Genomic DNA, 72,089 nt, shown 5'->3' with positions numbered 1-72,089 from the left:
AACTGGAACGGCCTGTTCCGGGGCTATGAAAATCCAGAATTAGTAGTTAATAAATAAATAATATATATATATGTATATATATATCAAATTAAAATAAAATATCAATACAATTTAAAACATGATTTTCTTCAAATAATAATTATAACAAAATATCATAATTAATAATATTATACAAAATAATTTTCATAAATGATTATTATTAAAAACCTTTAAAAATTCAATCAAACACATTTAATTAATCAAAATAATTATAAGGAAATAATCTTTATAAATACAAAAATAAATAATAATTTTTCGTAGTATTAGTAGAAAAACTCGGGGTGTTACAGGAGGGGGTAAAAACCGTGGTCCTTTGTTTGAGGGGAGGATTATTGGGATGCAAGCAAAGTCCCACATCGTTCAAACAAGAGGATGGACATGAGTTTATATACACACACTTGTCTCCATTGGTTGAGAGACCTTTTGGGTGATGTCCAAAAGCAAAACCGTGAGGGCTTGAGGCCAAAGCGGACAATATCTCACTAATGTGGAGACATGTGTGTATGTGTGGTAACCCCTTGGTGCTCAACAAGTGGTATCGGTGCACAACACTTGAGCATATGTGAGACCTTTTACTGCTAAAGAATAAGGAATTCTTTTTATCTCTTCTTGTTCCAATGTTGTTTGAGGACTTTGATTAAGGCTAAATTTTTCTCCTTTAACTATAGGTGTAGCAATTGATGAACAAATTTGCATATTAAATCTTTTCAAAACTTTTTTTATGTAGGCCTTTTGAGATAATCCCAATGTCCTTAGAGATCTATCTCTGTGAATTTGTTTGAGGACTTTGATTGAGGCTAAATTTTTCTCCTTTAACTATAGGTGTAGCAATTGATGAACAAATTTGCATATTAAATCTTTTCAAAACTTTTTTTATGTAGGCCTTTTGAGATAATTCCAATGTCCTTAGAGATCTATCTCTGTGAATTTTCATGCCAATGAAATAGGAGACTTCACCCATATCCTTCATATCAAAGTTTTACGAGAAAAATTTTTTAGTATCATGTAAAAGACCCAAGTCACTACTTGTAAGTAGAATGTCATCTACATATAGGATTAAGAAATAAACTGACTCCCACTAACTTTAAGGTGTATGCATTGGTCTACAGCATTTTCCTCAAATCCATATTTTATAAAACTTTTAATGATTTTCATATCCTTTTATGGATGGTGTATGTATGATTTGTGACATACACTTGATGAAATTACCTATATGAGTGTCAAGTGAGGCCAAATCCTAGTGAGATCTTTGTAATACTCATGAATATTAGGCACGCGCATGACCTATTAACGCACAACCACGATAAAAATAAGGGATATGAAGGTATAATGTGATTGGTAAACCTTTAATATACATAAAATGTCTTTGGTTCATATAATTTGCTACACCAATTACACTGTATGTTAAGTTTTACGAGTCTAAGTTTGATCCATATAATTTGTTGCACCAAGTCCGATGCATTACATTCAAGAGAATGAGAACCCAATTTTTTTTTCTTTTTCTTAAAATTTAATCGTTAACCTTTTTGAGATATGTGAGGGATTGTTATATATTTTGAGTGGATATTTCAAAATGGTTAATATATTTGTTAAATTGAGTTTTGGAAAAATAGTTTAGTTTTTGTCAAATAAATATTTTAATTAATTTAGTCTTCTTATATTTTGAGTTGGTCTTTTAAGAGTTATCTTATGACTTGGTCAAATGTGATTTTAAAAAAGAGTTTTCTTCATTATAAATATAACATACAGAAAATTTTATATATAACTCTCCTAACACATATCTTATTTATGACTTTATGAGTCTTAAATATTTGTTAATTTTGTTACTCTAATTATTATTGAGAAGAACATGTTATATCTTAAAAGTTTGTACATCACGTGAATAAGTCTTTAAAAATAATAATATTATCACATATCTCAAGTTATTTTACATTTGTGATTTTACAAATTTCAAATAAGAAGGATAATCCTTGTTCATGATTGATCATAAAAATGAACAATATACGACATATTATTACAACCCCAATAGTCAATAAATAATCCTTCGATACAAACAATAATGCTTGAAGTGTTTAACCTAAGGAATTGCTCTGATATGATTTTTTGGAGGTGCCAAATCCCCCTAATTTCTCTTGTTCGACATTTTTTTTAGCCTCCTAGCTAGGACTCTTGTTTTTTCTACTTGTTTAGCAGTTATGTCTAAACCTAGCTTAGACTTATATAGGCCCGAATCTAATTGGAGTATCCTAATATTGTTATTTGCCTTCTTTCTAGCGCTGCTATATGGACCAGAAAGGGATCTTATTGTGTTGGGCCGAATCTTGTTGTCTTTCGAGCCTCTTTATCTTGGACCAAAAAAAATGATTAAAAGTGTTGAGTTATGAATAATTATTAATTTTCAATTAATTTGGTTCTATTCAAAATTCCCCGTCTTTAGATTTTTTTTTTATTTACTAATATTTTAACTTATATATTATTAGAGATCTTATATCAATTACGAATAAAGGTATAATAATGTCTATAAGTGAGAAATAATTCTTATCTTATAAGTCAATTTTATAAAATTGAGTTAAATTTTAACACACTTTTTTAAAATATGGTATACAAAATAATTAATTATTTTTATATTATTATAATTCATAATAAATAAATATATTTGAATATAAAATTTATATTTTAGATTTATAATAAATAATTTAAATTATGATATAAGATTTAAATTGAATGGATAGACAATTAAAAAATAAGTATATATATATATATATTTATAGGGATGATAGTTTGAGATTGTTAAGAGATACGTTTTTTAGTTAATTATTTTTTATAAAATAATATTTTCTGTCAAACACTGAAACTAATATTTTTTAAAAGTTTGTTAGACGTTGAGTAGGTGAGTATCTCCTCAATTTCTCTCGACTTGTATTTTCTACATTTAGAAGAGTTATTATTCAAATCTTAGCCAATTAATTATACAACGTAAATCTTTCGTCACTCATGGTGCCTCCCAAAAATTATAATCATAAATTATAATTTATATTATAAGACTTATTGAGTCAACATGTAAACACACATTCATTTCGAACATTTACCTCCCGGTTTACTATATATATTATGCTTTCTATTTCTTCTTTGAAAAATGTTTTACACAATTCTTAAAGTCCTAGGGTGCATATTAACATTATGGCTCTTGCGAATTTAAGAGAAAAAGGAATTTAAGCAGGGCCCGTTTGAATTCAAATGGAGCTATGTTCACGGTTGTAATCTGTTGATCCTGAAGTTGATAAAAAGGAGTCTGGAATGTTATTATGCTTTGATGACATCTTCTATTCTCATGCGTAAATCCAATACATGTACATAAAAAAAATATTAAAAAAATGATATTTTAATTGACATATTAACGGAATATGTGCACCCTTGGAAAATGTAAGAGAGAAAATGATCACGTTGTAAATAAATAATGTAAAATAAAAATACTGAAATAAAAAAAACTATAAAATTGAATGTAAAATAAGGAAAAAGAAAGAAAATTATGGGGTCTGATAGAGACGAGACTGATCTGGTTTTCCACTATCCGGTCAATGCAGATACAAGTGCACAGTTTGTCCCACGTACGTGCCAGATTGCTAGTGTGTCTTTTCGTGTTTCGGATTGGTCGACAACCAATCAAAAAGAGACATTAATATTTCTTTAAAAATGTGTTATCTTAATAGTGCTCAAGTCGTCAAATACAAACTCAGTGGCAAAACAAGACATTAACAAATGACGGCTGGAAGCCCTTAATCATAGTTTAGACTTTAAATTTTAATAAATAAATTAAGTTGGAAGAAGAATATATATGTGTGTATATATATATTATTTATAATTTTTGATAAAAATTAATAACTATTTTTAATTATAAATATTTCATATCTCTTGAAGATTTAGATCATCTTTTTTATTTTATTTTATTTTCGATGGTTGATACTTGTAAATTGGGAGAAGTTTATTTTCGTGGCTAATTGATGATATTGTGTCGAACTTTCCTCCATCACATAATTCAAATTATAAAATAGCTTTAATCGGTCTTAGCCAAATAAAAATGACAAAGACAAATTGATCATTCCAACCTGCGAAATTTCTAATCTCATTTCTTATAAGAAAAATACTATATCTTTGAAAATAACGTTCCGAAAGTTGTTCCGAATCATTAAAAATTAATTTAAACTATAAATTATTAAATTAAATAATTATATGATAATAAATTTAAACTATAAATTATTGTAATAAATTAATTTCTTACAATACAAAGTGCTCAGTTAAAGCTTAATAGGCTACGGCCTGTTAGGAAGTTAGTTAATTCAGGTTAGTTAGAAGTCAGTTAAAAGAAGAGCTAAATTAGATTTTTGCCAATTTAGCTCTATAGATTGTAATGTGTATAAATACACTTCATTGTGATAATAAATCAGTATTCATTCAGCAATTACTTTCTAATAATTGGTATCAGAGCAAGGTTCGATCATTGAGGACCGTGATTGTAATTGATTGTGGTGATCAATTTGCAAGATTTTCAAGATTCCACGAGGTGTTCATCATTCTTCTCATTGGTCCGAAATTCTGATTAAAGTTGGTGAAAATGGCAACTAATGGTAATGGATTTGGGGGAAATTTTCTTGGTAATCTACCCATGTTGGATGGCAAGAACTGGGATAGATGGCAAGTGCAGATGAAGGTTCTGTTTGGGTTTCAAGATGTGCTCGAAGTCGTGGAAAATGGAACTCAAGAACTTGGGAAAGATTGTAAAGCCCTTTTCCTCATTCATCAATGTGTGGATGTGGCTCATTTTGAGAAGATCTCTTCTGCCAAAAGTGCAAAAGAAGCTTGGGATAAGCTTGTTCAAGTTTATTCAGGAAATGAAAAGGTCAAGAAAGTTAAGCTTCAGACCTTGAGAAGGCAATATGAGTTGCTCCAGATGGAAGAATCAGAATCTATTAGTCAATACTTCACAAGATTGCAGAGTTTAATCAATCTTATGAAGGGTTGTGGAGAAGAGATAACAGATCAAATAGTGGTAGAGAAGGTTTTGAGAACTCTCATCTCAAAGTTTGATCACATAGTGGTAGCAATTGAAGAGTCAAAGGATCTTGCAAAGATGAATGTCCAAGAACTGCAAGGTTCATTGGAATCTCATGAACAAAGATTAAATGAAAGAAATGGGGAAAAGAACACTGTGCAAGCACTACAGACACAGGTAACAAAACAGAAGTTTGATAAAAAGAAAAATTGGAGTAATAAGGGCAAGAAGGGAAATTAGAAGAATAACAGTGATGGTTCAGCAAAGAAGGAACAAGGTGAGAACTCGAATCAGAATGAGAAAGGGAACGATAATCAAAAGCCAGCATGGAAAAAGAAGATAGAATGTTATAATTGTGGCAAAAAGGGTCACTTCAGTAGAGAGTGCTGGTTCAACAAGAATAATAAGGGCAATCAGAAGCATGAAAAGGCTAATCTGGCAGCAGGAAGTGATGACTCTGGTGAAGAAGAAATTGTGTTGATGATCACTACTGATGTAAAGGCTTGTGATGAAGATTTCTGGTATCTTGACACAGGATGCTCTAATCATATGACAGGAAATAAAAATTGGCTGTTTGATGTTGATCCAACAGTGAAGCATAAAGTCATGTTTGCAGATGAAGTTTTACCAAAACAGCAGGACTTGGAAAAGTTGCAATCAAAAGGAAGAATGGCAAGCCAGCTGTGATAGAAGATGTACTTTATGTTCCTGCAATGAAGAGTAACCTGATCAGTCTTGGACAATTGACTCATAAAGGTTTTGAATTTGGTACCAAGAAGAAGGTGCTGAGAGTGTATGATGAAGAACACCATCTGGTTTTCAAATCAACTCTTACAGCAAACAAGACCTTTAAAGCAAAGCTAGATGTGGCTGATTTCCAGTGCTTGATAGCAACTCATCATGATGATGCTAAGTTGTGGCATCTCAGGTATGGACATCTCAACTATGATAGTTTGAGTATGTTGCAAAGAAATGATTTAGTAAAAGGGCTACCTATGATTAAAACAGAAACTAGAATTTGTGAAGGATGTTTGCTAGGTAAACAACCTAGAAAGAATTTTGCCAAAGCTGTAATTGAAAGAGCTACTAAGCCACTTGAAATAGTCTATAGTGATGTTTGTGGTCCCATAGAGCCTGCTACTGTGGGAGGAAACAAATATTTTGTATCATTTGTTGATGAATTTACTAGAATGACTTGGATTTCTCTAATCAAGAAGAAGGAAGAAGTATTCAGTGTGTTCAGGTTATTCAAAGTGGCAGTGGAGAAACAGTATGGATATGAAATTCAGATCTTTAAAAGTGATGGAGGTGGAGAATATACATCAAAGGAGATGGAGAGTTTCTGTCAAGAAGCTGGAATCAGTCATGAGATCACTCCTCCATACACACCACAGTTAAATGGCTTGGCAGAAAGAAGAAATAGGACCCTGCTGAACATGACAAGGAGTATGTTGAAAGCAAAGAAGTTGCCCAAGGAGTTGTGGGGAGAAGCAGTAACAACTGCAGTTTACTTGCTGAACAAGTCACCAACCAAAAGGCTGGTGAATAAAATACCTGAGGAAGCACTCACCGGTAGAAAGCCATATGTTGGTAACCTGAAAGTTTTTGGATCACTATGCTACAAGCATGTGCCAACAGAGAAGAGAAAGAAGCTTGATGATAGAAGTGAAGCAATGATTCTGGTAGGCTTCCATCACACAGGAACCTACAAGCTCTTTGATCCAAGAACTAGAAGGATTGCCATTAGCAGGGATGTTGTTTTTGATGAAGATGGCATATACAATTGGGAGCTGCTAGAGGAAAAAAATGTGAAGAATCAAGTTTTGCTTCCAATAGAAAACAACACTGAAAGTGAAACTGAGCAGAATCCTTATGAAGTTGAAAGAAGAACTGGAAGGCCTAAAAGAACTAAGAAGCAATCAACAAGGTTGGATGAGTATCATGTCTTTCCAGATAGTGCTATCACTGATGAAGGTGAACTGGTTGAAAAACAATTTCTGGAGGATCAACAGCAGCAGGAAGAACAAGTTCACTATGTTTTTCTTGCTGATGTTGAGCCTATAAGTTTTGAAGAAGCTCAAGAAGATCAGGTCTGGAGAGACGCAATGAAGGAAGAGTTAGCCTTAATTGAAAGAAATGAGACTTGGGAACCTGCATGGTTACCTAAGGGGAAGAAACCAATTGATCTAAAGTCGGTGTTTAGGATAAAGAAGAATCCTGATGGTACTATAGCAAAGTACAAGGCAAGATTGGTGGCTAGGGGTTTTTTACAGAAAGAAGGAGTAGATTATGATGAGGTGTTTGCTCCTGTAGCAAGACTGGAGACTGTGAGAATCATCACTGCAGTGGCAAGTTTCAATAGCTGGCCAATGTATCAATTAGATGTGAAATCTGCTTTTCTGAATGGATTTCTAGAAGAAGAAGTCTATGTAACTCCTCCACCAGGTTTCAGTACAAGTGAAGATGGCAGAAAGGTGTACAAGTTGAAGAAGGCCTTGTATGGTCTTAAGCAGGCTCCAAGGGCCTGGAATAAAAGAATTGACAATTTCTTGCAGAAGATTGACTTTGTTAAAAGCAAAGTAGAGTATGGAGTGTACACACTGACCAAGGGAGATGATGTTGTTATCATTTGCCTATATGTAGATGATTTACTTATCACTGGCAGCAATGAAAAATTGATTCAAGAAGTAAAGAAGAAGATGATGCAGGAATTTGAAATGACTGACCTAGGAAGAATGTCATACTTCCTGGGACTTGAATTTAAAGATACTGAAGTTGGCCTGATACTTTATCAAAAGAAGTATGCTACTGAGATGTTGAAGAGATTTAACATGTTGAACTGTAATGCTGCAGTGACACCAATGGAGATTGGATTGAAGCTTGTGTCAAATTCAGAAGAAAAGCAGGTTAACCCAACTCTTTTCAAGCAGATTGTAGGGAGTTTGAGGTATTTGTGCAACAGCAGGCCAGACATTTCATTTGCTGTTGGAATGATCAACAGATTTATGAGTGATCCAAGACTCTCACATTTGCTTGCTGCTAAGAGAGTTCTAAGATACATAAGAGGAACTCTGGAATTTGGTTTACTGTTTCCAAAGAAACATGATCAACAAAAGGTTGAGTTGGTTGGTTTCTCAGACAGTGATTGGAGTGGTGATGCAGAAGACAGGAGAAGGACTACAGGATACTTGTTCAAGTTCCTTGGAGTGCCTATCAGTTGGAGTTCAAAGAAGCAATCAGTGGTAGCCCTATCATCATGTGAGGCTGAGTACATAGCTGCTGCCTCAGCAGCTTGTCAAGCAGCATGGATCAGATTCTTGTTGAAGGACTTGAAGGTGAAGCTCAACTCTACTGTGAAGCTTCAGGTGGACAACAAATCTGCTATCAACTTAGCTAGAAATCCTATTGCACATGGGAGGACAAAGCACATTGAAACCAAATTCCACTACATACGAGATCAAGTTGAGAAGAAGAAAATTGAACTGCAATATTGCAGCACAGAACAGCAAGCAGGAGATGTGCTTACAAAAGCACTTGGTGGACAGAAATTTAAGATGATGAGAGAACTACTTGGAATCATAAACATGGATAACCTGAATTAAGGAGGTGTGTTAGGAAGTTAGTTAATTCAGGTTAGTTAGAAGTCAGTTGAAAGAAGAGCTAAATTAGGTTTTTGCCAATTTAGCTCTATAGATTGTAATGTGTATAAATACACTTCATTGTGATAATAAATCAGTATTCATTCAGCAATTACTTTCTAACACGGCCTACGGGAATAACAGGGTTTAGAACTGTTAAAACCGGAATGAGTTTTTTTTCCTTCTTTTAATTGGAAAAATATTGCTTTAGGTTTAGATCAGATGTATCAAAAAGCTATTTTAGTTTCACATTAATTTACCAATGAATAGTTTTCTCCTCTACAAACGAGAGACACACTGAGAAGAAGGTTGGGACCATGTTAGTCTCAAAATTTAAAAATAGAGAAAAGGTGTCAACAAGAAAAAAGAAGAAGAAGAAGTAAACAATAAGAATAGAGGTTTATAATAAATCCAACTTTAATTCCACCATATCGATTGTACTATTCAGTGATGATATTCCTGGCCCATTTACACCTCGGTTCAATTTCTTGCTTTATCTATTGCGCATGCACACTTTTTTTTTTTTTTTTTGCCAGAATTGTATATGTATTCAATCTTTTAGGTCAAGTTCCACGTTTGGAGTAAAAACCAGCCTGAGCAAAGGACTTTTATATTAAGAAACAAACAATTGAAATCAGCACTTATTTAATGAATATAGTTTTAATGTTTATCGAATATAATTGTCTATTTTAGTACTTTGAGTACCGCCACAATTTCATCTTGAAAATACGATTTAATAGATTAAGAGAATAATATTTATATATTACTTTTAACCTTAATTTTTAAAAATATAAAAAAAAATTAAATATGAAAACATATATGCATATGGTGTAAATCCTAGTTGAGGAGGAAATTATTTCAGCAACGAGTAGATATAAAGGTTAGAATTAAGTGATTACATGTCTCTTGTGGACTAGCTAGGTTCTTCCCCACTTTGTTCAATTGTTCATACATATCTTTTCTTCTGCATGGCCCCTAAACTAGTAATGACAATTAATTTCTTATTGATTTGACAATGAATTGACTCCATATTCCAGTGTGATCTTATAACCCATCTCTCATTTAGAAAGTGCGCTTTATCTTAACATTAATTTGGTTATGGGTTATAAGTTGTTAAACATGTAAAACATTTAGAAAATTGAAGAGGGACAAAGTAGGTGATGCTTATCTATCGCTAAATGTTAATTTCTCCGACTCTTCTTGACGAATGAACATCTATGTTCAGTGTCTAGTTGCCACATGAAGAATTACGTGTCCCATTCATGATCAAGGTAAATGGCCATAGCACAATGCAGTTTCCCCACCCAAGATGTGGACAAATTTTATCTGCTTTATATAGACTATAGTCATGACGTATTTCATTTGTGTGGCAATGCTTTTTCGATGTTATATGTTGATTTGATCTTAAGGACCAAATTTTCTGATAGGTTAATGTTCATATAGCTCATTTCATTACCTAAGCCCACTTGCACCTAAGCTAGTCTGGAGGCATGAATATTATAATTGTATACTATACTATCACATAATATTATTTAAATTCTATTATAATTAAATCTCTTAGATCAGAATAAGTTAAATAAATATGTATTTGCATCCTTTTTTTCCTTCACATATTATTATTATTATTGTTATTTCAGACTATCAAATTGAAGAACTGCTTTGAAACAGTGACTGAGACGGGAAAAGAAAGAAAATAATGAGGAAAAAGAATTATTTAAAGAGGATATATATTCATCCATCGTTCAACTAAATAAAGTTGGAATAATCATCCAATAGTCATGACTGTTGAACGACCAATTTGATTACTTGTTGCATTCCTCTCTGCACTTAAGGTTCCCCTAGTTCAAGTCATAACGCACAAGGTTCGCCACAAAAACTAAACCTTTCTACTTTGTGATGATGAGATTCTTGAAAATAGCTAGCTTTTCAATATTACATATTTTAGAGGGCAACGACCATTTTGGAATATATACCAAAATGCAATTTCCCTCTAATCCTCTATGACATGTTCATGTTCATCAATCAACAAGAATATGGTCGTTGGTCAAATATGCAGAAAGATATATACTGCTTGAGCTGTGACTTTGTATAGTCTTTTCGATATGACTATATATGCACCGAATAAAGACTACGCAACAATTTTCCCCCGTATATATATATATATATAGTTGCCGTTAGTCACTTTCTAAAATTAGTTTCTTTAACTAAGGGGAGTGTATTTTCATACCCAAATAATAGTAAAAAAAAAAAAAAAGCAACAGTGGATTTTTATTTATTATTTTTATATCATAAAAGTGATGAAAAAATATTAAAAATAAAATAAAAATAAAGATTAAAGGTACAATTTAATTGAATTATTATTAAATATTAATTATCATTTTATCTATCTACTATAAAGTCATAATCAATAAAACTATTTTAACTTTCAATTACTAGATACTTAAATGTAATTAAAATTGTAATTTTTATAAAATTGAGAGATTAAAATTATATAATTATATAAAATTAGGAAATTATAATGATGATAAAATAAATATAAAATTAAAAGTACAATTTAACCTTAAATATGTGAGTAAATTTTTAAAGAAAAAACTCTGTTTTTTTCCATCTTATAGAAAATAGAAATTCATTAAGTGTATGTTTGATATCTCGTCACATTAAACTAAACTCACGTTTGAAAAGAAGCTAACATTCATCGTTTCTGCATTTTTTGTTACCCTTGACGTGGTTTTTAATGTTAATGTATGTATAAGATGGAGAAACAAACATGGACTAAGTAAACAAATTTAGCACGTCGAAACACATGCCTAATCTGCGCATTTCTAAGAGTTTACTTTTAAATATCAAATCAAATTAAATTAAATCAATCTTATAAAACAATGAATACTAAATTCAGGAATCCTTAAATTAATGAAAAATTAATCTATTTTCATTGAAGGTTATCTGGTGGATATATAAAATACAGGTATCATCAATCTTTGATGTACTTTGATTGAAATGTTTATAATTTTAGAGCATATAAAATCGATTCTTAAACAAGGAGGAGTGCCATAATTCTAACCGATAAAATTCTCCTTCGCTCATACTGACCACGTTAATTTGTCTAATAGAATACACGTTGATCTTCCATAATACAGTCAATGGCCAAATAATACAGAATTTACCATAAATCATTTGATGGGATTGATGATTGCAGAACAAATATAGAATAAAACTAAGGAACAAAGATCGGTGCACTCTCAGTTTGGAGGATCTCGAACTGGATGATGATGTATCATTAGACACAATTACTATAAATTTAATTAAATAATCATATGTTTTTGTCTCAACATTCTTTCCTCCCTTTATTCTATTGTAAGTTGTATTTCATCAATTTTTCTTCATATGTTTCGATGTTTCCCATTAAAATGAATATTAATCAATATATAATTTTTTATACCGATAATATATGCCCAATTAATTAAACACATTATTTATTAAATTGATCAAACTAATACATGTTTTAGTACAATAATTTTTTTTAATATAATTCAAAATGTTACTATACAAACATAGTATTAATGTTATTGGAAAATGTTAACTATTTTATATTAAATATGATATTTTTAACATCATATATTTATTAAATTATGTATTATATGTTTTAACACATTAAAGTTTTAATTTTTTTGAATAATTAAAACATTTATTCGATAATATATAAAAATACAATAGTTTATCACTTAAAGTTTATTCTTGATAACCTCACTGCATATTATATTTAATAAAAAATAATAATTAATGATATTGGAAATTAACTTATAATATATATGAAATATGATATTTACTAAATATGATATATATTCGTCGAGGTTAAATATATATTAAATTCAACATAAAAATAAATATTAAATGATTACATATATTAAAATTATATAAATATTAAATATATACATATATTAAAATATTAAAAATAATAAAAATTTACATATTAAATAAATGTACATAAATAAATTGAAAAACATTTCGCAAATTAAAATACACAAGAAATTCTACCATACCCACATAAATTTGATAGGTTTTAAAATTGTCAATTTCTAAATTAATAATAATTAATTTTTTATTTAATTTTTTGTCATGTTATAATTTTGCATTTATGTCAAGTAGTTGGTTAAAAATATTATGGGTATTTGAAATTGGTGAACAAACAAAATAGAAGTTAGATCTCTTACCTTTTTAAGGATGGGATAGCTGGCCCCAAGATTTAACGCGGCTGCATACACAAGGCAGGATTCGAACCCCTGACCTTGCTTAAGCGTGGATCAAGCCCTACCGCTGAACCACACGCTTGGGGTTAACAGTTACATTTTATAATAATAATAATAATAATAGATATATTATATTTAAAAAATATAATGTTTAACCTCATTTTGAAATTTTGTTATATATTATATTTTAAAAAAATTAATATTTCATAAATTTTTATGGAAATTAAAATATATTATTTTAAATATATAGTATGTTTAATAAAATATTTAAAATTATTATTTTAAATAAATAAAAAGTAATTATTTAGTCATGTTACTTAGTTTGTGTATATATATAATATTTAATAATATCATTTAATTTAATTGTATATTGCAAATTTGCAATGAATAAATATTATAAAATGATATTATTAAACAATTCATAATTTAGTAAATATTAAATATTTAAAACCTTAATATAGAAATAAATATATAAGTAAAATAGACTTGAAGATGGAATGAGAATCTTTTATATTAGTTTCATATTTTTTTTATTAATTATTCTGGTCTCTATTCAACTTTTCTAATTCATTTTTTAGTTTAAAAAATAATAATAAATATATTATATTTAAGGAATATAATTTTTAACCATATCTTATTTTATTTTTACATTTTATATTTTATAAATTTAATATTTCATAAATTTTATGAATATTAAAATTAATTAATTTCAAATATATAGCATTTTTAGTAAACTATTAAAATTTAATATATTTAATAATTTTATTTAAATATTTAGTTATTTTATTTAGTTTGAATATATAATAATTAATAATTTCATTTAATTTAATTATATATTGCACTGAATAAATATTATAAAATGATTCTATTAAACATTAAATATTATTTATGTAACGTAATATATAATTAACTTGAATGATATCAATAAATACGTTAAAATAATCTATAAATTTATAATAGTTTTGTCAAAATTTTAATTAGCTTTCTATAATTAAAAATATTTTTTAAAAAATCTTTATAATTTTTAAATCGTTCCCACTTACTCTGTTACAATTTTGTTAGTTTATGTTGGTCGGATATTATATCATGGAAATAGTGAGTGAATGATTTAATTAAGAAAATTTTAAATTATAAAAAAACTTAAGTTGTTTTTAAATATAAAGACTTAATTAAAAATTTGATAAAACTACATTGATCTACATATAATTTAACCTATTAAATATTATATTTATTAAATATAGTAATCTTTTAATAAATATTATTTAGTTAAAAAAATGTACTATTTTCTAAAATAATATTATTTAATATTATATTTATTAAATAGAATAGTTTTATGTTGAAAATTTATATTTTCTTAATTAATTTATTAAATATTTACACCTTTTTTTAAAATTTATTTTACTATTAAGATTTGTTGATAATGTTAGTTCTATTATATATATAAAGACCAAACATTTTGTACTTCTATGTATTTTATTTAAATTAAGAAAAAAGGTAATTTGTGCCTTTTTATGTAGATAATAAGTTGTTACTTTAAATGATAAGGTATTTGAAAATTGAATGTCGTTGAAGTAGAAAAAAGAAAACAAATAAGTAAATAAATAAACAAAAGATTACGAAAGAGAAAATGGTTTAGAGATAATTATATGGATGAATTAGTCTAAAAATTTGTGTATACTAAAAAGAAATATCTCTTTTTTTAATATTATAAATAAAATATAAAATGTAAAATAACTAAAATAGAAGATAAATGATAAATAACTAAAAGTAAAAAAGATAAAATGTTAAGACATATAAGTAATTGTCTGTTATTATTACAGATGAAGAATCATAGTGAATTTTCGAGAGTATCAATGAGTGAAAATTATGGAGGTGTATTGAATTAGAATTTTAAAAGACAATTTTAGCATTAGAAAGTTTTATGAATTTTAATAAATTTTAAAAAACTTTGTAAGAATTTCATGACTTTTAGGATTTTTTTTAAAAAGGTTTTTAAAACAAATTTTAATAAGACTTTATAATTCAGGTTCTAATGGATTTTAATAGATTTATATTATACAGTTTTAAAGAATTTTATGGTTTCACAAGAAAACATGGATTTAAATACTACAAAATTTAATAAAAAATATGACATAAATAAGAAAAAAAAGTAAAACAAACACAATTTTTCTATCTTTTGACAAATAATTATTTTTATCTTTTAACAAATAATTGACCTTAATATTCTCATAACTAACATTTCTTCCTCAATGCATTGACATATTCTATATCTTTTATGCACTTGAATCTGAACAATATATTTAAAATTATGATCTTTATTAACTGATATTATTGAAATTGAAGATTCAACTACTAATTCAATTGAAAATTCATTAGAACGATATTCTTTGTAAAAAAATTGTGTAACACTACATGTTAATACAAATTCATCTTATGTCTTAAATAGAAATAGAGGTACTTACTTGAAGATCATGAACAATGATTTATAAATATTAAATATTCTCTCAATCATATTTCTTAAGGATGTATGATGTAATTTAAAAACTTCATTTTTATTTTGAGGGTTATTACCATGACCTGCAAATTTGTGAGATTGTTTGATAAGTGAATTACATATAAATTATACTAAAAAGTCTCATAAAATACAGTATTCAACATAATCTATTGAAATCTCTATATTTTTGAATATTAACGAATTTTTTTAAGTAAAAATAAAGTCTTAATTAAAATCACTAGATTTTGATAGACACTTAAATAAATTTTAATTGTCTTAATTAAATACTACCATATTTTGATGGACTTTTAAAAAAATCTTAATTATCTTTATTGAATATCACATAAATTTTTTATATTAAAAAAATTCTTGATTAAATACCAGAAAACTTTTTTACTATATAAAAAAGTCTCCAAAAATTTAAGTTAAGTTTATTTTGAAATTAAATAAATAGAATAATTAAAAGACATGACTGTGATATTAAAAAATAAAATTAAATATTGAAAAGTGAATACTATAATATTAAGAAATAAAATTGACTATTAAAAAGTGAATACCAAAATTTCTTAATCTATTATATATTGTTATAAATTTTTACATAAAAGAAAAAAAAATGATTTCTATTAATTCCATAATAAGACATACCTGTCTATCGAATATTTTTGGTAATTAAAGAGCAGGACAATCAATCATATCATACATTTCCCCCTTCTCAAATTCTTTTTCCCCATGAATGGAGCAAATATTTATCAAAATCCAAAGAACAATATCTTAAATATGTTCATCCAAATTAAATATTAACCTAAATTTATTATTATTATTATTATTATTATTATTATTATTATTATTATTATTATTATTATTATTATACATGATAATATTCAAGTAGAACCATGCAATCTTATTGCATGCATGAATGCTCTAGAAGCTACTTAACATAACATCCATGACAGACAGTCAACAGAGAGAGAGGGATAAAGATATTGCCAGGTTGGACTCTCTCATCCTATCTGCTTTTCTAAAATTTCTACCCATAGCACTCACTCAGTATAAATAGGTATGTAGTTCTCTCTGTCTATCAAACAAAGTAGAAGAAGCAATACAAAATTTTGTTGTGAGCTTTTCATAACATTATAATGGACAATATCTACACTTTGGTAATTTTTATACTTTGTCTATCTTTGAAGGCTTGTAGTGTTTGTTCTAGAGATACACAATGGGGTGGTGTGAGGAGAATGAGGTCTGAGGAAAATGATGATCTTGTGACTAACTTGCCTGGCCAGCCTCCTGTAAATTTCAAACACTACGCTGGATATGTCACAGTCAACCAAACCAATGGACGAGCACTCTTTTACTGGTTCTATGAGGCCATGACAAACCCTCAAGACAAACCATTGGTGCTGTGGCTTAATGGAGGTAACCTCATATGACACATACGCTTAATCTGCTCTTCCTGCTGCTACCATTCTCATGTATCTCTTATATATCCAAATTATTTATATATAAAATATGAGCAATGATTTTTTACACACCTCATTTTTTAAATATTCTTATGATCACATTTTTTTTTATCACATCATATTAATTATTTATTATATTTATATTTTTCTTTTTATTCTCACTCTTTCACCAAGTGTCTTGAAATATTTGAAGTATGCAAATGTACTTTTTCTGATATATATATATATATATATATATATATATATAGGCAGAAAGCATAACACGCTTGAACATGATTGTTAAAAACAACATTTGAAGTTCATGTTAATTTTTTTTTTAAGTATGGTTAAGTTTGGAATTAAACATCAATCTTAACTAATTAAAGTCGATCGGTATTTGACCGACGCGTAAAAATGTCTCAGAATCCATTAGAAAACCAAAAGTGGTGGATATAAAGGTATCTTAGAAATGTATCTTTCTTTCTCATCTATTAATCAAACTTGTTTTGAAAATTTAAATAAAATCTAATTAATTAAAAGTAACAGTAATATGTTAGCTAGATAGCTTGCCGTGAGACGTATAAATATAATTTGGAGCTCATTGTCAAAACTAAACTCGATTAAAAAAAATTGAGCAATGTGAGCTGACTATATTTTTCTATTAATCCTTCTAATACTTAAAAAAAAAAAAAAAAAAAAAATATATATATATATATATATATATTTAATATCTTAAAAAGATTTAAAAAATATTTTTTTTTGTATAGTAAGCAAGACATTAAAATTAGTTAAAAAAAATATCATTCTAAATTTATATATGAAAAAAATTGAGCTCATTTGGGGGTGGGGGTGGAGAGAGTATGAGGTGGCATTTATTTTATTTTATTTGAAAAAGTTCAAAATCTAGCTGATTTCATGCATGTTTTGAAACATGTTTGCATCTAAGTATCAGGTTGAATGGATGCAATATATTGCGCTTTGATTATTGAGCCAACATGCTTGATTGGTTTTAAACTAATGCGCCAACATGTTTGAATGGCAAAACTAAAATTGATCTCACCAGCTCTAAACCTAAGCTCGAGTAAACGTGATCAATTACCTTTATGGCTTTAATTATGTGTAATTGACTTGAAAAATAATTAAATTATATCATTTTAAGCTCCCTTCAAAGGAAAATCCATTTACAAATCAAGTTGATTAAAACTCAAATATGCAATTTGCAAAGAATTACCTAAACACAGTTCGTTTGATGTTGTTTCTTTTTATATATATGTTCTCTGACAAGGTGACAACGTACCTTAATTTTTGTTAAAAAATTTACAGGTCCTGGGTGTTCTTCTGTGGGATATGGAGCAACACAGGAGATTGGTCCATTTTTAGTGGACATCGATGGCAAGGACCTTAAATTTAATAACTTCTCATGGAACAGAGGTACGATACGCGCGAGGCTAGCTAGGACCACAAATATATACATATTAAAATTTGTGGCGCAGTCCACCTTATTACTACTTTATAGTTTCTATGTTAATAATATTATAAAATAATGTTGAAGCCCACACTAGTGCTCCATTACTTGTCCCTACAGATGATTGTTAATTGATGCTTAGAATTCTTGACATAACGCAGAGGCCAACATGTTATTCCTGGAATCTCCTGTTGGGGTTGGCTTTTCCTATTCAAATACAACCACCGAATATGCACAACTGGGAGATGACTTCACAGGTCCTTAATTTAGATATATCCTTCTTCTGTGCATCAATATCTACTTTTAATTTAATGAAGGTCACATTTTCTATTGTTCTTAGCTAGCTAGCTACCTTATACAAAATTTAACTGTGCTCTATCAACTGTTTGGAACAGCTAATGATGCTTACACTTTTCTGCACAATTGGTTCCTCAAGTTTCCATCGTATAGAACAAGGACATTTTACATAGCAGGAGAGAGCTATGCAGGTGTTGAAATTAACAAGTCAATGAAATGATCCCTTCATTGCAGTCCTCTAAATTAACCATGCAACGCGCTTTTCAGGAAAGTATGCGCCGGAGCTGGCTGAACTCATCCACGACAGAAACGAGGACCCTTCCCTTCACATTGATCTCAAGGGAATTTTGGTAATCTTGCATAATTTTAATAGCTAACACCTATAACAGTTGGTTTGTTTCATATATATATTTAGAAGAATCAAAGTTGAAAGAATTGATTTCAATAGAAGAACAGAGATTAAAACAATTGATTCGTGTTTGAAAAAGGTGTTGTTATATATAATTATAGAGGACAAATTTAATGCAGAATTAATCATATAGATACTTTTGATACTGTTTTAATTATATTTGGAACTTTCCTTTGTGCTAACTTGCATAACTCTATTATACAGGTTATCCAATTAAAATTTTAATTTTGATCGATAATATATTGGAGATACTACAAAAAAAACACTTATATATTATTCTTAAATTTTGTTTAGATCAATAAAATGGTAGAACCCTTTTAATTATATATATATATATATATATCATAGTTCCAAATTTAAAATAATTTGTTATCAACAGAAGAATTAAAAAAAAATTTGTTTCTTTCAAAATTAACGTGACTTTGGCGTCAACCAAAGAGGCGGCAGTAAATAAAAATCAAAGTATATAAAGAATCTTACTTTATTAACAAGAATATTTCCATTGTAGTTCAGCATATCTATACTTTAGTTCCTCGACATGATTTGAAAATTAGATCTATTCCGCACAAGTGACATGTTCTATTAGCATCTTTGCAAAGATAATTATGTATTTGTCATGAGTCATGACCAATAATTACGTTTAGAGTTTCAGCTCTGGTAATTTTACACTGGACACAGTAGATTGGAAATAACATATTATTCTTTTCTTTTGCAGCTGGGGAACCCTGAAACATCTGATGCTGAGGACTGGTCAGGTATGGTTGATTATGCTTGGAGCCATGCAGTGATATCTGACGAAACTTACAAAACAATCAAAGCAAGCTGTGACTTCAATAGCAGTGATACGTGGAATAATAAAGATTGTAGTCATGGAGTGGATGAAGTACTAAATCAGTATAACAAAATTGATATCTACAGCCTCTACACCTCTGTTTGCTTCGCCAGCACAGCGCGTTCAAACGATCAATCCAGGCAAACGGTGATGAATCGGTCATCTAAAATGGTGAGTGATCAAAGAAAACATTAATTATCAAACACTATACACACATATAGTGGAATTGAGAAATTTCTTTTAACAAAAGCTTTATATTATGTTTTAATATGTTTGTCAGATAACTTTTAATTATTAAAACAAATATTATTGGCCAATTCCATTTTATTACCAAAAAAAAAATACCTAGTGCTCATATATACACATATTGAGAGAAAAAGAAAGAAGTGCACATAAGATTGATAATATCATTTGACAATAGAAGAGAAATAATTTTTTTAAGTGTTAATAGAGTATTTGACTGCAGCAAATACTTATGAGAAAATAAAGTTATGGATAAAACAATTTTATAAATAAATTATTGTGTTAACTTTTATAATAATTACCATAGAGCTCATACTAACAATAATTTTTTTTAATTGATGGATACTATAAAACTTTTCATTATAGCCATTAAATTCAATATTTATGTATCCTTACTCATTCATTATCAGTTGTGAACAGTGTATATAACATATATTCTGTACTAACACGTGGATTTATTTGGTTGACAGATGCCACGGATCATGGGCGGTTATGACCCATGTTTGGATGACTATGCTAAAGTTTTTTACAATAGACCAGATGTTCAGAAGGCCCTCCATGCTAGTGATGGTCACAATCTGAGGAATTGGAGTATTTGCAAGTACTTACTGTTTTATTTGAGCAACTTCATTTGTTATGATGTGAGAAATAATAGAATATTTTGTTGTCTTTTCTCTTAATTAACCCTCTTTAAATGGTTAATTAAAATCAGTGACAACATATTCAATGGATGGAAACAGTCAAAGTCATCTGTTATCCCAATCTACAGGAAGCTTATTGCAGCAGGACTTAGGATTTGGGTTTACAGGTAAATACTATTCAGTTTCAACCTTCTAATTCAAAGGCCATGTGCTGCCACGTTTTCTCATGGTTTCTGTCTGTTCCATTGTTGACCTTTCAGTGGAGACACTGATGGTAGGGTGCCAGTGCTGTCAACAAGATACAGCTTAAGTCTTCTAGGTTTGCCTATCACTAAGAGATGGAGGCCTTGGTACCATGAAAAGGAGGTAAGTGAATTAAACGCATATATTGCTTCATTTCTTGTTAATGACAGATCCAGAAATTTTAGATAGTGGGGGTAATATTTATTTATATATTGTAGTATTAAAATTTTATGTAAACTTTTATAGACATAAATATATATCATAATTATTTTTTACAAGTTCTTATATCTAGGATTATAATTAAAGATAAAAATAAATTAGGTCAGACTAGATTTTATTATAATTTAGTAGGTTTGAACCTAACTTTTTTTTAAAATATATATCTTAAGTATGACTTATTTATCTATCAGACATTTTTTAAATGTTTGGGTACAATCTTAAAGACCTATTTTATAATAATTTAATACTATTCAAAATATAAAAATAAATATGTTAAATTTTATAAAAATCAAGTTTAATTTATTTATGATATAAACATGATTTTAATATCTAATATATATTTTTATATGATAATTTATTTTAAAATATATTTTATAATAACAATTCTAAATGAAACATAAATCTTTCGATTTTTCTTATTTTGATTGTTTTTAATCAACATATACAATTTTACTATTTTGATTTTTTTAATCAACATATACAATAAATAGAAAACACAAAAGGTAAACATCCATATTACAAATTTTATTTTATCAAAAATTATTTTTTTTAATATATCACATTATATATGTGAGTATTAATATATATATATATATATATATATTATAATTAAACTTTTTTTTAAAATTGATTCATTATTAAATAATATTCTTTATCACATAAAAGAATTAATCTCCTTTAAAAGTTTGATAGACATCAAATAAATAAAAATTTTCTCCGAATCTATATTTTATACATATGATAATTTAAACATATAATTTTTATTTTTTAAAATATATTATTTTTTTAAATAAAAAATTATGTATGTGTGAAATAGTAGTGGGGGCAAGTGCCCCCACTCTCCAACAAATGGATCCGTCCTTGTTTCTTGTGTGGTATGTTTGACAAAAAGGTTTAGAAGAAAAAGAAAATATAAGGATTTTTTTATTAATTAAATCTTCTATAATTTAATAATTTAAAAAAAATATGATAATTTCACAAAAAATGACTTAATATATTTAGTTTATTTTTCATAAATACTAGTATTTTAGCTAATTAGGCTAAATATTTATTATATATAACTAAAATTTATAATAAATTATGTGTATTAATAAATATTATGTTTAAATATATAAATTATATATAAATATATATTTTTAAATATATAAAATATTTTTTAAATTTACGATAAAAAATTATTGTAGTATAAGATTATTTCTATTTATTAATAATTTATTTTAAAAATATTAAAATATAATTCATAAAAAATTATGATAAATAAAAAAATTAAATTAGTCATAAAGTTAAAAAAATCCATAAAACCCTCTAATAAAAAAAACCTTCAAAAATTCGTACATAATATAATCGTTCGCATTTTATTTATAAAAATTGATTATATTATTTTTTAATTTAATAATTAAAAGTTACCCTCTTTTATCTTCAAAACTATAGTCTTGATTAAATATATATTTGCGGTAACTATAAATATTATACTTTTTACAAAAAAAAAAATTATATCATTCTTATATATTTTTTATAATTTTTGTTCCTGAAACATATGGTCAAGAATTTGATCTTTGATCTTTGTGTATATAAAAACATTTGTTGAGAGATGTGAATTCATTGAATAGATATATATCTTAACATCTAAAATGATTAATCCTTAACTTGGTTAGGGAATACCTTGATATAAAAAATAATAATATTAATTCATCAAGCAACTTTGAAGATATACTCCAACTTAGATGTTGATTAACTAGTAATTTAAGTATCTTGAAAATTAAAAGAAAAGTAAAATTTTCAGTAAAAATATTTGCAGTGTAAGAATAAATAATATTATACTAGCTAATGATGCTGAAAGAGTTCGTAATTTATCCACAACTACTTAATTTGAATGACTAAATGTTGAGAAAATGGAAATATTTTTCCCACGTTGATAGAAAAATATTTATAATATATTTTATATTATGACTGCATTTTAATGAAAGTGTATGGATAAATTATTTGCTATCATCAATAAGGATTCAGTTTTTAACGATCTGTATATTCTCAATTCTTGGAACAGGTTAGTGGGTGGTATCAAGAATATGAGGGGCTTACCTTTGCGACATTTCGGGGAGCTGGGCATGCAGTGCCTTGTTTCAAACCAAGCAACTCCCTCGCGTTTTTCTCCTCATATCTTCTTGGAGAATCACCACCCTCTACAAAATGATATATATAATTAATCAAGATTCATATATATTGAGTCTCCTTTGCTTTGTTAACCCCCGAAAAGAAATTTTGCTTTTATCAAGACTCTAGTTGTCTATCTTATAATTATAATTATAAAAATGTTGAGCAACCAAGTACAAATATTATATATAATGAATAAAAGAGAGCGTTTCTGGTTTCGATTGATCGGAGTCATTTTCTTTCCTTTTTTCTTTTTCAATCTTCTAATACAACAAACTCAGTAGCTATTTAGTCATGAAATAGATATTTGATTTTTTTCTTGGTTCGCTAGGCACCTTAAAGGGTGGGATAGCTGGCCCCAAGATTTAACACGGCTACATACACAAGACAGGATTCGAACCCCTGACCTTGCTTAAGCGTGGATCAACCCCTACCGCTGAACCATATGCTTAGGGTTAGATATTTTATATTTTAAATATTGTTAATGATTAACTTTTAATTTGCGCAAAGATAAAATAATTATTGAAGCAGATGAGAAATTTGAAGGGTGGTTCAATTAATTTTGGGATTTAGTTTAAAACAAGAATGCGAATCGTAGAATATTTTGTATCGACATAGTTACTTAATTAATTGAAGTAAAGAGTAAATATTGAAAAAAAAACTTATTGCAATTTTAAATTGTTTCAAATATTTCGTGAAAAAGGTAGACCATAATATTTCATAGATGAAATATTTAAAAAGAAATGAGTATCACGAAGAGTACGAGGGGTTTTCCTTGCTATGGTTGTCAATATTTGCTTTTCTTGCTTGATTATATTTTTGAGTGTTTTCTCTATAGCAATACATCAATCTAAAGAAATTAAAATAGCTCTTTCACATGATGTTTTAACAAATGTATGTAGGAATATGTGTTTATTGCTTCATAATTGTTTGGATATGGGATTGTCATCGAAAATTCTCAGTGAGATAATTACTAGAAAAACTTAATAACTATCTTAACCTAAAATATTCAACGAGTGTAACCTTTTAATGCATGCAAATTTTCTATATATCTAGCTCAAACGTCCTATCTGGATCACTTATTTCTCACTCCTAATTACTTGTATGACAATATCATGTTATAACGCTTTAACAAATCTTGACATTTATGACCATCATCAAGTATTTATCATTGATATAATGCGATCCTATGAATTATGACGCCTTCCTTGCAACTTAAAGTATGTCAATTGAGAACTAGGACATTCAACCATTCACATTCTAAGCCAATTCACGTAGTCACCACAACAAACACATTGGGATGTTGCCATGCGTATTCTACAGTTTTTGAAATCCTCACCAGGACAAGTGATGGAAACCTTAGGAGAAACTAGAATGATGTACCTTCTCCTTTAAGTTTCTTGGACAAATCTTTCACTTTTTGAACTCCTTCAAGCTTCTTCAATGAATTTCATTGATGTTAGAAGCCATTTTTAACACAAAGAGAAGATAAGAACTCTCTTAGGTGATGCGACACTCTTGAAGAATGATAAATCTCTTCAATTTCTCACCATACTCAAGAGAGGATAAGAGAAAATGAAGAATTTTCAAAGAAAAAAACAAGTTTTGAAAGAGAATTTGGGGAGGAATTTCATCCAAATCATATATAATACTCAAAACTATCACAAAATGTATAATATATAGAGTTTAATTGGCTTATGGTGAAAGCTAGATTAACCATGGTTAAATGTAACCATGATTAGCTATCTTGTACTTAAGTTAACTAACTCTAGTTAAATGTCTATAAGTCTAGTTAGTTGTCTAGAAGTTTATGGAGCAAGCTAAACTAATCCTAATTTAAGAATAATCCAGGTTAGCTTAATTAAGTTAACTCCAACTATCTAATATAATTATTATAATTACTAGACTAATGATTACTTTTAACAAGTTATTAAGATGTCACTATCAAAGTCATGTAACTTAATATATAGCTTGGATGACATGGTTTGAACGTTCAAACCTATGGGCCATAAAAAGAACCTATGAGCCATAAAAATATTTGGGTGATCCAAGTCCAAATAAGTCTAACAAGACTTTGCTAGTTACACTTCCCCTGGTCGACTAATTACACCCTTAAGTAATATAAGGACAAAATTACCTATACTACTTAACCTAAAATATAAGGTCATAATATCATAATACAATCATTACTAAAATGAATTACAAATAAGAAAAATGTATAACAGCAATAAGCCTCCAAAGGTAGGTACCTTACAAAATAAGGATAAGTTCCCTATAATTATTCAAACCAACTTTATCAACCTTTACCCTTCTTAGACTTATCTCTTCCAAAGGGGTTCTTAAGAAGTAGGTTTCCATCAACAAGGCATCCTATTACCTAAAGAAAATGATCTCCAACTTGTTGGATATTGTGATTCAGATTGGATTTCTTGTCCAATCATATGATAATCAATCTCAGGGTTCTTAATATATAAAACTCAATTCACTACAAGGAAAATGATGAATTGCGATGGACAAATTGCGACAGTTATCCTGAAACCGTCGTCGCTTTGATATTGCGACCCTTCATACGATGGTTTCTACCAACCGTCACAAAATTTTTTAAAATTGCGACGGTTTCTCCCAAAACCATCGCAAAATTTTCCAACATTGCGACGGTTTCTCCCAACCGTTGCAAAATTTTTCAACATTGCGATGGTTTCTCTCAAAACTGTCGCAAAATTTTCAAACATTGCGACGGTTGGGAGAAACCGTCGCAAAATTTTCCAACATTGCGACGGTTCCTCCTAACCGTCGCAATTTACAAGACAAAAATTGAAATAAAAATTCACACAAAGTCATGCACACTCCAAAATTATATAATTTTACTTTCAATAAAAAATAAAAATAAAATAATAATGACATGTAATTACATTTAGAAATGTTAAAAAGGAAAAAATATTTTAATATACTATAATTTTATTTCTCTATCTTTTAAATTATTTTAGAATAAAAAAGTTTTATGTTAATCCTAGGAAGCTAAAAATTTAAAAAATATATATATGTTACATTTTTTTTATGTGTTAGTGAAATTAATAATACATCTTAATTGTGGATTAAATCGAGAATATTGAAAAAATAATAAATAATTTATGAAATTTATTATTTTAATAGTTGATTAAATATGAGATATTTGATAAATTAATTATCTTTTCACAAATAATAACTTAAAAATCACTTCTAGGTTTGAATATAACACACACACACACACACACACACACACACACACACACATATATATATATATAACCCCTATTTAATTAGAATTTAAAAGTTATTTTTGGTACAAACTAAATATTATCTTGTTCAAAAATTACGGTGAAATTTGATAAAGTTTAGGATTAAAAATACATTTAATAGTAGATTAGATCAAAAGTAATATTTTTCTTTTGGAAGTATTATATTATCTTAATAAACTTATATTTTATGAACAATTTTATATATATTTTGTTTAATATAAGATACACAATTATCATAAAATTATATATATATATATATATATATATATATATATATATATATATATATATATATATATATATATATATATAGAGAGAGAGAGAGAGAGAGAGAGAAGGAGAAATCAAATGACTCACAAAGTAACTCTTAATAAAGTTACTCCGCTCAATAACTCATGGTATAAGTTAAATTTTATCGATCTAATTATTAAATTAAAAGTTATTAAATTTTACTAATAATTAATATAGAAAAAATTGATTAGAAAATAAAACAAGGATAAATACATTTTTTGAATTTTATATCTTAGATTTAAGATGAATAAATAAATTAAGTTAATTAATAATTTATTTAAAATGTTAAAATTTAATTTATAAAAATAATATTTTAAAAGAGAAAAGTTATAATGACATCAGTGTAACTTTTACTTACACCGCTCAATAACTTTATATTAAATGTGAATTTTATAAATTCAATCGTTAGATTGAAAGTTTTTTTACTCTTAGATCATATATACAAAATTTTATATTAATTCAAGATGATTTGATACTTCATTCTTGTAAAAAAAAAATGACGTAATATATATATTTCAAAATATACTAAAATATGAACACTTTGATTACCTTCAAGTTGTTCAATTTTAACAAAATTTGATATAAACATATAAAATGATTTGAACTTTCAATTCAACGGTTGGATTTACAAAATTCACATTTAATATAAGATTATTAAGCGGTGTAATACTTAGTAAAAGTTACACCAGTGTTATTATAACCTTTCTCATTTTAAAATATATAAATTATTATTTAAACTTTTAAATTTATAATAAATAATTTAAATTATATCATAATATTAATTTTAAATAGAAATAAGTAAATTGTTAATTATAAAAGTAAGTATATATATAAATAAAGATTAATTAAATATAATATAATTATTATTAGTAATATAATTATTATATATTTATAACGATTCGGACACACCGGAATGAGAGGATCCAAAGATAGTATAAGTATGAGATTGTATAGTTGAGAATGACTTAAATGAATTAATTTGTACTACTTATACTGATAACATGTATATGTTTTTCTATAGCTTATCTCATCAGAACTCCACAGTTAAGTGTGCTTGACTTGGAGTAATACAGGGATGAATGACCTTCTAGGAAGTTTCCCAGAAACTGTGTAAGTAAGGACAAAACATGCTAAAAAGTGAAGTATTATGAAATAGAATCCTTGAGAAGAATAACAACCAAATTAGAGACATCTAAAAAATTTAATAAAATAAAATAAATATTTAGCGACTGATTTAGAGGCAGTTGGTGCGACGGGTGCTGTAAGGGTCGCAATTCCAGTTTTGCGACGCTTTGTGCAACGGTTTCAGTAACCGTTGCAAAATTTCCTCGTGTCGGACATTTCTGCGACGGTTAGTGAACCGTCGCAATATTGTGTCTTTGCGGCAGTTTTAACCGTCTCAATGTAGGTCATATAACTGTCGCAAAATTGTCATTTTCTTGTAGTCCATATCTTGGAAAACCAATAAGCCAATAGTTGTGTCTAGATCTTTTAGGGTCTAGATCTTTTACTGAAGTAGAATACAAAGCTATTGCTCCTACCACTAGTGAAATCATTTGGTTCCGAGGGTTAGTAAGGAGCTTGCAAGTTAGTTGTGATGGACCATGCCTATACATTGTTATAAACACGTTGCACTTCACCTTGTAGTTGATCTAATCTTCCATGATTACACCAAACACATAGAATAATAGACTTTCATTTCATTTGTGAGTATTTGTAAACAAACGTGATATCTATCGCCTATATCTCAACAAAACAATAGTACGTAACCTAACATTTTCACAAGTCATTGAGTGACAAGTTGTTCTATGACTTAGTGGTCAAGTTAGGTATTTATAATCCTAACACTCCAACTTGAAGGGTAATAATGGAGTAAGATTTTGTTATTGATAACATATTTTATTTTTCTAATTTTCTTATTATTCTATTGTAAATAAAGATAAGGATTAAGTTTGTTATTTCTTTTGTTTTTATCTTAATGAGTTGAGTCTATATAAATGGTACCGTGCACATTTATATCTCAAGCCACATTATTCATTAAAGTAAATATTTCAATAGTTACTGTAACAGCCCAAGCAACCCGCATGAGGATAATGTCCGCTTTGGCCCACGGCCGCACGGTTTTGCTCTTGGCGATGACACGCATGCCACCCCAAAAGGCCTCCTCACAAGGAAGGTATCCACACCCATATATATGGCATGCTTCGTTCGCCTTCCTAACCGATGTGGGACTATATCCACCCCCCCTCAAGGGAGTCCAACGCCCAAATTTATTCTTGCATCTCAAAACAACATCAATTTCTATTTTTATGCTATGTGGTAAAGGTTGTTCATATGGATAGGCTTGTCAAGGTTATTTGTCTTACCCTTAGAAATCATTTGATGAAATTGATAAAAGTTGTACATCAACAAGGTAGTGATGTTGCATAAGAATTAGAAGTAAGAATGCAAAGAGTTTACCATTGCAAAAATTTCGGGGACGAAATTTCTAAAAGGAGGGGAGAATTGTAACATCCCAAATTTTATTCAATGAAAAGAAGTATTTTATTTATGTATTTTACTATTTACGTATACGTATTTTACTATTTATGTATACATATTTTTACTATTTATGTATACGTATTTTTACTATTTACATATACGTATTTTACTATTCACGTATACGTATACGTGAATAGTAAATGGCTGCTAAGGAAACCACGAGGGAAGCAAGTTTCAATTTTTTAATTAATTTTAAAATTTTAATGAATAGTGCATAGTAATTATATTATTATTTTAATGAATAGTGCATAGTGCATAGTAACTTCAAAATTTCTATAAATAGGGACCTAAGGATTTTGAAAATTTATAACTAGAGAGAAGAAAAATTTTAGAGAGAAGAAATTCTAGAGAAATAAAAAGAGAGAATAAGAGAGGAGGTTCTGCTCTAATTCCGGTCCCGATTTAAGAAAAAGAGGAGGAGGTTCTGCCCAAGTTCCTATTCATCCAGGTACGGGGGAAAAGGGGATTATTTATATGTAGAGTACATGAGGGAATTGGGTAGAGGAATAATTTCTTAAAATCACGTTTAATTTATCTGAATGGAAGGCCGAACCTCCTATTAATTTATAATTTGGAATTTATCTGAATGGAAGGCTGAGCCTCCTATTATTTTGTAATTTAAATGTTCTTGATAAAAGACTAAAATTTACATCTTTGTTATATTTTTTTATGATTTGGAAAATATAAATGGATTCCTAACTAGGAGGCACTGCCACCTTTACTGGAGTTAATTTATATTTTCTTTATTATTATCTATATATATATATATGTATTCCTAGTTTTTCACTATATTGCAAGTGTAGTACTTATAAGACTTAATCTAGTATGTATAGAGTTGAAATATCACATTGATTTCACGTTTTATGCAAGATTGAGACTGGATTGGGATGGAAATGATTTGGTTAGATTTCTTCATGATTTGGTTAATACTTGTTTTTATCCATTAATATGTTGTTTTTGGATGGTTTTTATACTTTATAATGGTTTGGATTTGTATAAATTTCATTTGGAATGGATTTTGGGGGTGAAAATTGAGGATTTTCGTGACAGGGGAGGGTTTCTGGAGCCAAACGGCTGAGCGCTTTTAAAGCGCTGAGCGCTTTTGAGGCCGAGAGCTAGAGGAGAGTTTCTGGAGGAAAAGCGCTGAGCGCTTTTGAGGCGCTGAGCGCTTTTGTGTTTTCAGAACTGGACTTTGTAGTCTAAATGAAAGTTGTAGCCTTGGATTTTAGCTTTCCAATGGCGTTGGAATCACCCAAAAAGGAGGTCTAGAACTCCAGATATGGATGTTTTAGTGAAGAGGGGTCAAGCTGTCAGCTTTATCTATAGCTGTTGCGTTTTTATCATTTTTCACAAAGTAGATGATGGAATTAGGACTTGATGTCTTCATGAGAGTTATAGGAAATTTTCTTATCTTTCATATGAAATAAGGATGAGCATGGTAGGAGTAGTATAACCCCTGATACGCTGTTTATAGTTTATACTAATTATTCTATTGATTATTATATTAGTTATTGTTATGTTATTTGATGGATGATATTGATGTGAACTTGAATTATGAGTTGAGATATTGTATGATTATGATTGTGATGTCTCACATTGATGACTAGGATGGCACGACCCCTGGGTAAGTGGTGCTATAGGGAAGGCGTGACCCTAGTATGATGTGGGATGAGTAGGACAGTTAACACCACCACTTATGTCGCTTATGGCAGCCCTGGCATAGGGTTAATTGCAAGAGATTGTATTGATTGTAATGTGATTGTGTTTCCTCACACCAAAATGGCGAGGGACGGCACGGCCCCTGGGTAAGTGATGCTACAGGGAGGGCGTGACCCTGGTCTGGTGTGGGTTGAGTGAGGCAATTAACCTGTATCACTTGTGTCAGATGTGGCGAGGCCTTGGCATAGTGTTAATTGTTGGATTGGCACGAATGTTGTATGTGAATATGATGAGTAATTGATATATATATATATATATATATATACACTATATAATGAGTTATGATGAAATTATACTGTGATATGATTGAATGTATTTTGCATATAGATAATTTTTCTTTTCTCACCGTATAAATTGTTGATATTTTAGGTGGAGAGGATCCAACTGCAAGTGGTATATAGAATGCCATCCGTTAATTTGGGAAATGCTCTGATAGTGTGACATCGGGGCAAGAGGATCTCTAGGATAGAATATTTGGTATTGTAATAAATGTTATTTTCTTTGAAAAATGTGTAAACTCTTGAATTTTATCTTTCAAGTTTTATTTTTCAGTCAGAACAGTTATGAAGTATTATGTGAACCCTTTTACCAACTTAAAAAGTTTATTTTCCTTAATTTTTTTTTATTATATTTCGATATATGTGTTGGGGTAGTAAGGGTGTCACAGTTACAACTTAATTCAATAATTAACTTATCATTAAAAATAGTATAAGAATTTGGGTACATACAATAGAATCTATTACAATTTTCAATGCAACTTTTTCATCACTTATTCTGATCATAGTTATCAATTTCAAATACGGCAACCGAGCAATTCACTCCAAAAATGAGATAGCATGATTGTAGAGAATGAGATAATCACTATTCTAATATTACACACACATATGAAGAGCGATCAACATACTCCAAAAATAAATTTACCTAGACTTCATCTAATAATTTATGTTTTATGTCAAGTTTTAATGATCTAATTGTTAAATGAAAAGGTCTTAATGCATATATTAAATCTACAATTTTTTTAAAAAAATTGAAAGTTATTTGATACTTTGTTCTATTAATTTAAATTAAAAAATAATCATAAAAATATTTTATATGTTGATTTAAATTAATGAAATGGGGTATTAAATAGTTTTCAAAAATTTTAAAACTTTCCATACTCGATCTATATATATTACGAACTTTTAATTTAATGATTGCATTGTTAAAATTTGACGTAAAGTATGAATTATTGAGTACAATAAATTTAAGTAAATTTGTTCCTAAAATAAGTGAATCCCTTTTCTATATCAGAGTTGTTGGAAAAGACAAAAATTACTAAAGAAGGTACAAATTGTTTAAGAAACAGAGCACTACTAGAATTTTTCTTATTACATGCGATTTTTCATGCGAATTTTGTTTTAAAATTCGGAACAAACATTATTTCTATGAATTTTTCTGCGAAATTTTATCTGCAGGTAATATTTTCGTGGATAATATATTTTTGCGAATTTTAAAATTTGTAAGAAATTTTCCTGCGAAATTTCTTTCAAAAAAATTTGCAGGAAAGTTTCATGCAAAAAAGAATTTGCAAGAAAGTTTCCTGCGAATTTTTTCGCAAGAAATTCTGCAGGTATATTTTTTACAAAAAAAATCAAAGAAATTACTACAAATTCTATCAATAATTCTTTAACTTTTAAATGGTCACAATGAATTCATCCAAAGTATTTGTTTTAACGTCTTCAATATGTGATACATAATCTTTTAAACTTTAAGATTTTAAATTATAAGTCTAACATTCAACCATACAAATCAACTTGTAAGGTAAGTGTTGTCCCAACTTATATACTTTTAAAATATTAAACTTATAAATTTAAATATTTCTTTTTATTTTTACTGTGGATTAAAATTGGCAGGAAAATATGCAGGAAAAGTTACCTACGAAATTTTTCTACTATTTAGTAAACATTACTTGCGAATTTATTTTTGCAAGAAACAAAATAAAATCCTTACAATATTTCTACAAATTTTTATCATGGAAAAAAATTTCTAAGATCATTAAAATTGTAGCAAAATTTGCAAAAATTTCTTGCAGATTATTTTTCATAAAAAATTTGTAAGAAATATCTGTAAATTATTTTTTGCAAATAAATTCGTAAGAAAAAATTTGTGAAATTATTATTGTAAGAAAATTCACAAAAAATTTCTGCGAGTAGAAAAATTCGTAAGAAAATGATACTTTTCTAGTAGTGGAAGGAGAGGGAAAGTTACATGAACTTCTAAAAAAAAAAAAGATAAAGTGCGTCACTCAATTAGTAAATATATAAGATCTATATTCATTGTTTCACATTATTTTTAATTTATTTTCTTGGGAGATATTTTTTATTAAGAACATTAAATAAAATTAATTTTGTTAAAATTTACTTATATTTAAGTAAAAAAATTTAAATATTTTTTTATAAATAGGTCAAGAAGGAGTGTTGATCTAAATATTATTAAATTTTAGCTATTAATTTACTTATAATTAAAGTGCTATTAATTAACTTTGTAACAAGACATTAACAAAACGACTACGCTAGCTAGAAGAAGCCTAGCGCAACTTTGTGTGTCCAAGGGAAAGAGACCATTTCACGTTCTTTTGTTATGGCAAGCTGTGGAACTTGTTGCGCAGTAAAAGTGGTCCTCTTGTAATGCTTAAAGCACGAAATGCTGGAAGAGATTGGTGTTGGATTTTTTTTGTTTGGCATCGGTTGGAGAGGAACAACCTCAAATTGCTTTGGATTTTTACTCACTGTCACAGGAAGGTAGATTGCTTTGCTAATATCCTCAAGCATTTCTGTGTCGGAGTCATATCGATTGCAGGAGTTGAAGAACATGTGAAAAACTTTGAGACATGATAGATGGAGCAGATTGCTAGCCTTTGGCAAATCTGAATGTCCTTCAATCAAAGCATGTTCAAGTAACTCTTTCTCCTTTTTATCGATCATCTCTCTCACCATAGCAATCGACTCTTCCATATTTAACCCCGGGTTCTCTACCATGTTCAACAAAACGGAGTTTATTTTTCCATTTTTTTGTTCCTTCTGTAAATACAGATTCCATGATAAGGATAAGATTATATATAATTTTATTTTATTTGGAAGTCGATCCATATAAATGTTAAAATATTAAATTTCTAATACTCTTTTTATTATTAATTAAAATTTATTAAAACTTATAAATTCTATAAGTACGACATCATATTTAATTAGTATTTATTTTGATCAGAGAAAATGTCACACATTTCTATAAAGTATTTGAATTTGGTAAAATAATAGTTTTTAGTCATTTATTTACCTGATAACTCTGTACATCATTTAGCAGGCGACAAATAACCATTAGTAGTTTTGTAATGGCTTCATATTGGGGTGGTCTGAGTTTGTCATTTGGTAAGGTATGTTTAAGAAAGCAAGAGGCTGGAAGCACCAAGGTATGAGCAGCAATGGAGATCATGCCAGTCTTGAGATAGTTATCTAATGATGGTGCTTGTCCCGTTCTGCTCCACTTTGCTTCTATGAGCCAAGAATTGAATGTTTCATACCACTTCACAGAGGTAGCGAGTTTGTCATAGTATACTGGTGAGAACAAAATTTAAAACCACATAATAGAGATTAATTCTATACTTACAAGATCTCGCATGCTGTTTGTTATGTCATCATGAATTCCAACTTGTTCAAGGTACTTGGTACAAACTTCACTCACAAAAATATCAAGGGCTTGAAATATGACTTTGTTGTGGCCACTTAAGCCCTTGGAGTTCCATCTGTGATTTATAAAGGGGAGATTCATATTTGTTCTTGTCCTGAAACATATTTTTTGGGTATCTTTTTTTACTATTGAGAGAGGAAATTTTCGTACCTTCTAACTGCATCTGTGAGGCTTTCCAATTCAGCGAGAGAACCTTTCACGTCAAAGAAATCATCTGCAACAGTGATTATTATAGCACTCTTTGCCACTACCATTCTTATGTAAGAGTCATGTGGGAGGGAAGTCACAGAAGCTACGGCAAAGTAACAATAAGTAACTTTTTTCAGACCACCTATAAGCCAAATGGAAGACAATAGTTTTTAATAATACATAATAAATAAATAAATTATAGCAACCGCACGTAACAAAGAGAAACTAAGGCTAGTTATTTTAAGACATTTTTTTAGTGAATTGTATGAGGAGAACAAAACAATTAAGGTGAAATAATCATGTTGTGGTCAGAAGAATAGTAAGACAACGACTTTGACCTGTGGTCGGTCTCCATTTTCTGCTGAAACGATTTTCTCAAGTAGTTTTCGTGAGAAGGTTCTAGCTTCCTGGAGTTCAAATTCACCGCAGAACATAAGGTTTGAGGCTCTAAAGACGTGAAACATTGCACTTGAGAAGTGCTCGTAATCTTTCTGAACTTGGTCTCGAATTTCATCGTGATGCAGAAACCAACAAAAGTTTGCTGCATGGATAAAACATAAATTTTTAGTCAGAGTGGTATATGGGTAAAAAAATAATTAGGGGGGAAAGCTCGAACGTATGTTATCACATTAATTTTAAAAAAGGCCATACATGGTGATACTTTGTAACCCTGCGTCCGCAGAAGCTGAAATGCAAGAGAATTTTTGTGAAGCTCCGCAGCACTCAAATCGGATGCTTTAACCTTTAAATTTTGCTCCTTATAATTCCTAAAATCATGTAACAAGCAAATATGGCAGTTACATATGCATACATGTAATTATTTATATTTAAGGAGTTAATTCTGTTTGATTCGAGAAAACCTGCAGCATAGTCAAGTCAGCTTTTAATGGAAATCTTCTTTCATACGTATATAGGATATTAGGATAGAAATAAAATTTTACTTGACTGTTCAAAATATACGACACTTAATATTTAAGTATGTGACATACGAATCCAGTTTGAGCTAAATCGTATGTATATTATTGATTAATTTCATCCAAACGAAACTGTCCTCTTTGAGATGGGTTCTATACGCACCTATAAACACGTGCTAGAAATGCTTCAATTTCTCTTACGAAGTACTCACCCAACCCCAAATTCTGTAAGTGGTTGACCATGCACAGCTTTGTAAGGTCCCCGTCCATGGGATATGCCTGCGGAACTTCATGACCAAAAGATAAAAGAAAATAATCAAATGTATATGACTTTTTATATATAAGGAACACAAAGGCACGATGAAAAATAAACCTCCGTTTGGACATCTTTGTGCTAAGGATTGAAGATACGAGAAACATTGTTTGTTTGGAAAAGCCATGAATGCTTTAGCCGTGGCAGAGGGAGATTGGAACAATGAGCCATCGCTGCTCAAATGTCTATGTACATCTTCTTGGGTGACGTATGATGAAGGCAAAGCTTCAAAGTATGAAAGTAATGGAGGATAATATTCTTCAAGATCCCCTCTACCTATATAATAAGTCTTATTAGTGCATTTGTTAATTATCTAAAAGATTAAACAAGCAAATTGAAATTAATACAAATGAATATACAAGTCTGTTTAGATATAAATTTTAAAAAATATTCTTAAGAATTTTTCTTCTGAAAAAACAAATCTAATAAAAAAATTCGTATAAATTTATATTCAAACATACTCGAACAAAAAGTATTACCTTTGAAGGAAACTTTCGCGACAGCTAAAGATGTATGAGATGGTTTCCCGGGATGCTTCTGGGAAGTTGACTTCTAAACCCTTTGTGTGGGCAAGTTCAAGCATGGCAGGGAGAACAATAACGAACCAACGAGGGAAATCGTCTTTCACTTCATTGAGCAGCTTGTCAGCATTTGCAAGAATAAATGACCGTCCTACAAATATGTTTTAGATATTATAATAATAATAATAATAATAATAATAATAATAATAATAATAAACATAATAAAAAAGTTATACATAATAAGAAATTGTTATTATAATAATAAAAATAATAAAATTGTATTACAAAATAAATGATTTACAAATACTAAAATAATAAAAATATTTATACTTTTGCATATCGTATTGGAGTTGATTTAAAAATATGAATTTATAAACCAAAAAAGAATAATGTAACAAGTAATTACATAGATTTATATATATTATTGGATTATGAGGGAGAGGTCATGAAAACAAGCATATTAACTATTAAAAAAAACTTTATAAGGGTGAAAAGTTCACTAATACTATGTTATTGGCAGTAATAAAATATTGTAATATTGTAGCAGCATGATAGATATACCTTTCTGTATCATTGACTTGCCTATATATGTTCCACCTTTTGAGTGCAAGCATGGAAACAAGGGTAGCAGGAAGGGATTCAATGGTGGGATTGCCAAAGGTGTCAGTCTCTCCCCAAAAGCCTTGGGGTTTCTGGTTGTTGAGTAACCAGTCCAAGTAATTCTTGAACATAGGTTGGAAAGGATATCGAGAATCAGGTATCATGGCTAACCATGCAGTATCATAAGCAGAAGGACATACAAAAGAGTAGACATCAGTTTTCATGGAAAACATCTCTCTCTTAATCTTTTCAACCCAACTCTGAATGGAGGACAAAGTAATTGCCATTTGAGACCAAACACGAATGAATCTATGTATGGAATTACAAAGCTCAAGTTTGGTTTGTAGCTTTAGATTATATTATTATACCTGAACGCAAACTATATATGTGGCAGTTGTGTTACACGCTGGATTCGCTACTTTTTCCAAAGTCAAATTGAAGTTATTAACTTGGGAGTTGCTACGGTACCCTCAAAGATGGAAGGGTTTCAATACATTTTTTTATGTAAATTCATAAACTTTTTTTAAAAAAATTAATTTAATTATAAAATAAATAATCTAAATTATACTTATAAAATAAAAAGTAAGATAAAATTATAGAGATTAAAATTATAAGTTTTCAATAATATTATAAAATATTAAAAAAAAAGAAAAAATTAATAAATAGTAGAAATAAAAAGTTATTAAAATTACAATATAGAAATTCAAAAATTTAAGACAAAAAGACAAAAAATATACTTAAAAAATTATTAAAATTAAAATATAAAAATTCAAAAATTTTAAGTGAAAAGATAAAAATATACTTAAAAAATTATTAAAATTAAACTATTTAAATATATAATAATATTATTACAAATAAATTAGAATATATAAAATAAAAATAAAATGACTAAATAATTTAAAAATTGAAAGGATAAAATATTATAAATATTATTTAAATAAATTACTAAAAATATAAAATATAAAAAACTGTACCGGTACCCTCTCAAATAAGATGGGTACCATAGAATTTCTCTATTAACTTACTTTATTTTAAGGGAAACTTCTACGGTACCCACGGGGGTACCGGTACTTAATTTTTTAATTTATTTTTATTATAATTATTTATTTTTATTTTTATTTTAATTTAATATTTTTAATAATTTATCTTTATAAAGTTTTTTATATCTTTATATTATTTTTATATTTTTTAATTTTTATCTTAATATAACATCTATTATAATTAAATAATTTAATATTAATATTTTGTTAATATGTTTTAGTTTTTTTTGTTAATTTTTTGAATTTATAATATAAATTAGTTTTTCAGTTGTATTATTTATTATTTTTCTTTTTTATTTTAATGTTTTTATAATATTATTATAATTTTTAATTTTTAATTTTTTAATTCTGTCACATATAAATAAAATTTATAATGAAAATTGACCTTTAATTATTATTTTTTAATTAACTTTTTTATTGATTCATCTTATATAAATTTTTAATCTAAAATTTATATATTTTAAATTTATTTTTTAAAAATTATTTGTTCACATAATTTACGGTACCAAAACCTTTTAATTTTCATGAGTACCATAACAATTCTCTTATTTTAATGTACCTGGTCAAACAGACTCAAACTTAAACATCAACACTTAATTAATATAGTAATCACTAATTTTACCGCATTAGTCTTATAGAGGTTGACCTGCTTAAAAAGAATTATATCATTCTATAGAATTAAAAAAAAATTAATATTCAAATTTAATATCATGAGTATGTTTATTTTTACACTTCCGTTAGTATGTCTTAAGTTGTTTTACATTAAAATAATAATAATCTTACATAATTAATTTTATTATAAGTTTTCTTTATTTATAATGATGCAATATAACACTTTTTTTTTTAAAGAATATTAGTAAGGATATAAATGAAAAATGTTATTAGTACTACATTGACAAACTATATAAAATGACACTTCTGCCTTGAAATAATCTCAATTTTAGCATTTCAATTTTCTTTTTTATCAAAATAATTGATAATTTTCTCGGTTACAATGTAATATTATTTTTTTTTCCCCAAATATCGCCCGCATAAATTATATAAATTATAGAGTTTCATTGGTAGTCAAAAAATATAATGCGAAAATACATCAGATAAGTTAAAAAGTAGAATATAATAAGAGTTTAATCATATCTAATACTTAATATACATTACAATAACAAAACAAAATAATCTTTTATATTTAGTATATATTATAGATCAATAACATATGAATTATTTTCAAATAAAATTTTATCTTATTAAAACTACATATAATTTTTTAATAACTAAATTTTAATTTAATTTTTAAAATTTTCTAAATTAAAAATTATAATTTTAACTATATTATACAAATATTTTTTATTTATGTAGTTTTTTTTAGTGAAAAATTATTTATGTAATACTTTTCTTATAGTTATAAAAATCTATATTATAACAACTCATCATGGCTTTTACACTCAATGAATCATACAAATACACTAATAGATCAAAATAGAATATTGACGGAATAACAAAGCATATATATATATATATATATATATATATATATATATATATATATATATATATGTAATAATAAACCACTTGTTTACATACAAAATTATATATAGTAATTCAAAATAATACTATCGATCAAGCACACCTAGTCAATCACTCCAACAATAACTCAAACAATAGGACAAAAACCTCCAACGCCTCAGCAACAGTCACCTTCACCCCAACCTAACCTTGACTTACTCTCATACTAAGTATGATCATTATAGTTCATCCACATGAAAACAGAAAGGTAAGTTAGAGTTCAATTAAACAATCATACAAGCATAAGAATAAACATTTATGCTACCCAATCATGCAATCAAGCAACACAGGAAAGATATCAATGCATATCTATCATCTAATGCGTCATCATTTATTCACATAGGAGATCTCTCTAACAATAGAGCAGTATAAGTGACATCTCATCCTACTGAAATCACCCAACTATTTTTATGCCCGAAGCGCCCTGTTGGGTCAACAGCAAATCGGGATATCAAATCCCCCATGTATTTACTCAGATAGTGTCACTTACATAATTGAAAGTTTGGTTCCACCGTTTGAAATACTACAACTGGGTATAGGCTTACGACGACCTTGTATGGTTTCGTCCACCGCCTATTCGTTAGGAACCACACAACCTTCCATAGTACTTTGTTAAGGAAATAATCCTCGACCTCATACATCGCTCCAATACTAGTTAAGAAATTAGAGGAGACTTGCCCAAATCAGTGGCCTATCCAAGCACTACTCTCATTCATACCAGTGACTTATCCAAGCACCACTCTCAAGAGACTCTATGTGAGCTCTTTCAATTCAAAAACATTTTTTCCTCTCCTCAAGTTCTAGGCTAGCCACATGCCATAAGGATTACATGTAATCAATGCATCATACATGGTCAATCCACCACTATAATCAAATTCATCCTCATATGAACATACATACCCAATCATGTTTAAACATTCATATATATCATTCCCAAGCATACATATGAATCAAGCACCAATTTACATCATATATCAAACATATATGAACCAATATCAAACATTAAAACATGCAAAGGCATCTCAACTCGCCCACAACAACAAAATACAATTCACGCCCGGCGCAACTCAACTTACACCCGACCTAAGCTCAACTCGTGAGTTCCAGGACTCTCTCACACCCAGCGTGAGGGTACCACACCCACCGTCGGTCTGGCCAAGACTCCCCTAATGAATCACGCCCAACGCAACTTACCTTGTGCTCGACGTCACGAAGTCAAAGATTTCCTTGGGGCATTCACGCCCAACCTAATCAACCTTGTGCCCGGCATCATATCAGTAAAAATCTCCACACGAGCCAATGTCTGGTATTGCGCCTAGCGTGGCTTTCCTCACGCCCGACGCCAATCATCTAGAGGTCCCCATTTACAATCACACTCGGTGAGGCTAACCTCACACCCGACGTGATTGTGAAATGGTCATCCCTGATGAATGCACGCCTGGCGCCATGAAGGAGTGCTTGGTGCAAACTCGAACAGCAGCAACCCCAACCTCACCATTTCAATCAAAAACCTAAAAATTTTAGAAGACAACCACATGCAACACATACAATGTGACATCCAAGAATCCTACAATCTAGAAACATACTTAGATCCAACATGCACACATCCAGTACATAAAAAATCATCAAGACCCCGAAAATCACTACAAGAAAAATGATAAATTGCGACGGGCAAATTGCGACGGTTATCTAGAAACCGTCGTCGCTTTGATATTGCGACCCTTCATACGACAGTTTTTCAAAACCGTCGCAAAATTGTTCAACATTGCGACGGTTTATCGTAAACCGTCGCAAAATTTGTTTAACATTGCGACGGTTTATCATAAACTGTCGCAAAATTTGTTTAACATTGCGACGGTTTATGATAAACCGTCGCAAGTTTAACATTGCGACAGTTAATCATAAACCGTCGCAAATTTAACATTGCGACAGTTAGTCATAAACCGTCGCAAAATTTTCAGCATTTTTTTTTATTAGAATTTAAAAGTTTTTTTTTGAAGTATTATGTATATTATCTTAATGAACTTATATTTTAATAACAATTTTATATATACTTTCTTTAACATGAGGTACACGATTTTTTTTCTTTATAGAATTTCAAAATCGTGACTAGAATATAAATTTATCTTTCAACAAACTTATGAATTTATCTTGTATGTAAGATGTGTTAGAGTATATAAATAAGTATAATTATCATTTTATAACTTAATTTTTGAGTTATCACATCACATATTATTGAATAATTTATAATGTTAAATTTTATAAATTTTATTTTAAATGTCCATCTTTTTAACACTATTAAAAATATAAAAATCAATATGTTAAATTTTATAAAAATCCAGTTTAATTTATTTATGATATAAATATGTTTTTAATATCTAATATATATTTTTAGATGATAATTTATTTTAAAATATATCTTATAATAACAATTCTAAATGAACATAAATCTTCTGATTTTTCTTATTTTGATTTTTTTCTTCAATATATACAATTTTACTATTTTCATTTTTTCAATCAACGTATACAATAAATAAAAAACACAAAAAATAAACATGCATGGTAAAAATTTTATTTTATCAAAAAACTTTTTATTTTAATATATTACATTATATATGTGAATATTAAGACATATATATATATACAAATATATATTATAATTAAACTTTTTTTAAAAATTAATTCATTATTAAGAATTTTTTTTTATTACATGAGAATTAATTTCTTTCAAAAATTTGACAAATATAAAATAAATAAACATTTTTTCTGAATCTATATATTTTTATTTTATTAGAATACAATTTTTATTTTTTAAAATATATTATTTTTTTAGATAAAAAATTATGTATATGTCAAATAGTAGTGGGGCAAGTGCCCACTATTCCAAACGTACATCCGTCCCTATATATATATATATAATATAGGGGGTTATAATTATACCAATGTAACTTTTATTAAGTATTATGCTGCTCAATAACTTTATATTAAATGTGTATTTTGTAAATCCAACCGTTAAATTGAAAGTTCATATCACTTTATAAGTGTATATCAAATTTTGTTAAAATTGAACAACAACTGGAAGGTAATCAAATTATTTATATTTTAGTGTATTTTGAAATGAATATATTACATCAATTTTTTTTTATAAAAATGAAGTATCAAATCATCTTGGGTTAATATAAAGTTTTGTATATATAATCTATGAGAGATATGAACTTTCAATCTAACAGTTGGATTTACCAAATTCACATTTAATATAAAGTTATTGAGCGGTGTAATACTTAGTAAAAGTCACATTTAATATATATATATATATATATATATATATATATGAGGGGGTTTATAATTACATCAGTGTAAATTTTACTAAGTGTTACACCACTCAATAACTTTATATTAAATGTGAATTTTGTAAATTTAACCGTTAAATTGAAAATCTTTTACTGTTATATCATATATACAAAATGTTATATTAATCGAAGATGATTTCTTATAAAAACAAAATTAAATCTGTCGAAAAATTTATGTTTTCGATGAGAAAATTTTTGTAGGAAAAGCTATATTATTGATGGAATATTTCAGAAAAATTTATATTTGTTGAAAATGTAAGAACTGGTTTTAAATTTGATATGAAAATATTATGATATAATTAGATAAGATTTTAAGTTAGTATTTTATTAATGGTTGATAATTAAAAAATAAAACAAGGATAAATACATTTTTTGAATTTTATATGTTTGATTTAAGATAACTTACAAAATAACTCTTGGTAAAGTTATTCCGCTCAATAACTCATCGTGTGTGTTGAATTTCATCGATCCAATTAATTGTTAATTTAAAAATTATTAAATTTTACTAATAATTAATATAAAAAAATTAATTAGTTTTGGAATAAATTATTTTCTAATTAACAATATAATTGAAACATTAATTATTTTAAATTATTTAACTAAAATCTTATTGACAATTTACTATATGATCTTAATATTTTTGTATAACTAATATCTGGTTTTAAATTTGATATGAGAATATTATATATAATTAGATAAGATTTTAAGTTAGTATTTTATTAATAGTTGATAATTAGAAAATAAAACAAGGATAAATACATTTTTTTTAATTTTATATGTTTGATTTAAGGTAAATAAATATATTAAATTAATTAATAATTTATTTAAAATATTAAAATTTAATTTATAAGTATGTAATAAATAAATATTTATAATTTTATAAATTATATTGTCATTATAAATTAAAAATTTTAAATAATTTAAAATATAATTTTAAATCGAAATAAGTAGATGTTAATTATAAAAGTAAGTACATATAAATAAAGAATAACTAAATATATTATTATTATTATTATTATTATTATTTGTAATATAAAATTATTATATATTATTATTATAGTACAAATATGAGATTGTATATTTGAGGATGACTTAAATGAATTAATTTGTACAAGTTATACTGACAACATACATATACATTTCGGTAGCTTACTCATCAGAACTTCACAGTTAAGCATGCTTGACCTGGAGTAGTACAAGGATGGGTGACCTTCTGGGAAGTTTCCCAGAAATTGCACAAGTAAGGATAAAACATGTTAAACAGTGAAATATCGTGAAATAAAATCCTTGAAAGGCCAAATATGAGGATTGTTACATTAATAAATTTATTAAAATAAAAAAAAAATTATAATTTTCGACGGGTAAAAACAGGGTTGTAATATTAATTTAGAGGCATTTGGTGCGACAGTTGATGAAACGGTCGCAATTCCAATTTTGCGACGGTTTGTGCAACGGTTCTGATAACCGTCGCAAAATTGCCTGGTGACGGACGATTCTGCGACGGTTCCCAAACCGTCGCAATGTTGTCTTTGCGGCAGTTCTAACCGTCGCAATGTAGGCCATATAACCGTCGCAAAATCGTCATTTTCTTGTAGTGAATGGCTCGAAACCTTGAAGTTGGGAAGTTCTTTCAATTCAGCTATTAATTCCCCAAAATCATGTACCAATTGAGTTTCTAAACTCACATGCAACCAAACAACTTACATTCTAGTTTCCTTTACTTGAAGATTGACCCAAAATAGCCAAGAAAAGGAAGAAGGAAAAATTACTAAAGCTTGACCTGCGGACTTCAACCAGCCAAAATCAAGCTTCCTAGCTTGAATTCCAAGAAAAGACAGAAGATATTAGTAATCTAAAGGAGAAAAAGAATCAAACAAAGAAATTTGGGAGAGAAAAGAGCTCACAGACCTAGAACTCTTCTCTATAAAACTTCTTTCTAGAATTATTTGAGAATGAGTTTATGAGACTTTGCTCTTTAAAACTTCTTTCTACAACTTTGAAACATAATTAATTACTAACTCTTGTATATTATTTTCAAATAAATGTATAATAAAAAATATGATTAAAGTAATTGCTTTTGTTTGTGGAAAAAAATGTGGTTAAAAGAAAAGACTTCAATACAAATAGTTATACCAATAATATACTTAAAAAATCAATTGTTCTTAATTTTTGTCAAACTTAAATGTAAGTGATTAAACCCAAATTGATTAATTTTTATTTATTTATACTAGATTCTGATATTTTTTTTTAAAAATATATGAAATTCAAAGTTATATTGCAGCTAATTCCTTTTTTCCATATATATATATATACATGTATATATATATATATATATATATATATATATATATATATATATATTATAAAGGTTTTGTCTTTTACTTGAAAGAAATCAATCGCATTATGATAGATTCATCCACAAAAGATGCGTATCTGCTTGCTTATACACTTTTCTAGCTGTTTAATTTGTGATATTAATTTTACTACTCTAATAGGTAGGATATAATATCTTCTACCACAGCAAGTTTCAGCCTGCAATTGGTTCAGATCTAAGGTTATGTAAAATTAGATTTAATAATTTAATTCTAATTATAGGTTATGCTAAAAATCAGAGTATTTTAATTAATAATATAACTAGGATTTTAGTTTGTATAATGTAAAGACTAAATATTTATTATATGTAACTAAATTTTATAATAAATTTTAAATACAAATATGTTTAAATATATAAATGATATTTAAAATTTTTATAAATAAATAATTTTAAATATATAAATTATATTTTAGATTTATAAAAAAATAACTTATATTGTAGCACCATAATATTTTTGTATTTATTGATAATTTATTTGATAAATATTAAAATTTATTTCATAAATGATCAGGATAAATAAAAATTAAAATTAGATAAGAAATTTAAAAAATTTATAAAAGTGTTTTTGTCAAAAAAAAATTCTTAAAAATATTTTCAAGAAAAAAAAATTGTGTTTAATATATACGAGTTGATAGTAAAACTTTTTTTTTTTTAAATAAAGATTATTTAAGAAACGACCCTTTAAAGTACAATAAAGAATTGAGTATAATATTGCGCTAATTGAGTTATATATATATATATATATATATATATATATATATATTATGATCTTTATTATATATATAATAAAAAAAGTGAGTTTGATTTTTTTTAAGTGACTATTTTATCTTTTAATAATATATAAATATCATATAGATATATAGATGTGGGATAGATTTGATATGCATTTAATATATTAAATGCATTTCTTATGGAATTTAAAATTTTATATGAAATATTATTTATGTAACGCCTAATTCTAATACCCAAATTATACAATATTATAATATTTTCGCAATTATATCATTAACAATATCTATATATTTATTTAATAAAATAAAAGTAAAGAAAAGAATATCTTGTGAATTTAATACAAAACATATCGTTCTAAAATATTTAGAATAACGTATTATTTTACACATTATTCATTTTCCTTACTCTTTTAATACAATATATATATTCATAACGGAAAGAAAATTACAATTAAAATAATATGATTGACAAGTAAAGTTATAACAGATCCATCAAATAGCCTCCGTATTCCAATTTCCTTCCACGTAGGACAGCAGTAATAATAACAGCAAAATGATCTGGAATCTCAAGTTGATCCATCTATTTATAATATATTTAATTAAAAAAAACAAAGAAAAGAAAGGAGTAAGAACAATATCCAATAAATACAATAATTCGAACGAATAAACATAATTATTTATAAATAAAATTTTAACATATATTGATATATAAATATATATTTATACAGATTAAATATTAGATTTTCTTGATACAATAAAATTTGAATTATACTTGTAGTGACTAGTCAGGATAAATGAGCATCATTATAATACCAACCAAAAGATATTCCACCTCCATTTCTTACTCATTTAAATCCCCAAGGTTAAACCTCCAGCTACAAATAATTCAAACTTTATCGTCTATGGCCATAGAGTATTAATTATCTTTAAAATGAGTAAAAGACATTTTAACAAATTATATTAATCATAAAAAAAATTATTCAAAATAGATTTAAGAATTTATCATTATTTAAGCTTTAATTAAATAACACAAATTTAAATAAAATATATTAAGAGCACTAATTAATTAAATGACAATGACAATTATTATAAAATAATTAAACAATATAAAATGTGAATATATTAATAATTATTATAGATAAGAATAATCATAGAATAAGTAATAGTAATTAAAGGTTAAACAAATATATGAGGTTAGAAACACCCCACTAAATAATAACGTAAATAAATAAACATAACAATTAAAAGTTAAGTAGTTAGATGAGGTTAGGAACAACTCACTGAATAAATATAATAATAACATAAATAAACATTGTAATTAAAAGTTAAGTAGTTAAATGAGGTTAAGAACAACTCACTGAATAAATATAATAATAACATAAATAAACATTGTAATTAAAAGTTAAGTAGTTAAATGAGGTTAAGAACACCTCACTGAATAATTATAACAATAACATAGTAATTAAAAGTTAAGTAGTTAGATGAGGTTAGGAACACCTCACTGAATAAATATATAAATATAGTGAGGTTAGGGGCACCCCACTAAATAAATATAATCAAATAAATGCATAAATAATTATACATAATAGTATATAAAATTTTAAAAAGATAAAGTTCTCCTCCCCCTTACCTAGATAAACAAGAGCTAAAATTTTAGCAGAACCTCCTCTTTTGGATTCCCTTTCTTTCCCTCTATCTCTATCTCTAAATTTCTACTTCCTTCTCACTAAATAATTTTTTTTTTCCTAAACCTTTGCTTTCTTCTTCTACGTAGACCCTTTTCTCTCAATTTCTTCCCGTTTCAAGTGACCTCCTCCTACGGCTATTTATACTAGCATTTGTCATGATTGCATTTTCATTAAATTAATTCTTTATTGTGTAGTAGGTTGTCAGAAAACTATATTTTAAGTTAAGTGATAAACTTTACTATTTGAGATAAGGATAATAATAATATTTTAATCGAATTAGGTGGTTTCCTGTACATTATTGCCACAATTATATAGAGCTGTACTGATTGTATATCCCACTATATATAAAAATTCCGATTTCTGTACTGATTGAAAGCATAATTCACTATTACGTGAATAGTAAAAAAAAAATATTATTCATAGCACTATTATAAAAATAATAAAATAAAAATACTATATATATATATATATATATATATATATATTTATCTACATTTTAATTTCTGAAAATTTTGACAATAAAATTAAAATTATAAAATATCATAAAAAAAATTGATTATTATAATAATATAATAATATTATAATTAGAATGTCACAATTCTACTTATGATAAATTAAATTTTTTTCACAATAAGAAATAAGGAAGAACTCCTTATTTGTTACATTTTTTTTTTTAACTTTTAAAAATATATAAAAAAATAACCCTTTTTAATAATTTTATAAATATTTAAAATACATAAAAATAATCCTTTTATTAATATTGTATAAAATTTGGGATGTTACACTAATAATCTCAATAAATATTTAAAATCAAAATAACCGGTTTTATTTAATAAAATTTTGGGATATTACAATTCTCCCCTACTTACAGAAATTTCGTCCTCGAAATTTTTATTGCTTAAAATAAGTAAGGATAATTTTTCTTAACTTCTTCTTCGAGTTCCCAAGTAGCATCTCCAGTAACATCATTCCAGATTACCTTTACCAGTGCAATCTGTTTGCCTCTCAACTGTTTGATCCTCCTGTCTGCGATCTGTACAGGCATTGTTTCAAATGTAAGGTTATCCTTTAATTGTACTGTATCAGGCATTATTATATGAGAAGGGTCAGAAATATATTTTCTTAACTGAGACACATGGAAGACATTATGGAGATTAGAAAGAAAAGGTGGTAGAGAAATTTGGTAAGCAACAGGACCTATTTTTCTAAGGATTTGATAAGGACCAATAAATCGAGGAGTGAGTTTCTTTGATTTCATTACCCTACCAATACCAGCTGTTGGTGTAACTTTCAAAAATACATGATCACCTTCCTGGAATTCAAGAGGTCGTCTTCTTTTATCAGCATAACTTTTTTGTCTGCTTTGAGTCATTCTCAATTTTTCTTGAATCATTTTGATCTTTTCCGTGGTTTGTTGCACCAATTCAGGACCCAAGATTAAATTCTCTCCTGTCTCAAACCAGCACAAAGGAGTTCTACACCTTCTTCCATATAAAGCTTCATAGGGTGCCATACCTATGCTAGAATGGAAACTGTTGTTATAAGTGAATTCAATCAGAGGCAAGTATTTGTCCCAACTACCAGAATTCTCTAGCACACAAGCTCTCAATAAATCTTCTAGGGATTGTATGGTTCTTTCTGATTGTCCATCTGTTTGAGGATGATATGCAGAGCTAAGACGAAGCTTAGTTCCTAATGCTTGATGTAAACTTTCCCAAAATCTAGAAGTGAATCTAGGATCCCTATCAGATATTATGCTAGATGGTACCCCATGCAACCTTACAATCTCTCTTATATACAGTTCAGTCAATTTTTCTAGAGAATACCTAATGTTGATGGGTAAGAAATGAGCAGATTTTGTTAGTCTATCCACAATAACCCATATGGAATCAAACTTATGAATTGTTCGTGGTAAACCAACTACAAAATCCATTGCTATACTGTCCCATTTCCATTCAGGTATATCTAAGGGTTGTAACATTCCTGCTGGCTTTTGGTGTTCTATCTTAGCTTTTTGACAAATCAAACATGTAGCCACATATTGTGCTATTTCCTTTTTCATTTTGGGCCACCAAAACATTCTTTTGAGATCTTGATACATCTTTGTTGCCCCAGGGTGTATGCTCAGCTTGCTCTTATGTGCCTCACCTAAAATTATTTTCTTAATTTCTGAATCATTTGGTACACATATCCTATTATTAAATCTCAAAACTCCTCTTTGATCTAAATCGAACTTTTCACCATCCTTTTGACCTATCAACCTCTTTTTCTTCTGAATGAATTTATCAACTACCTGAGCCTCACCAATTTGTTCATGTAAGTCACTAGTAATTTGAACCGCATGCAATTGTATTTTATCTTGACTTACCGTAGTTGATAAACTCATGTCTCTAAATTTTTCTATCAAATTCATCTCTTGAATCATTAATGAGGAGACATGTAAGGATTTTCTACTCAGTGCATCAGCCACAACATTGGCTTTCCCTGGATGGTAATGTAATTCAAAATCATAATCTTTCAAAAATTCCATCCACCTTCTTTGTCTCATATTCAGTTCCTTTTGATCAAACAAATATTTTAAACTTTTATGATCACTAAAAACATCAAACTTACCACCATACACATAATGTCTCCATATTTTGAGTGCAAAAACAATGGCAGCTAGTTCTAGATCATGGGTTGGGTAATTCCTTTCATGAGCTCTCAATTGTCTAGAAGCATATGCTACTACCCTTCTATCTTGCATAAGAACACACCCTAATCCCATTTTTGAGGCATCACAAAATATGACAAATTGTCCATTAGGATTGGGTAAGGCTAAGACTGGTGCAGTAGTTAATCTTTTCTTAAGCTCCTGAAAACTACTCTCACATTTTTCTGTCCACTCAAAGGGTTGTCCTTTCTTGGTGAGTTGAGTTAAAGGCATAGCTATTTTAGAAAATCCCTCAATGAATCTCCTGTAATATCCTGCCAAACCCAAAAAACTACGGATTTCTGTTACCGTCTTTGGAGGTTCCCATAGTAGAACTGCTTCTACCTTAGATGGATCCACAGACACTCCATCTTTGGAAATCACATGTCCTAAAAACTTAACCTCCTCTAACCAAAATTCACACTTAGAAAGTTTGGCATACAGTTGTTTATCTTTCAGGATTTGGAGAACAGTTTGAAGGTGTTCTTCATGTTCTTCATGAGTTCGAGAATATATGAGGATATCATCTATAAAGACCACCACAAAATGTGTAACATCCCAAAAATTTTATTCTTATGTATTGGGATTATTAGAAGGATTATCATATTTTTATACGTATTTTACTATTTACGTATACGTATTTTACTATTTACGTATACGTATTTTACTATTTATGTATACGTATTTTTACTATTTACATATACGTATTTTACTATTCACGTATACGTATATGTGAATAGTAAATGGCTGCTAAGGAAACCACGAGGGAAGCAAGTTTCAATTTTTTAATTAATTTTAATATTTTAATGAATAGTGCATAGTAACTTATAATATTATTTTAATGAATAGTGCATAGTGCATAGTAACTTCAAAATTTCTATAAATAGGGGCCTAAGGTTTTGAAAATTTAGAATTCTAGAGAGAAGGAAATTCTGGAGAAATAGAGAGAGAAAGTAAGAGAGAGAAGGAGAAAGAAAAGGAGGTTCTGCTCCAGTGCCGTGTTTAAGGAGAAAGAGGAAGAGATTCTGCCCTAATTCCGATTCCTTTTTAAGGAAAGAGAAGAGGAGATTCTGCCCAAGTTTTTAGAGAGTTATTGCGCTAGTTCCAACTCCTACTTATCCAGGTAAGGGGGGAGTGGGAAACCTTGCTTGGGGGTGTGGGAATAATTGTTAAATAGTTTGTTTGTTGGATTGGCTCCCGATCTCTTGCTTGCTATTTATTTCTTTGAATATGTATTATTGATGTGATTTGTTTTATATCCTATTTATTTACATATTAGAATCTATTATTTGAATGGAAGGCTAAGCCTCCTAAGTATTTATAAATTTGTAATCTGTTATTTAAATGGAAGGCTGAGCCTCCTTATTATCTTATATTACCTTTTAAGCTTCCTACTTTACTTAAAAGATCTTAATATATTATTATTAATAAATATGTAATTGATGTTAAAAAAAGAATAAGTTTTAGAATAAAAATACCTATGCGAACTTATGAAGATCTTATTATGACTTGAGTATATGAAGTATATATGAGACCTATGCGGACCTATGAGGATATGACTGTATGAAATATGTACTCATGACTTGTGACCTACGATCCATGAATGGACCGTTGAACTGTTGAACTATTGGACCGTTGGACTATTGGACCGTTGGACTATTGGACTGTTGGACTATTGGACTATTAAAGTTGGATTAATAAAATAAATCATAATTATGAAATATGAATCTTATATGTGTAATATGCTAAATGTTGAGTCTATGAATGTATGACATGCATCATATGCATATATTATTCCAGGTGTGCCGCTGAGGCCGCATACCAGTGATGCTAACAAGGTGTATGATCACCAGTGATAGGTGTGCCTTCGGGACACCAGTGATGTAACATGCTAACGAGGTGTATGAACACCAGTGATAGGTGTACCTTTGGGTCACCAGTGATAAATTCTGAAACTTCCGTATGGCGCCACATGCATACATTAGTGAGTCAAGTCAAGAAAATCATTATACATAAGCATATATGTGAGATTGATTATATATGTGAATTATATTGCGTGTGTGTGTGCTATTTAACTTTTATTTCTTCATCTACAACTGAGTGAGATGTTTCTCACTCCCTTGTTGTTTTTTTTTCTGTATATGTTTAAATTTATGTTGCAGGTGTTCATCATCATGAGGATGTTGGTGATGAGGCCTAAAGGTTTCTTGGGGCATGCTCTGATAGGATGTGACATCGGGTTTAGCTAGGATTTATCTCATGTTTTTCTTATTCTAAAAACATTTTCTTTTCTTGTGTAATTTAAATAAATTATAAGTTGATTCCTAACTAGGAGGCACTGCCACCTTTACTGGGATTGATTTATAATCTTTGTTTTATTATGACTTCTTAAGTTATATATATATGTTAATGAATTTATGAATGTGCATCTTCTACCTTATGATACTTATTGTTTTATATCAATCTATGAAAATCTTTTATAAATATAGTTTATGTTTATTAATGATGTTGGGGTAGAGGGTGTCACATTTAGTGGTATCAGAGCAGGCCGATCCAATCGGCCGTGAGTTATGAGTCTACTATGCTTGTTTGGTAGATTAATAATGTGATGAGTTGATTGATGTGCTAATGTGATGATTGATTATGTTGTTATTTGTGTGCAATGTGTTCTCAGGATTTGTATGATAGATTTTGATGAATGCTATTTTTGATTGCTTCTTTGATAATCGCTTATTTGTTTGATATTTCTTGCTTACGTAAGAGGTAGTGGTTTAGTGATATCGCTTGTGTTGAAAGCATATGTGTGAATAATAGACGAGATACTGTGCTAATATTATAGGAATTATTGAGGTCTTAGATTTGAATAAGACATGGATTTATTTTAAGTGTACTAAGAGTTTACGATTAGTGAAATTTTTGAAAGCTATAGTTGTAGCGATTGAATTCAAGGATGACATATGTCGAGAAATGGGGTTTTGGTATTTTTTTTTTAAGGAGAAATTGACGAATTGATGATTTCTAGAATTTGATAGCCGCATATTTTCTAAGTCTTTTTTTATACGAATATGTGAATCGTTTGGTTTAAATTTGTGGTGAGAAAATTTGATTTAAATTTGAGGTGGTAAGAAGTAAGTTTGGAAGGATTGAGGTATTTTGTGGCTTAGATGTTGATGCATTAGTGTGTAGGGGATGTTTGCACTCCCGTTATAGTTACTTTGATGAGCAAAGGTCTAGTTGTAAGCATTGAATATATCTGTGGTGATTTTTGAATTTTTAGCTAAGAAGATGATCCTTTTAAATTCTGATGTCTTCATAAGAGTTGTAGTTTAATCACTTAGCTTTCTTTGGTGATAGGTTGAGATCACGTGGGATGTGTTGTTTTCTTTGGTAGTTGTTTAAAAGAGAAGTTAGGCTGTATAATAATGTTTTTGGGTTAGTAGGCAATGCAAGGATAAGAATTGACTTTGTTAAAATATTTCGGTGCGTTATCATATGGATTAAGAGGTTGTTTAAGGTTGTATGATGCTATGTGGTAAAGGTTGTTCATATGGATGGTATATATGAAGGTTTAAAGTAGGTATTCGAATATGATTTAATATGCAGGTAGGTTGATATGTGGATAGATGACCTTAGGGATCAATTGGTGAATGTAGTGTGGTTAGTAAAAGTGATCTTAGGGTATGATATGATCATATTGTAGTTAAGGGTGGAGATATATTCAAGACGGATGTATGTTGAGTTATCAAAGTATTATTATTTTATTTTATCTTATTTTTATTGATTGAGTGATTGCTTGTTTAATTGATTAATTTATTTTTATTATATGAGATAAGTTTTCTTGTCCCTATAAATTCCAGTTGAGGTAAACATGGATATGACTCTTGTAGAAGTTGTGTTTAAGTGGGGAGATATCTAATCCAGTTAGTGAAGATAAGAGTTTTATGATATTAGTTTATTATTATCGGAGATTTATTAAAGGAATTTTTAAGATAGCATTGCCCTTAACTATATTCACTAAGAGGGGTATTGTCTTTATGTGGGATAGTAGGTATGAGAGTAGTTCCAACTCTTAAGGCAAGATTGACTAATGTTAATACTACTAGATTTTAGTAAGTCTTTTGTGGTATATATTTATGTTCCTAAGGTAGGTTTGGATAGAATGTGAATGCAAAATGGATCAAATAATAGCTTATACTTCTAGAAAATTGAGAATTCATGAGAGGAATTACCTTACCCATGACCTTAAATTGGAGACATTACCTATATGATTCTAAGCTTGAGGTATTCAGTTTTAAATATCTATTGACCAAAAGAGATAGTTAGAAACTTCTTAAGAAATAAGATTTTGATCTTATTAGTTATTTGGCCAAAGCCATTGTGGTAATTAATGTTTTGATTAGAAAACCTTTATATTTTCCTTATGATTAGAAAGATGGATCTTTTTAAGAATTTAAGTCTGACTTGTGAGATTACTCCTAGTGGTGAAAAATTAGGTATGACTCGAATAACAAGTGGATCATTGAAAGAAATTGGAGAAATACAATTAGTTGATTCATATTGGTAACAAGATATGAGGATATAGAATAAGGTGATGGATAGAGGTTTGACTTGGTTGTAGATGGAATAGTAAAATTAGTGATTTGATATGTGTATCTAGTTAACATGCTTAGGTGTTTGATCTTTATAGATGATTATAGAAGTAATATCAATATTGTGATAGATCCCTTGATTACGATGATCACTAATATATTATTTTTGATTATTTAAGAATTGGATTTGATTGAAGAATTTAGAGACTTATGATTGATGTGTGAGATTACCTCTAGGAATATTGAATTGAGTATGATTGAAAATAACTAGTGAATTAGTGAATAAGATTATAGAAGCTCAGGGGTTAGAGCCTTTCCTAGTGAACCAAGTGGAAAATATTAGTAGGAATATGATTAACATTTTCTAAATAGAAATTGATGTTGTTTTGAGATGCAAGAATAAATTTGGGCGCTTAGTAATTTTGAATTAAGAAAAATGATTTTAGAGGAAGAATATAAGAGTACTCTTTTATTTAAGAACTACTACGATGTATCAGAGTAGCGCAGCGGAAGTATTGTGACCTATGATGAAGAGAGGAGTGAAGCAATTGTATACTTGTGATTAGCATACTATAAGTCTTTAAGAATTTTGTAGCACTTGGACGCTCCATGTTGGAAGTAAAATGGTGAATGGATAAGACTTTAGTGATAGATTTGTCTGAGACACTTAAGAGATTGATTTTGTTTATATGGATAGGCTTGTCAAGGTTATTTGTCTTACCCTTAGAAATCATTTGATGAAATTGATAGAGTTGTATAAGTAAGGTAGTGAGGTTGCATAAGAATTAGAAGTAAGAAGCGAAGAGTTTATCATTGCAAAAATTTCGAGGACGAAATTTCTAAAAGGAGGGGAGTAATGTAACATCCCAAAAATTTTATTCTTATGTATTGGGATTATTAGAAGGATTATCATATTTTTATACGTATTTTACTATTTACGTATACGTATTTTACTATTTACGTATACGTATTTTACTATTTATGTATACGTATTTTTACTATTTACATATACGTATTTTACTATTCACGTATACGTATATGTGAATAGTAAATGGCTGCTAAGGAAACCACGAGGGAAGCAAGTTTCAATTTTTTAATTAATTTTAATATTTTAATGAATAGTGCATAGTAACTTATAATATTATTTTAATGAATAGTGCATAGTGCATAGTAACTTCAAAATTTCTATAAATAGGGGCCTAAGGTTTTGAAAATTTAGAATTCTAGAGAGAAGGAAATTCTGGAGAAATAGAGAGAGAAAGTAAGAGAGAGAAGGAGAAAGAAAAGGAGGTTCTGCTCCAGTGCCGTGTTTAAGGAGAAAGAGGAAGAGATTCTGCCCTAATTCCGATTCCTTTTTAAGGAAAGAGAAGAGGAGATTCTGCCCAAGTTTTTAGAGAGTTATTGCGCTAGTTCCAACTCCTACTTATCCAGGTAAGGGGGGAGTGGGAAACCTTGCTTGGGGGTGTGGGAATAATTGTTAAATAGTTTGTTTGTTGGATTGGCTCCCGATCTCTTGCTTGCTATTTATTTCTTTGAATATGTATTATTGATGTGATTTGTTTTATATCCTATTTATTTACATATTAGAATCTATTATTTGAATGGAAGGCTAAGCCTCCTAAGTATTTATAAATTTGTAATCTGTTATTTAAATGGAAGGCTGAGCCTCCTTATTATCTTATATTACCTTTTAAGCTTCCTACTTTACTTAAAAGATCTTAATATATTATTATTAATAAATATGTAATTGATGTTAAAAAAAGAATAAGTTTTAGAATAAAAATACCTATGCGAACTTATGAAGATCTTATTATGACTTGAGTATATGAAGTATATATGAGACCTATGCGGACCTATGAGGATATGACTGTATGAAATATGTACTCATGACTTGTGACCTACGATCCATGAATGGACCGTTGAACTGTTGAACTATTGGACCGTTGGACTATTGGACCGTTGGACTATTGGACTGTTGGACTATTGGACTATTAAAGTTGGATTAATAAAATAAATCATAATTATGAAATATGAATCTTATATGTGTAATATGCTAAATGTTGAGTCTATGAATGTATGACATGCATCATATGCATATATTATTCCAGGTGTGCCGCTGAGGCCGCATACCAGTGATGCTAACAAGGTGTATGATCACCAGTGATAGGTGTGCCTTCGGGACACCAGTGATGTAACATGCTAACGAGGTGTATGAACACCAGTGATAGGTGTACCTTTGGGTCACCAGTGATAAATTCTGAAACTTCCGTATGGCGCCACATGCATACATTAGTGAGTCAAGTCAAGAAAATCATTATACATAAGCATATATGTGAGATTGATTATATATGTGAATTATATTGCGTGTGTGTGTGCTATTTAACTTTTATTTCTTCATCTACAACTGAGTGAGATGTTTCTCACTCCCTTGTTGTTTTTTTTTCTGTATATGTTTAAATTTATGTTGCAGGTGTTCATCATCATGAGGATGTTGGTGATGAGGCCTAAAGGTTTCTTGGGGCATGCTCTGATAGGATGTGACATCGGGTTTAGCTAGGATTTATCTCATGTTTTTCTTATTCTAAAAACATTTTCTTTTCTTGTGTAATTTAAATAAATTATAAGTTGATTCCTAACTAGGAGGCACTGCCACCTTTACTGGGATTGATTTATAATCTTTGTTTTATTATGACTTCTTAAGTTATATATATATGTTAATGAATTTATGAATGTGCATCTTCTACCTTATGATACTTATTGTTTTATATCAATCTATGAAAATCTTTTATAAATATAGTTTATGTTTATTAATGATGTTGGGGTAGAGGGTGTCACAAAATGGTCTAAATACGGACGAAAAATCCTATTCATATAATCCATGAACACTGCAGGTGCATTGGTTACTCCAAAAGGCATTACTTGATATTCATAATGACCATACCTTGTTCTAAATGCAGTTTTCTGTATGTCTTCTGCTTTCACTTTGATTTGATGGTATCCTGATCTTAGATCTATCTTAGAAAATACAGTGGCTCCTCTTAATTGATCCATCAAATCATCTATCCTAGGAAGAGGATATTTATTCTTTATGGTAAACTTATTTAATTGCCGATAGTCCACACACAGTCTAAAGCTTCCATCTTTCTTTTTGACTAACAAAACAGGAGCCCCCCAAGGTGATACACTAGGGCGTATGAATTGTTTTTCAAGTAACTCCTCTAATTGTTTCTTCAACTCAGCTAATTCAGAAGGTGACATCCTATAAGGTGCCATTGAAATTGGTCCAGTTCCAGGTATTAAATCAATCGAAAATTCAATCTCTCTGTCAGGTGGCAAACCAGGAATATCATTAGGAAAGACTTCAGGAAAATTTTGAACGACAGCTATGTCTTTCAAGTTGACTTCCTCTTTAGTTTCCATAGAGGATAAGATTAAATATCCTTGAACTTTACCCCAAGGAAACTTGTTTATTGGTTTAGATAATGAAATCGATAGGTCCTTAGGATCAGAAAATATTATAGACTTTTCTGCACAATTAAGAAGAACGTGGTTGGAAGATAACCAGTTCATACCTAAAATCACATCTAATTGTGATAAAGGTAAGCAGATCAAATTTACAAGAAATTTTTTATCGCCAATAAAAATAGGACAGTCTGAACAAACCTTATTGGCAATTACAGATTTGTTTGTAGGGGTTGAAACAATCAAATTATTCTCTAAAGAAGAAATTGGTAATTGGAGGTATTGAACACAATTATTGGAGATAAAAGAATGAGTTGCGCCTGAATCATACAGTACATTTAAAGTTTTGCCTTTAATGAAACATTTACCTTGTATTAGATCATTGTTTTGAGCAGCTTCAGTTCCGGTCATGGTGTAAACTCTTCCAGTTGTAGAAGGTCTTGGTTTGGATCCGGAAGTATTCACGTGCGTCTTTGGTTGTCCACACTCAGAAAATACATGACCAGGCTTTCCACACTTGAAACAAACAGGTCCTTTGAGATGACAATCTTTAGTATAATGACCCTGTCCACACTTAAAACACTTGGCTTGATTATTAATGGACCTACTGGAATTTCCTGCAAATTGAGAGGATTGGGGTTTCCATTGTGGTCGAACATAAGGTTTTCTTTCATTATCCCTTTTCTTACTAAATTGAGGGCCAAAAGATTTTGGTCTATTATCCTTATTATGATCAAAACCTTCCAAAAATCGACACTTGTGTATTAATGTGGGAAAATCAGAGATTTCCAATATCCCTACTGCCTTTCTTAATTCTGATCTAAGTCCATCCTCGAATTTAATACACTTCATCCTCTCATCAGGGTGATAAAAGAAAGTAGAGTATTTTCCCAATTCCTCAAACTTAGAAGCATATTCTCCCACTGTCATATTCCCTTGTTTTAACTGCATAAATTCTATTTCTTTAGCCCTCCTAACATCATTAGGAAAATATTTTTCAAAAAATTTGGTTCTAAATACTTCCCATGTAATGATTATTCCCCCTCCTTCTAATAATCTCCTGGTACTATCCCACTATATATAAAAATTCCGATTTCTGTACTGATTGAAAGCATAATTCACTATTACGTGAATAGTAAAAAAAAAATATTATTCATAGCACTATTATAAAAATAATAAAATAAAAATACTATATATATATATATATATATATATATATATATATTTATCTACATTTTAATTTCTGAAAATTTTGACAATAAAATTAAAATTATAAAATATCATAAAAAAAATTGATTATTATAATAATATAATAATATTATAATTAGAATGTCACAATTCTACTTATGATAAATTAAATTTTTTTCACAATAAGAAATAAGGAAGAACTCCTTATTTGTTACATTTTTTTTTTTAACTTTTAAAAATATATAAAAAAAATAACCCTTTTTAATAATTTTATAAATATTTAAAATACATAAAAATAATCCTTTTATTAATATTGTATAAAATTTGGGATGTTACACTAATAATCTCAATAAATATTTAAAATCAAAATAACCGGTTTTATTTAATAAAATTTTGGGATATTACAATTTATGTGTTTAATTAGCGTAATTAAATTTATTAAATGTTAATAATTTTTTTTTACATATTAATATGAAACGTTTGAATTTTAAAATGTTGAAAAGTTTTAGGAAAAAAAACTGATATTGGATTATGTATTTTTGAGTGAAAATTATTTTTAAGAGACTTCTACCTTTATTAATATATATCAACTCTTATATATTAAATAAGAACCTCTTATCTAATTTAATTTTTATTTATTATAATTATTTATGAATTAAAAAATTAATATTTAAAAATAAATCATTAATAAATAAAAATATTTTTTCACAATATAAATTATTTATCATAAATCTAAACTATAATTTATATATTTAAAAATATTTATGCATGATAATTTTCAATATTATTTATATATTTAAACATAATATTATTATAAAATTTATTTATATATAATACATATATATATAATAAAAAAATGGGTTCAAGTTATGTAGTTTTTAGTGGAAAAATTTCTTAGGAGACTATTCCTTATTTAATAATATATATATAGATATAGAATATAAATATGGATAGATTTTCTATGCATTTAATATATTAATCACATTTCTTATAATATTTCAAATTTTCTATGAAAGATTTTTTGTGTTTTTAATTGGTGTAATTAATTAATTGTTATATATTAAATAAAGTAGTTTTAGGTATTTTTCTCAAATGAGATTGTTTGTAAGGATTCTTTTAACTTTTTTTTATTTAATTTAATTTTTATTTATAGTAACTATTTATGAATTAAATATTAATATTTTAAATAAATTATCAATAAGTTTTAATGTTAAATTTAAATTATTTTCCATAAATCTAAAATATAATTTATATATTTAGAAATATTTATTTATTCAAATTTTAAATATAATTTACACATTCAAACATAGTATTTATATATATATATATATATATATATATATATATAATTTTTTTTTAATTATATTATAAACATTAACTAACCTGAATATTGTATAGACTAAAATACTATAGTTCCATTTATTAAGTATTGATAAATATGTTTTACAATTAATATGAAACGTTTGAATTTTAAAAGGTTGAAAAGTTTAAAATAAAAAAGTGGGTATGAATTATATATTTTTTGAAAAAAAAAATTAGAAGACTATTTTACCTTTAATAATATTAGTACAACAAGATATGAACGGATTTATGTGTGTGATTAAGAATATTTTTATGAACGGATTTATTTTTAATATTAAAATTAAATATATTTTTAATATTTATAAAATAAATGAGTTTCAATTTTAGTTTTTGATTTTTCATTTTTTTAAAATTTTTAAACATTATATTTTAGTCTTTGTAATATAATTAAATTTTAAATATATTTTTAGTCTCTATAAAATAAGTGAGTTTTAATTTTGGTTCTTAAATTTTTTTCTTTATTTTCTTTATTCTAAAATTTGTAAACATTATTTTTAGTCTTTGTAATATATTTTTTGTCTTTGTAATATGTGTAAATTTTAAGTTTGGTCCTATGAAATATTATTTTGATTTTCAACTCTCTAAAATATAAAATTATTATTATTGATCCCTAACCATGATTTTAACAAAATTAAAAATAATTAATGTAACACCCCGAATTTTCTACTAATACAATAATAATTATTATTTATTTTTATATTTATTAAAATTATTTTCTTATAGTTATTTTAGTTAATTAAAAGGGGTTTTATTGAATATTGTAAAGGTTTGTACTAATTTAAATTATTTATGAAAATTTTATAAATTCTATTCTGTGTTTTAAAACCCGGACCGACCCGGCCGGTCGGACCGGTTGGACAGGGAACCGGTGGTCCAGCCGGTTCGAATCTGAAGTTGGATTGGTTATGCAGTCGACCCGTTTCAAACCGGATTGAACTGGTCAATTTTTCGGTTCAACCGGTGAACCGGTGGGTCAAACCGGTTCAACCACTTTTTTTTCTTATTTTTTTTTAAATTTTTTTAAGGGACCATAAATCACAAAAATAATAATGAAAATTGAATCTCTTAATCAAAAAGCAATGAGTCTTATTAAATATAACAATGACTACTTGTTCTAATATATTTGTTTGCAATATATACAACTTAAATAACTTTTATAGTATATTATTAATTTTAAAATATATATTTAATAATGCAATATCTATGTAAATATTACATATATTATTTTGTGATATTAATTGCAAGCATATTATATATGTACATATTATTTATATTTTTAATTTATATTAATATACCGTTTAACATGTAATTTTTTTATGTATTTTTTTACAAAATAAAAATAAAAATAATTTTAAATAAGATAGAAAAATTGAAATTTAAAATAAGATATGAATTTATTAAAATTTATAAGTATAAAATATATTTAATATAAATATTTTTTAATAAAAATCGAGTCATGCGGTTCAACTAGTGACCCACCGTTTCAACCTTTGACCCACTGACCCAGTACCTTAACCGGTTCGATGACCGGTTCGGTTTTTAAAACTATGATTCTATTTCTTTAGGCTGGAACGGGTTGTTCCAAAAGTGGAACGAGCCGTTCCAAACAATGAAAATAAACAATTTTTGAAGTAGCAGAATGGGTCGTTCCAAAAATGGAACGGACCGTTCCAAATTATTAAAAAGGCCCATTTGGGTTATTCCAGAACGGGTCGTTCCTAAAGTGAAACGGGTCGTTCCAAGATTCTAAAATTGCCTAAAAACCTTAGTTGGAAACGGGCCGTTCCAACTATGGTCAATAAGTGTTAACATGAACCTCAGAACGGGTCGTTCTGATTTTAGAACGGGACGTTCTGATTTTTGAAAACGGGCCGTTCTAATTTTAGAACGGGTTGTTCCAGTTGAAAAATTTGCCTATAAAGCATGGCTCCGGAACGCCCCGTTCCGAATTCAGTACGGACCGTTCCGGGTACGCTAGAATACCTATAAATAGGAGGTAGGGGGTGAAAAAATTATAACTAAGAAGGGTAAAATCCTAGAGAGAGAAAGAGAAAGAAAGAGTGAGAAAGAAAGAGGGAGTCTAGAGGAAGAGAGTAACAAGGTCCTCTTGCTCAAGTTTCAGTTCTTGCTTATCGAGGTAAGGGGGGAGTGAGAAACCTCGCTCAGGGGTGTGGAAATAATTGTTGGATAGTCTGATTGTCGGATTGGCCCCCAATCCCTTGCCTTGCCTGTTGCATGCTTCTAGGAACATGCAAAGTATTGATGTGTTCTGTTTTATTTTCTATTTTTTCTACTTTGTTCCTTGTTGGAAGTAATAAATGAATGTGTAATTAATGTTAAAAATAAATAAGTTTTAATATGAATAAGAATGCTCTATGTGAATTCCTGTGTTGACCTTATGATGAGGAATAATCATGACATGACTATGTGAAATATGCACAAAGGACATGAGACATAATAATGGACTATTGAGACAAGCTATGATTATGAGAATATGAAAAATGATGACATGATGTACTAAATGAAATTCTGTAATAAGTTAAATGTTGAGTAAATGAAATAATGAATGTATGACATGCATCATATGCACATATAACTCCAGGTGTGTCGCTGAGGCTGCATACCAGTGATGTAACCAAGTGTACCTTAACCAGGTGTACCTTAGGGTCACTAGTGATGCTAACAAGGTGTACCTTAGGGTCACCCACGACGTAACATGCTAACAAGGTGTACCTTAGGGTCACTAGTGATGTAACAAGCTATGAGAAATGTGAAACTTCCGTATGGCACCACATGCATGCATTTATGAGTCGAGTCCATGACATCATTGCATGATAAATGATTGTATGTGTGATATTAATTATGTATGTGTATTGTTTACATGTGACTTATAATTGTTGTGTGTGTGTGCTATTTAACCTTTATTTATGCACCTGAAATTGAGTGAGATGTTTCTCACTCCCTTGTTGTTCTTATATATGTTTAAATTATGTTGCAGGTGATCATCATCATGAGAATGTTGGTGATGAGGCTTAAGACTTCAGTTGGGCATACTCTGATACGATGTGACATCGGGGCATAGCTAGCTTAGTCTAATATGTTATTGTTTTAATAACTTTAGTTTCTTTTCTTTTGTAATTTCTAGCGAAGAAATAACCTAAATAAAGTTTATAATATTTCTTTTGTACTAAAATATGCATCTTTGTGATATTATTTTTATTACATGATTTGGAAGTTATAATTTAATTCCTAACTAGGAGGGACTGTCACCTTTGCTGGAATTAATCTATATTTTCCTTTATATGATTTCTTGAGTTTTGATAATGATATGTTGACTTTTTATGATTTATGAGTTACGAATGTGAATCTTCTACCTTATGATACTTGTTTTATCACAAAAGATGTTATCAAACTATGAAAGATTTTATTTACTCAAAAAGGAAAAAAATTATTATTGTTTACATTTATTGTGTATTAATGTTGGGCTAGAGGGTGTCACAATTAATTTTAATAATTCAATTAAATGAATTAATAATTATCATCCAAATTTAATGTATACAATTAATTACAATTAAATCTAAACGTTTGGTGCATATAACACTTTAGAACGAATTTTTTAAGATAATTTTTGTAATTTTTTTTATAATTTTAATTTATTTTAAAACCATTGATAATTATTAATTAATAAAATTAATATTTCATTACATCAATATATATATATATATATATATATATATATATTCCAAAATATCAAAATTTAAATATATAAAAATACAATATTTTTTTTACTATTTTATTAATAAAAATTTCTATATACTTTTATATACATTTTTTAAAAAAAGATGAAATTGGTAATTAATATCATTAAAAATTTGTATATTTTATTATACCTTTATAGTTTCTAATATTATTGTTAAATGTAAGTTTATTTACGTAAACTTGGTAAAAAAAAATCATAAAGTTTTTTATTTAAGTTAACTTAAAAATATACATAATTATTTACATTAATTTAAAACTGTTCATAATTAATAATTATTATAACTAATTATTTATTATATCATGTCAATTTTTAATATCAATAAATTGTTATATATTTGACCACTAGGATTAGCCTAATGATTGGGTGAGGAAGGATTGAATTAGTTAGAAACATGGAGACCTAGCATTACAACAAAATTTATTATTACCGATAATTATTTAACGATATTAAATTAATTATCTTTATTTTATTATCTAATAAAAATATTAATAACTAATATAATGACCACTAAAAATGTATTTACATCATGCCAAAATTTACTACTAGCGACAATTATTTATTGGAAAAAACTTAATCTCACATCGACTAGAGATAAAATAATTAAAGAATATATAAGTGGATAATAACTCTCACCTTACAAGTTTATTTTGTAGGGTTGAGTTATACCAATAACTTACTATTCTAAGTTGGTATCATATTACTAACTATTACCAAACTCAATAGTGCTAAACTTGAGGGAGTATATTGGAAAAAAACTCAAATCTTATATCGTCTATAGATAAAATAATTAATTAGAAGATAAGATAATTAAAAAAATAAGAAAATTAAAGAATATATAAATAGAAGACAACCCTTATCGTACAAGTCTCACATCGACTAGAGATAAGATAATTAAAGAGTATTCGTACTCATCTTACAAGTTCCACATTGACTAGCAATAAGATAATTAAAGAGTATTATGAATCATCTTAAATTTTAGCAGCAACAACAAAAAAATATTAAATGCCAGTAAAAAAATGTCACAAAAACTTATACACTTTTCTCGACCATTACCAGTAAATGTTTTAGAGGCACTGTATACGGTGACTAATGTGGAATTGCCAATAAAAGATTTTGTAGCAATATTTATTGCCACTAAAAGCAATGTGGAAGTAGTTTCAATGCTCATTGTGACCATCTTTGTAATATTTCCTATCTTTACGAAAAATTGTTATATATTTATTTAAGTTTTATAAATAAAAAATGGTGAAAATTTTTAGAAAATTAATATCTTAGAAGTTGTAATAAATTTTGATTTTTTTTATGTGAACCCAAAACCGTCAATAATTAATAAATTAATATAATTAATATTTTATTACCAGTTATTGTTTGTTATATTAATTCTAAAAAATTAAAATTATATATACATACATATATATAGGAGGGTTCAAATGAAATCAGTATAACTTTTACTAAGTATTACACCGCTTAATAATTTTATATTAAATATGAATTTAACTATTAGATTGAAAATTTTTTACTTTTAAATCATATATACAAAATTTTATATTAATCTAAGATGATTTGATAATTCATTCTTATAAAACAAAATTGACGTAATATATACATTTCAAAATATAATAAAATATGAATATTTTGATTACCTTCAAGTTATTGTTCAATTTTAACAAAATTTGATATAAACATATAAAGTGATATGAACATTTCAATTTAATAATTGAATTTACAAAAATATTCACATTTAATATAAAATTATTGAATAGTGTAATACTTAATAAAAGTTACATTGATATCGTTTGAACCCTCCTCATATATTATATTATATAATTACATAAACAATAAAATTTATTTTATTTTATAACACTTGTATATGAAAATATGGTGAAAGAAAGCTTTGTAATTGCAGTTTTTTATTGGAGGAAATTATTAAAGTGAAGAAAAAATAAATATTTGTTTTTTAATTATTTTTTTAGAAGTTTATTTCATAATATTACGTAAATCTAATGATCATTGGTAATTTATTGTAATATATTTATTTATTTTAAATATTTTCAGTGGTAGCTTATTTTATAATATTGGGGAAATATAATAATGATTGATAATTATTAAACTATTTTTATCTAAAATTTTTTATTTTATTTTGATATATTTATATATTTTTAATTATTTTGAGTAGCAGTTTTTGTATATTTATTTTTTAAATTATTTTTAGTAGTAGCTAAATCTATTATATATATATATATATATATATATAGAGAGAGAGAGAGAGAGAGAGAGATAGAGAGAGAGATAGATAAATAGATAGATAGATAAACTGATTTTAATTGCATTTAATATATTAAACAGTTTTCTTATAATATTTCAGATTCTATGAAAGATTATTTATATGTTTAATAAACTTAATTTAATTTATTAAATGTTAATAATGATTTTTACAATTAATGAGAAACATTTGAATTTTAAAAGGTTCAAAACTTTTTAAGAAAAACAAAAAAAAAGTGGACTTGGACTACATATTTTTTTAGTGATTTTTTTAGGAGATTATTCTACTGTAACTAATATATAAATAATAATAATAATAATAATAATAATAATAAACAAAAATGAAAGAAAATGGGCCCGGATTTTACAATTTCGAACAGAAAAATCATTTAGTAAACTTCTACTTTTAATATTATATATATATATATATATATAAATAAATAAGTGGACTCGGGAAAAACTTATAGAAAACAATACTTCCTTTAATAATATATAATAATAATAATAATAATAATATAAATAAATAAAAGAAGTGGGCCCGGACTTTATACATTTAAGTGAAAAAAAATTTAAGAACATATTTTACCTTTAATGATATATAGATATAAATTATAGATATGAATATATTTTAATGTAATATATTAATCACATTTCTTATAAAATTTAAATTTTTATGAAAGATTAATTATTTATTTCATTGGCATAATTCAATTTTTTTGTAACTTTTTTTTTGGCGTAATTTAATTTATTAAATAAAAATAAATTTGTTTTACGATTAATAGGAAGCATTTAAATTTTAATAGGGTAAACACCTAATTCAGTTCCCAAAAGATGGTAAAGGTGGTCGATAGATCTCTGAATATTTACTTTGTTATGCAAATTAGTCCTTCCGTTATACTTAGTTATAAACTCTATTAATTTCTTCAACAGTCAACAGTTAAATGTGTCAAGTTGACTCGTATTCTCTCTTTCAAATGATTGTTCTCTCTCCTAATTATTTAATATGAATAATAATGTAGTGTTTTGGTATTTTTTTAATCAAACACAGACACTTTGTCATATTTAAATATTTTGGTTATGGATGCTTTAATTAAAATGGAAGGTTGTTGTTGGATTTTGTAGGATTTTCTATAGTTAAATTTTTTTGTCTCAAACATCCTTAATTTCTTCACCTATTTTGCTTACATGTTTAGGATTATAAACCTTAAATTATTGAATTTGAGGTTTAGCAAAAATGAGTGGTTGTCTTGAAAGATCTCAAGAAATTAAGGATGTGTCAATTAAATATAGATGTTATTGCTATGTTTAATAAATCACAAAACTCATATGATAGAAGTGAGGAAGAGTTTAATGGTAATGATACTCTCTGTTACTATAGAAACAAGTCTTTATTGAGGGTTTCACGAACAATCAGAAACTCGATTTTTTTTTTCACTTTTCATTTGTTAATATGGCTTTGTTAGTTGACATTCCTCTTTAACAATGTCTCAAACCCTTATCTCTTGTAGAAATGAGTTTCATGTTTAGCACAAATCAATTTCATGGGTGAAATGGAATGTGAGAATTAGAGTGAGTGAGAAGAAATAAGTCATTTAAATGTCACTTTAGTTATTTTTAAATTAAACTCAAAACTAAAACTTACTTTGCCATGTGACTAAATCAACTTAATTTGTAACTATTACATGTCAATTAGGAGAGACAATAAGTGTCATGACGTGAAAAAATTAATTTGCATAACAGTTAAAATTTAGGAAACTAAATGTCACAAAATATTTTAGGGAGCTATCAATCACCTCTACCATCTTTCAAGAACCAAATTAGGTGTTTATTGATTTTAAAAGGTTTAAAAGTTTTAGAAAAAAGTAGGCCTAGACAATGTACTTTTGGGCAAATTTTTTTTTAGGAGACTATTCTATTTTTAATAATATATATACATATAGAGGGGGTTATAGTTACACCAGTGTAACTTTTACCAAGTGTTACACCACTCAATAACTTTATATTAAATGTGAATTTTGTAAATTTAACCGTTAGATTGAAAGTTCATATCACTTTATATGTTCAATTTAACGGTTGGATTTACAAAATTCGCATTTAATATAAAGTTATTGAGCGATGTAACACTTGGTAAAAGTTACATAAGTGTTATTATAACTCCTCATATATATATATATATATATATATATATATATATATATATATATATATATTTGAGGAGGGATCCGTTTACTCTAAGAGTAAGTTTACTTAGACTTACTTCGTTCAATAATTGATGTTCTACATCAAAATTTAACGATCTAACCGTTGAATTTAAAGTTTTTAATGTATAGATCAAATCTACAAATTTTTTAAAAAATTGAAAATTATTTGATACTTCGTTTCATTAATTTAAATATATATATATATATATATATATATATATATATATATAAGTGGGCTTGGGCTATGTAGTTTTGAGTAATAAATTCTTTTAAAAAACTATTCTACCTTTAATATTATATAGAATATATATAATAAAAAGTAAAAAAATAAGCTATGTAATTTTAAGCTATATTTTGTGTGATTATTTTACCTATAATAATATATAGAATGTAATATAGATATAGGATATTATATGTATTTAATATTATAATCATTTTTCTTATAATACTTCAAATTTTCTAGAAATATTATTTATGTATTTAATTGGTATAATTCAATTTATTAAATGATAATAAATTTATTTTACAATTAATTAAAAATATTTGAATTTTAAAAGGTTGAAAAGTTTTAGAAAAAAAATGAGTTTGTTCAGTGGAAAAATTTTACTAGACTATTCTACCTATAACATATATATATATATATATATATATATATATATATATATATATATATATATATATATATAAAGAAAGAAAAAAAGAGATATAGATATATAGATAGATCAATACATGACTTGGAATTATATGTCAAATAAAATCATTTTTATTTCTAACTAGTTACACAATTTAATCAAAATTTTAGTTTCCTTAATTGTTTTACTCAATAGTTAAATTTATTCTTTCTATATGAAATCTATAACAATATATTTATAAATTATCATCATTATCATGTAAGAGCATCTCCAATAAAAGATACTTCTTGAGGTGTTTCAATGAAACTCCAATTTCTTGAAGCGACTTTCTCGTTGGATCAATCTGACGTAGCGATAAAATTTGCTTGATTTGTTTTAGTTCCTTCAGCAAACAATTGTTCCTTATCATTAAAAACAACATTTTTGATATTAGTAAATTTTATGATCACATGTAACTTCATAGTATTCATTATTTAAGAAAATTGCATTCTAGGGACTTTAGATAACACATTTCTCATTACCGTCATACTCTGTAATTCCTATGAGAAAATTTAGGGGATATACCCCGATCCATAATGCAATTCAGAATTTGCAATTATATATTAGTAGTTCTCCCTTCTCTTACTTCTTTTTCTTGGTCTATATGATGTTGTTGAAACCTTTTTGTGTTATTAGCAATTTTTTAATTTGTCACAAAATCCTCAATGGAACAACAACAATTCATGCTCATGAAAGAGAGAAGTTGTCTTTTTGTAAAACCAACACTTAGCTTCCATAACCTTTTTTTAAATTATTTCTCTTTATTGTCAAAATTACCCTTAATGAAGTATGAAGGGAGAAAATTAATTTTAATAACTTTAAAATAATTCCTATTGACTCTTAATATATTTGAAGTCTAACTGTCATCACATTAGACATTTTTTCATTAAAAGTCATTATCTAATTATATGAGTCATTATTAGACTAAAAAATTTAATATTCTCCCACTTAGTTTATGTGATGACTTGATGATTCAACATTAATTTGTAAAAGTGCACCATACACTAAAATTACAATTTTCCATCCTTAATTAAATTAAAATGGCGGTTACAAGTTAACTTAGCAACTTGGTTCATTCCATGTATCACAAATCATTCAATTTAATTCAACTTTAATTAATATTGTAACATGTGTCTTTATTAACCATTCTAAGACACATTTTATCATCTCACTAAAACAATAATGTATACCATATAATGTGAATAACAAGATAAACACAAACAACTATAATTGAGTTCACAAGTGTCATGCTGTGACACCCTCTACCCCAACCTATATATATAATAATAAAAAGAAATATCTTATTGGATAAAAAAAATATTTAAAAATGAAACGACAATTACAATAATCATGTGAGTAGAGAATTCACATTCATGCCCTTAATCCAAATAGAAAATAAAATTACAAAGAATAAAAATTGAAATTTCCAAAATATATACTTTAATAAATCATAAGCAATGTCATATTCTAATTCTATCTATGTCCTGATGTCACATGTCCTATCAGAGCAAAATCTCACATAGAAGCCTATGCTCCATCGTCCACATCCTCAGCCTCATGTTGCTAATGGTTTCCTGTATATCAAACAAGAGAAACAACACAAAAGAAGGGAGTGAGAAACATCTCACTCTGGCTCACGGTGTAGGAACGCACACCGGATAGC

General features: G+C 27.7%; 3 protein-coding genes and 3 long non-coding RNA genes across 6 annotated transcripts; 3 read left to right on the top strand and 3 right to left on the bottom strand.

Annotated features, from left to right (window-relative positions):
- Window positions 1-16,384: 16,384 nt before the first annotated feature.
- On the top strand, window positions 16,385-23,917 carry LOC109804598 (serine carboxypeptidase-like 31). Its single transcript, XM_029272596.2, has 10 exons — window positions 16,385-16,884; window positions 18,231-18,338; window positions 18,534-18,629; window positions 18,768-18,860; window positions 18,937-19,019; window positions 19,794-20,081; window positions 20,624-20,754; window positions 20,866-20,961; window positions 21,055-21,160; window positions 23,301-23,917. The coding sequence occupies exons 1-10, from the start codon at window positions 16,605-16,607 to the stop codon at window positions 23,445-23,447; spliced, it is 1,428 nt and encodes a 475-aa protein (XP_029128429.1). The 5' UTR covers window positions 16,385-16,604; the 3' UTR covers window positions 23,448-23,917.
- A 5,931-nt stretch (window positions 23,918-29,848) lies between these two features.
- LOC145953134 (uncharacterized) lies at window positions 29,849-31,876 on the top strand. Its single transcript, XR_014430683.1, has 2 exons — window positions 29,849-29,965; window positions 31,606-31,876. It is a non-coding gene; the product is annotated as an uncharacterized LOC145953134 (long non-coding RNA).
- A 1,698-nt stretch (window positions 31,877-33,574) lies between these two features.
- On the bottom strand, window positions 33,575-38,573 carry LOC109803868 ((E,E)-geranyllinalool synthase-like). The gene is made up of 9 exons (XM_083071631.1): window positions 37,385-38,573; window positions 36,436-36,688; window positions 36,226-36,349; window positions 35,800-35,945; window positions 35,487-35,689; window positions 35,110-35,198; window positions 34,875-35,014; window positions 34,549-34,826; window positions 33,575-34,295 (listed from the first exon to the last, which is right to left on the bottom strand). Exons 1-9 carry the CDS (start codon window positions 37,781-37,783, stop codon window positions 33,792-33,794), a joined length of 2,136 nt encoding a protein of 711 aa, XP_082927757.1. The 5' UTR covers window positions 37,784-38,573; the 3' UTR covers window positions 33,575-33,791.
- Window positions 38,574-46,885: 8,312 nt separating this feature from the next.
- LOC145953133 (uncharacterized) lies at window positions 46,886-48,775 on the bottom strand. Its single transcript, XR_014430682.1, has 2 exons — window positions 48,182-48,775; window positions 46,886-47,131 (listed from the first exon to the last, which is right to left on the bottom strand). It is a non-coding gene; the product is annotated as an uncharacterized LOC145953133 (long non-coding RNA).
- A 267-nt stretch (window positions 48,776-49,042) lies between these two features.
- LOC145953128 (uncharacterized) lies at window positions 49,043-60,051 on the bottom strand. The gene is made up of 2 exons (XM_083066802.1): window positions 59,351-60,051; window positions 49,043-49,272 (listed from the first exon to the last, which is right to left on the bottom strand). Exons 1-2 carry the CDS (start codon window positions 59,931-59,933, stop codon window positions 49,205-49,207), a joined length of 651 nt encoding a protein of 216 aa, XP_082922928.1. The 5' UTR covers window positions 59,934-60,051; the 3' UTR covers window positions 49,043-49,204.
- LOC145953130 (uncharacterized) lies at window positions 51,493-58,250 on the top strand. Its single transcript, XR_014430681.1, has 3 exons — window positions 51,493-52,054; window positions 53,094-56,951; window positions 57,991-58,250. It is a non-coding gene; the product is annotated as an uncharacterized LOC145953130 (long non-coding RNA).
- Window positions 60,052-72,089: the final 12,038 nt, after the last annotated feature.

This window comes from Cajanus cajan, chromosome 1 (genome assembly GCF_000230855.2).
Source record: "Cajanus cajan strain Asha chromosome 1, NIPB_CcT2T_4, whole genome shotgun sequence".
Lineage (NCBI taxonomy): Eukaryota > Viridiplantae > Streptophyta > Magnoliopsida > Fabales > Fabaceae > Cajanus > Cajanus cajan.
The sequence above is the reverse complement of the archived record's forward strand: the minus strand, read 5'-3'. Positions and strand labels throughout refer to the sequence as shown.

Coding starts and splice junctions, on each gene's coding strand:
- LOC109804598 (XM_029272596.2), top strand. CDS start 16,605: ATGGACAATATCTACACTTTGGTAATTTTTATACTTTGTCTATCTTTG. Junction 18,630..18,767: donor ACTGGGAGATGACTTCACAG/GTCCTTAATTTA, acceptor TGTTTGGAACAG/CTAATGATGCTTACACTTTT. Junction 19,020..19,793: donor TTGATCTCAAGGGAATTTTG/GTAATCTTGCAT, acceptor TTTCTTTTGCAG/CTGGGGAACCCTGAAACATC.
- LOC109803868 (XM_083071631.1), bottom strand. CDS start 37,783: ATGGCAATTACTTTGTCCTCCATTCAGAGTTGGGTTGAAAAGATTAAG. Junction 36,689..37,384: donor TAGTATTAGTGAACTTTTCA/CCCTTATAAAGT, acceptor TTAATCTTTTAG/ATAATTAACAAATGCACTAA. Junction 34,296..34,548: donor ATGATGTACAGAGTTATCAG/GTAAATAAATGA, acceptor CTGTATTTACAG/AAGGAACAAAAAAATGGAAA.
- LOC145953128 (XM_083066802.1), bottom strand. CDS start 59,933: ATGCAGTTAAAACAAGGGAATATGACAGTGGGAGAATATGCTTCTAAG. Junction 49,273..59,350: donor AAACAATGATCTAATACAAG/GTAAATGTTTCA, acceptor ATGCCTGTACAG/ATCGCAGACAGGAGGATCAA.